This window comes from Nerophis lumbriciformis, linkage group LG01 (assembly GCF_033978685.3).
Source record: "Nerophis lumbriciformis linkage group LG01, RoL_Nlum_v2.1, whole genome shotgun sequence".
NCBI classification, from domain to species: Eukaryota; Metazoa; Chordata; class Actinopteri; order Syngnathiformes; family Syngnathidae; genus Nerophis; species Nerophis lumbriciformis.
In genome coordinates this window covers 45,558,224-45,630,312 of record NC_084548.2, presented here as the reverse complement: position 1 = coordinate 45,630,312, position 72,089 = coordinate 45,558,224, and the positions used below count along the sequence as shown (strand labels likewise).

At 41.5% G+C, this 72,089-nt stretch overlaps 3 protein-coding genes across 3 annotated transcripts in view; all 3 read right to left on the bottom strand.

Annotated features, from left to right (window-relative positions):
- slc13a3 (solute carrier family 13 member 3) overlaps positions 1-6,678 on the bottom strand; it is a 23,022-nt gene extending 16,344 nt beyond the window's left edge. The window contains exons 1-9 of the mRNA XM_061984018.1: positions 6,524-6,678; positions 5,335-5,600; positions 5,082-5,260; positions 4,116-4,182; positions 2,927-3,127; positions 2,729-2,854; positions 2,196-2,288; positions 1,999-2,103; positions 1,825-1,922 (exon numbers count right to left, since the gene is read on the bottom strand). Coding sequence (XP_061840002.1) covers positions 1,825-1,922; positions 1,999-2,103; positions 2,196-2,288; positions 2,729-2,854; positions 2,927-3,127; positions 4,116-4,182; positions 5,082-5,260; positions 5,335-5,600; positions 6,524-6,631 — 1,243 coding nt within the window. The 5' untranslated portion in view covers positions 6,632-6,678. The remainder of the gene's footprint in view (positions 1-1,824; positions 1,923-1,998; positions 2,104-2,195; positions 2,289-2,728; positions 2,855-2,926; positions 3,128-4,115; positions 4,183-5,081; positions 5,261-5,334; positions 5,601-6,523) is intronic.
- Positions 6,679-21,348: 14,670 nt separating this feature from the next.
- Positions 21,349-32,764, bottom strand: LOC140679000 (uncharacterized). Its single transcript, XM_072913729.1, has 5 exons — positions 32,693-32,764; positions 32,115-32,237; positions 31,834-32,041; positions 21,767-21,912; positions 21,349-21,624 (listed from the first exon to the last, which is right to left on the bottom strand). Exons 1-5 carry the CDS (start codon positions 32,732-32,734, stop codon positions 21,574-21,576), a joined length of 570 nt encoding a protein of 189 aa, XP_072769830.1. The 5' UTR covers positions 32,735-32,764; the 3' UTR covers positions 21,349-21,573.
- A 33,536-nt stretch (positions 32,765-66,300) lies between these two features.
- On the bottom strand, positions 66,301-68,731 carry tcf15 (transcription factor 15). Its single transcript, XM_061971561.1, has 2 exons — positions 68,051-68,731; positions 66,301-66,633 (listed from the first exon to the last, which is right to left on the bottom strand). Exons 1-2 carry the CDS (start codon positions 68,504-68,506, stop codon positions 66,577-66,579), a joined length of 513 nt encoding a protein of 170 aa, XP_061827545.1. The 5' UTR covers positions 68,507-68,731; the 3' UTR covers positions 66,301-66,576.
- Positions 68,732-72,089: the final 3,358 nt, after the last annotated feature.

Here is a 72,089-nt window from a genome sequence, read left to right as displayed (position 1 = left end):
AGCGTGATCGCCACCTTTCTCACACCTTCCTAGTCGTACTAAATATAGACACTAACCAACAGGTTTAGTCCTGATAACTCACAATTCGAGCGCTCAATGATTACAATTGCATATCTTACTGCCAGTGTTGTGGGCGTTCTAATAATCAGTATAAATTCTGCATATTCATGAATGCGCTAAAATGGATCGCGCTTTCTACTTTGCTCATTCAAGGAACACAATCCTCTGTGCATGAGCTTAGTATATCGGCTTTGTGTGTGCACATGTTTTAATTCACGCAAACCTTTAGTGCAGGGGTGCCCACACTTTTCAGCAGGCGAGCTACTTTTTAAATGACCGAGTCGAAGGGATCTACCTTATTCATATATATAATTTTTTTAAATCTATTTATGAAAGAGACGTTTTTGTTAACAAGTTAAAAGGTGTTTAAGGATAATACAAGCATGTTCAACACATATAGATTCCTTTCTTTCCTGAAGACAAGAATATAAGTTGGTGTATTACCTGATTCTGATGACTTGCATTGATTGGAATCAGACAGCAGTGCTGACAACGTCCACATTTTTTAATGGAGGAGAAAAAAGTCCTCCTTTCTTTACAATAGCACATGAAAGTGGTTGCTTTTTGCTATCTTATTTGTCCAGCTTCCATACTCCTTATTATACACTTTACATGAAATACATTGGCAGCAAACTCCGTGGCTTGCGGGCTTGTGCACGCCAGCTTTCTGAGACTCTTATTTTGTTAGCGCAGGCAGGATAGAGCAGCGCTTTTATTGTGAAGACAGGAACTATGCGGTCAGTCTTTACGCTTTTGACAGGAGGTATGGTTGAAATAAAAACTGTGTCTCGCCTCCCTGACGGTCTTTTTTTTCCTTCACACTGAGCTGGCAGCAGCCAGTGTCATCTCACAAGACCCTCGGGTGCCGTGAATGTCAATCAAGTGACGAAAGGGACGTCATAGTGAAGATTTCTGATCGCTAATTTTTAGGACTACTTTTTCAACGCCTAGTTGGCAATCGACTGACACACCCTCCGCGATCGACCGGTAGCTCGCGATCGACGTAATGGGCACCCCTGCTTTAGTGGGTCAGGTCTTAACTGTCATTTCAAGTGCAAAACGACGTATAGACGCTGTTGAGATCAAATAAATAGACTATATTGTTGCTCATTTTTTGAAAAGATATTGCAAAGATATAAATGTCAACTTATTGTCACCTTGACTATACTGAACTGAGCAGCCAGGACAGACACACTTCCTTAAACTCCCATAAGCTCTAATTTCGGATCTATGGTTATCACCACGATTCCACCTCTTTGTTGTCACAAAATGACCTCATGAATAAAACTAAGAAAAAACAAAACCTACTTGATCGGGGTTATTCATGTCTGGCCTGTAAATGACATCAGACGGACTGGACTCCAAGTTCAAACTTGAGGATGACTAACATTTTTGCAGCAGATTCCTAAAACCAGCTGAGAACTCTTTTTGTCACGTAGATGATCTTTACATAGCGTTTTTTTTTTGCCCCACATCCCTAAAGCACAGCGCTCCGGTTTTAATTGAGAATCTTTGGTTAGCATTAAAAATACTGTTAGTGAGGATTTTAGCTGTGCATTAGATGCTCATTGAGCTCAAGACTTGTGACATCTGCTGAGTTCTTGTGTCACATATCATACAATACTTGGCATTGCTTCAACCCTTGAATCTTGTGTGCATTTTTTCCAGCCCATACGTGACAATGTTACTTTGCACTCTCTTTATGTGGCAGATAATCCTCAATGTTACAATGGACACATTGGTTATGGTGACAAGCTCACTGACCTTTTGGGTCAAACCACCAGCTCAGAGAGGGTTTCTGCGAGGGAAAGAAAAACAATATGGACACGATGATCACCCCAGTAACTGCGTCCGAGACGTAGCTGCAGAGAGGAAAGCACATAAAGTCAGATGAGGTCAAGATGACAAAGATTGCATGAGAAAAAAGTGTTTTCTTACCCCTTCTTAAAACATACAGACCAGCCTGTGACAAACTTGGGGTCTCTTGTGAACAAGAGAACAGCAAACAAGACAAATAAAAAAGAGATGGCTCCCTCTGCAAAACTGAAACATATCACAGTCAGTGAAATGATTTGCCTTGGAAATATAAATTCACCCTCTGTTGATTGACTTTGAAAACATACATGGTTCCTCACTTTAAGGGCCCTAGTTTTCTGTAATCTTCCTCAATGAGAGCCTTGGCTCTGGCCTCTGCCTCCGCTCTTTGGTCGTGTTTGTTAAAACATAATCTACAAGAAATAAGAAAAAAAACATTGCAAGGGAAATTTTTAAGCATTCAAACAAGCTTGAACCAGTTTGGGCAACAATTCTGATTCACAAAGGAGCAAGGGACTGCCATCTTGGACCAGGTGTTTAATTAAAAGACTCAATTGAGCTGCCAATCCTGCCGGGATTACGAGCAGGTTTGGCTGCTTTGGATGGACCATTCCAGTCTGGGTGGGGTAAGTACTCAGCTCCCAAGATAAACAACAGTCATTGTAGTTTACATTTGTACCCAAAAGCCTGCCAAGACGAGCTCAGGTTAGCTGGCTTTCTCAAAAAGTATGTCACTTAAGTTCCAAATTACCTAATCTAATAATCAATGTGTTCCTCGAGGAATTAGCACATAACGACTGAAACAGTGACTGTCAATTAAAATATATGACGAGATCAATTGTGCCAAGTTTACCTTGTGTTCAATCCTCCGTAGAGGAACGCGATCCATACCCATCCCAACACCAAGAAGACGAACATGACCGGGAAGGCAAAAGCAAACCAAGAGCCAAAATTGATGGCATCACAGTCTGGAAAGTAGCTAAAAAAAGTAAAAGTTAAAAATGATTTTGTGATACTGTTAGTATTTGATGCAAACCAAAATCTGAGTTACCTTTTGAGCTGTCCAATCAGGATGAGGTTGGGAGCAGTTCCTGTCAGCGTGGCAGTTCCGCCGATACTGGCAGCGTAGGGAATACAGATAAGGAAGCCTTTCCACACTTTCATCTGATACTCTGACTCAGACCGGATGTCCTCCGCTTTTTTCATTTCACTTTGTTCGCTCTCGTCCACACTTTTAGAGAGACTATCAGTCCTGCATTGGGAAAATTCACGTTTCAGTAACAGAAGACAAAGTATCAGTTTTAAAACAATTGCCAAAATATCTACAGGCTATTATATACAATAAATTGTTTTTATTGTTATGATATAATCACTAAAGGAGATCAAACTCAAAGTTGGAATTTTCAAGTTCATAGTCGGAAATTTCAACTGCAACGCCCCACTGGGAAAGTCGGAGAGTTCTGACCACCCCTGAGTTGGCTGCTCTGAATGTCAACATTAATAGAAGCTTCTGTAACATTTGTCCATTTTGTGTTTCACTAAATCAGCCATATCTGTACTGTAAAGTTCAAATTTGAATGACAATAAAAAGGAAGTATATTCAATGTATTATTGGACATTTATATATGGTTATGTTACTGTAATGTAAATGGATTATTTTCATGTTTTTACAAGTTTTACATCACTAGCAAACATGTGTTCCTCCTCATTCACCGTGTTTGAAGGTTGCAGAAGGAGTGCATATTTTTTTTACAAGTTGTTTGTATTCAGATAAGTCAAACGTAAGAATATAATTTACCCTAAATTAATGACAACTTCTATATAATTGTATTTGTGTATAGAATAGAATATAATAAAATAGAATAGATATCAGTCATGCAATGGGGAAATACAAGTTTCAGCAGCAGAACACAAGTATCAGTATTAAAAACAAAATACATAAAAGGTATATCAGGCAATTAAAAACAATAATTTTTATTTAATCATAAATATTAAAGATGTTGAAAATGTAATTGAAATATTGTATGTTTGAATATTAAGCCACTTTCAGGGTAAACTTAGGTTATTTCACATAGAGAGTGGTTGTTTTACACAAGATTACATAAAATGCTAAATAATTGTATAAGTGTGTATCATTCATACTTCTTTTTGTGAACATCCATCTGACTCCTTTTCAAGTGTGTCGCCAAGCTAGCTCGCATATGCTAAAATTTAGCCTAAATGGTTATGAATCTCCTTACCCATCGAGTGATAACATTTGTTTCTCTGAAGCCACTGAAGGCAGTGAATGCATCTTGGTGGACTGACCTGAAACAAAGCAGAGATTGTGTTTTTGTTTGTACAATTTACCATGAGAAGAAACAACAATGTTTAGGTCAGAAACAGAATGCATGATGTGGCTCAGGGAAGTTATGAATCAATTACTACTTTACTACTATATTGACTAACTTTGTCACAGCACAAAGTTCACACCTCGGATTAAATATTAAAACAGGTCAAAACACTAGAAAAATCATATTTGCTGCCTTCTATACACTATAATGTGAGGCAGGGCATTTTGAAGCACAATTGAACAGTAGATGGGATTTATGACTCTAGGAAGGGAACTGGCTCTTATTTTCAAAGAGCCGTTCAAAGGACTAGCTCTTTATTACACTTCTTTTTTAACAGGTTTTTTTTTTTTTTTTTTTTTAAATCACGGAAACAATCACTGGTAGCATGGACTTCATTTATAAGTAAAGGTAAGACCATAATAAAGTTTTTTTTATTAAATGTGCTTTTCATGATGGTATCCTTACATCACACTCAAATTTATAAGCGCAGGCCTAAATTTACCGCATGCCTTTGGTAAGCGCCGGAGTGAGAAGAGGTTTTAAAATAATTAGCGCATACTTACATTTACCGCATGCCTTTGGTAAGCGCCGGAGTGAGAAGAGGTTTTAAATTAATTACCGCCCCGGCGGCAATTCAAGGAAATACGGTATTTTATTTAAGGACTTAACTGCAATAAGAATTTTTTTTTTAATGTACCCTAAGATTTTTGGTCAAAATAAAGCCAATAATGCAATTTTTTGTGGTCCCCTTTATTTAGAAAAGTACCGAAAAGTATCGAAATAATTTTAGTACCGGTACCAAAATATTGGTATTGTTACAACACTAGTGCACTCTATTTTTTATATTCATCCCCACATAAATATTCAACGCACCGTTGATAACGTCACTGTCTCGATCCTCCGTCGACTTGCATTTTTTCTTGAGGCTCTCCAGATCACCAAACAAACTCTCCAGAATGGCGTTGGCAATAGGGAGCATCATGGCCGTCGTGGCTGTGTTGCTGAGCCACATGGACAAGAAGGAGGAGGTCGTCATCATGCCCAATATCAACCTGGTAATAAAAATATGGAGGAATAAGAAGAACATTCCAGTGCTTGGGACCCTCATGTTGAGAAACCCTCTCACCAAGCTGGTTTCACTCCTACGATGGTGAGTACTTTCAGTGCTATTCTGCGGTGGAGGCCCCACTCTTCAATGGACGACGCCATCACCAGGCCGCTTAAGAAGAGAAAGTTGGTTTCCAAAAAGTACTGGGGACACAGTTTTTTGGACGGAACGATCCCGAGCGTTGGAAAGAGGCAGACGGGCAGCATTGCAGTGACGGCCAGAGGAAGGGCCTCTGAGCACCAAAACATGGCCATGAGCACCACCACGTAAAGACATCTGCCCTCCTGAAAGCCACATTTTAGAGTTTAGTGCTGAGAAGAACGTGTTTCACAAAAAAAAGCAATCAAACTGCTTTGTTATAGTATATATTTTATCATATACAAGCAACTTATTAATCATTCCTTATTAGCAAACGGTTGCATTTGGACATTTTAAACACAAGAAGTGAAAACACATATGAAGAAGGGGTAGGAATAAATACTGTAAGCTGTTTCTTCCTACTCCTTTTCTGACATGTTGAGTTGTACAAATGTAAACATGTGATGTTCATTCGCGTTTTGTGACACACATTTAAAACAATTAAATCATTACCATGACCATTTCGTTATGTATTAAACTAAATATAATCCCTGAACTATTTTTCACTGAGTGCCACATGACAGTTATGATGGCCCCTTATAGTGGGCCGTTTGTAATGTAATTAATTTTAATGTATAATCACCTCAGATACTATAACACAATAGACTACGCATTTGATTGTATTTTTTTGTGTTTACATGGATGCATAATTGTCATTGAAATCACAGTTCATAGTGACAAGTATTCATTTTGGTCTTAGCAAAAATATTTTTTGTAATATGTTTATTGTGTGTTGCATGATCAGATAATATCAAACGTCAGAAGACATGTAATTACACGCAATTGTTTTTGTCACAATTGAAAGAAAGACTACATTTAATAAAAAAGATGAAGTGCTTTATTGATGCACATTATTTCTAAGCTTTTGTGGGCCACATAAAATGATAGACACATGCAAGCATGCAAGGAGAGATATTAACTACACCTTGCTCAAGGGCACACCACTGTCAATACTCAAAGTTATGTCTTTGATCGTGCAAATACTATTGACATTTAAATGTTACATGCTCAAATAGCTTTGTCAATCAGCAAAATCATGTAATATCACACAGGTGTAATAATCACTCACCTTCTCTGGCAGGGTCACAAGTAGTGGTGAAAAAAGCAGCGGCGTGATTAGAAGCACCAGCGGTTTGTGAACACACCACAGCTTCTTGGAAAGCACAGATACTTTCATCTCCGCACGTTGGTTTGCACTCGCGAGGGGAAAGAGCTCCAAACTGACTGAGAGGAAGCTGGCAGGCAGAACTTTGAATGCTGTGGGATTGTGCGGAGAAGATTAACCACATGCTTAGCTACAGGTTAACTCCTCATACGGTGGTGTCAAATAGTTGAGCGGGACGGTCAGGTTTCCCTAAGGAGGCCTCTCCCACATTGACTGGAGGAGCGGGCACATCTTTTGAGCCACACACATGCAGAAGGTTAAATGCATAAGCTTAAATTTGAATAATAATTGCACTGTAAAAAAATTACGAGGATTTCACAACAATTTACAGTATTTTTCTCCACAATAAAATACTGCAAAATTTACTGTAACGTTATCAAATGACTGTAAAAATACCCTTATATTTCAGTAATTTGACATTAAAATACTATCTAAAATCTATAATTATAGCTCTACAGTTACAGAAAATTGATGTAAATGTATTTCCCAATAAATTACTGTAAATATTACAGTAACTTGCTGTGAATCTACAATAAAGATTTTTACAGTAAGTTGTTTTTTTTTTCAGGTTTTTCCACCTTAACTCTCTGGGGGACATTCAAGTTTAATTATCTTCAAAGCCAAACAGGACATAAAATTCCTTAAGTTTTTAAAAGTCGTAAAATACATTTGACTTTTTTTGCTTCAATGAGGTGGCGACTTGTCCAGGGTGGGTGTACGCCGCCTTCAGCCCGAATGCCGCTGAGATAGGCTCCAGCACCCCCGCGACCCCGTACAGGACAAGCGGTAGAAAATGAATGGATGGATGGTTTCAATTTCCCAAAAAACTTGAGTTCTAAAGAGAAATATCAAATATGTAATGTTTTTTGCGATCCTTTTGAAATCCTTTTGATCAGATACTGTCACAGATCAAAATTAGTATAAAAACTAATGTTTGCGAACTTTTACTAATTCATTAAACATCATTTAACCTTTAAAGGGCCTTTAAAGGTTTAAAATAGAAATAATAACATTACATGTTTGGTATTTTTGTTTTGGGCTGAAGTTGATTGAAAGATTTGCGCAGTGGATTATTTATATATATATATATATATATATATATATATATATATATATATATATATATATATATATATATATATATGTCTTAATTAGATTATCCAAAAAATAGTGCTCGATACCGTGGTAGAGCGCAATTTATGTATGTGTGGGAAAAAAATCACAAGACTACTTCATCTCTACAGGCCTGTTTCATGAGGGGTTCCCTCAATCATCAGGAGATTTTAATAGAAGCATTCACATGCCATGGTTTATATAGGGCATATAAATATATGTATATATATATATATATATATATATATATATATATATATATATATATATATATATATATATATATATATATATATATATGTATATATATATATATATATATATAGGGCATATGTATATAGGGCATATATATATATATATATATATATATATATATACAAATATATGTGTATATATATACTGTACCGTATATATGTTTGTTATGCCCTTTGAACAATGAGGCACTTTATGTCCTATATGGCTTTGTGGTATTGCGAAATAACTGCCAGTATATTGAACACGTGTAAAAGAATTGGACATTGAAATGTTCAAATTCAACATGAAACACCCTCCTAAGAAAAGTCATGTATAATGGAGTAACAAAACAACAATTATTGCCAAAAATACAGCAAAAATGTACTGAAAGAACAAAAAAAGTCAGCCTTTGTCCCCTGAGAGTTAAATATAAGCACCAAATGGGGAATATTACCATATATAATAAAACATAGTAAATAATTATTGTCTAACATTTTTGCGTCTGTGAGCTTACTTACATGAATTAGTCTCGACACACTCAAATGTAATTTGTTTCACACTCTAGGCTTTTTTATTTTTTCACTGCGTTTGCCTTTGCTGTATTCGTCTGTAGATATTCTAATTTTCTCTCAGGCCCTACTTAGTCATTGCACATAAGGCTATTAGGTATAAGCGTTCATTGGCCAAATATTAGAGAAAATAAACATGACTTGGATTTAAACTTGACTAAAGACGATTAGGGCAACCCTGGAAAGAAAAAAAGTGGTACATTTATAATAAAATGGTGAATGTTCAAAGTTATGACACTATTATTAATTTTCCATATAGTTCATTCTGTTAAGGGTCATACTGAGTTGTAGATACCCCAGCTGACCCTAGATCGGTCAACAGTCCATATACCATATGGACAACTCGTTCATGTTTACACTCATATTCATAGTCAGTGAGTAGGCGCCGAGTCCATGCTACATTCACGGAAGTTCGGTGCACACAGCTATCAGTAACCCACTTTTATTATAAGTGCCAGGGGTCCTGTACGGTAGAGGGAAGTGAGGACAATTGAAAGGGCCCATGACTGAATGCGAACCCCAGAAAAGAGTACTTTCCATGGGGCCCCAAAGACTAGGGATGTACATTGTTAGGATTTTATCGATACCAAGATCGATATTCCTTATCGATACCGGTACTCTATCGGTACTATATGTACTTTTTTTTGTAAATAAAGATGTGAAAAAAATGCATTTTTTATTAGCACAAGAGATTGTGCACCAGCAACACTAAATGATATAACATCTCACATCAGGGAAGTATTTTATCAACACCTACTTTTTGAGTCTTAAACAAGTCAACATGTGCATGTGCAAGGTGCAATGCACTTTTTATGTCATCATCTTGAAAAGACCACACAGATCCATCACTGTGTTTTTGTTCATTACAAATGCTCTCAGTATATCCATCCATTCATTTTCTACTGCTTGTCCCGATAATAACTTTAAAATAATAGTAATCACTATCACTTTTACCATCATATTTGTACATGTCATATTTGCTGATGTTGCTCTATTGTGGTTGTTGTTGTTGTTATTGTTGTGTTTGCTGTTGTTGTTTTTGTCTCTGTCTAATCTCCCTCTTGTCCCCACAATTTCCCCCTCTGTCTTCCTTTTTTTCTCTTTCTATCCCCTCCTGCTCCGGCCCGGCTGCACCAAATGATAATATAAATACATTTAATAAAGTCAAATACAAATAAGGCAACAAGAGAAGTTTCCTACACTTCTCTTTTGTAAAGCAAATCTGAACAGCCGATACGGGCATCTACATCAACTATATGAGTTGCCTGAGAAGCTGGACAGGACAAAAAAAAAAAAAAAAAAAAAGATAAAAAAAAAATAAATAAAAAAAATAATAGTAATAAAATAGTAAATAATAAAGTACAAATATTATCAATGTATGGTATTCATGTTCATTCACAGACCTTTAACATGATATCACATATCAAATATATAAGATATAAGAAATATACGAGTGTGCATTTGGAACAATAGCAATTCTTATTCGTGTTTATGTTTCACACGGACCTATTTGAGTGATAGACCGAAAGCCATATTGAGTGTTGACAGTTACCGATGTCTGTGTCGTGTGTATTATAGACTCAGTGATTATATGAATGTTCAGTTTTTTGACGTGGCGTTCACTTCAAACTGATACTATTAGCGTGAGTGACTTTTGAGCAGAAATATTGTTGTTTCACAAACTTTTGTGTGGTGTTGCTTCCTTTTCTGTGATTATTCCAACCTGATAATCATCTACCTGTGCGTAGTAGCGGCACTTGAAGTGAATGTGACACCATGTCATAATTGCGACGGACAGCTGGATAAAAAAAACATCGATAGCAGTGTCATTAGTCCAGAATCTTAACGGTATTCCTAGGTTGACCCAATTAGGAACCGGTACAAAAAAATACCGGTACACAGTATACATTCCTGCCAAAGAGCCAGCACAGATAAGGATTGCAAGGACGACGGCTATTATTTTTCTTCTACCCTCCGGCCCCTGGAAAAGATATGCGTGAATGTGTATTTGTTTCATTTCCTTGATCCAATAATAACCATGAAACTTTCAAATTGTGTAGACACACGTGAGATTGGGTCTGGTTAATATACATGTGACAATAAAAATGGTAAATGGGTTGTACTTGCACAGCACTTTTCTACCTTTTTTTAAGGAACTCAATGCGCTTTGACACTATTTCCACAATCACCCATTCACACACACACATTCACACACTGATGGCGGGAGCTGCCATGTAAGGCGCTAACCAGGACCCATCAGGAGCAAGGGTGAAGTGTCTTGCTCAAGAACACAACGGACGTGACTAGGATGGTAGAAGGTGGGGATTGAACCAGTAAGCCTCAGATCTCCCAACTTCACCACGCCGTCCCCATAAAGATCTTCTTTGTTTTCTTATACCGGTATTATAGGCATGACTGCTCTGATATAAAGCTGACGCTATCGATTATCTTACTAATTGAGTAATCTATTGATTATTTTGTTCAATTAATTGAGTAATAGGAGAAAACATGCAATATAGGGGAAAATGTCAAAATAAAATACATTTTTGTTTGCTTACCATAATTATTTTTTGTAATAAATGCACATCATCAACATTGAAATTGCACTTTTAACATGTGTGTAATACCTAAAAATAAATATATAGCCTATTCGCTGTTTGGCGCCACGCACGCACGCACGCACGCACGCACGCACGCACGCACGCACGCACGCACGCACACACACACACACGCACACACCACCACTCTCATGTGTGTGGAATGTCCACATATTTAAAGTTCCATTTCGTCCGGATCGATACATTCTTTTATATATGTGGTTAAAATATTAATTGAAGCAACAGAATATAAGTCAAAACTTTTTTTCTAATCAAATTAATCAATTAATCGTTGGAGCCCTATTCGTATTCAATTTCAGTACACTTCCCCTTAAAGGGGAACATTATCACCAGACCTATGTAAGCGTCAATATATACCTTGATGTTGCAGAAAAAAGACCATATATTTTTTTAACCGATTTCCGAACTCTAAGTGGGTGAATTTTGGCGAATTAAACGCCTTTCTATTATTCGCCCTCGGAGCGATGACGTGACGTCACATCGGGAAGCAATCCGCCATTTTCTCAAACACATTACAAACACCGAGTCAAATCAGTTCTGTTATTTTCCGTTTTTTCGACTGTTTTCCGTACCTTGGAGACATCATGCCTCGTCGGTGTGTTGTCGGAGGGTGTAACAACACGAACAGGGACGGATTCAAGTTGCACCAGTGGCCCAAAGATGCGAAAGTGGCAAGAAATTGGACGTTTGTTCCGCACACTTTACCGACGAAAGCTATGCTACGACAGAGATGGCAAGAATGTGTGGATATCCTGCGACACTCAAAGCAGATGCATTTCCAACGATAAAGTCAAAGAAATCTGCCGCCAGACCCCCATTGAATCTGCCGGAGTGTGTGAGCAATTCAGGGACAAAGGACCTCGGTAGCGCGGCAAGAAATGGCGGCAGTTTGTTCCCGCAGACGAGCGAGCTAAACCCTCTGGATATCTTGGCTCACACCGTCCCTTATGCCACCGAAGATGATCAAGAGAAGAATATCGACCCTAGCTTCCCTGGCCTGCTGACATCAACTCCAAAACTGGACAGATCAGCTTTCAGGAAAAGAGAGCGGATGAGGGTATGTCTACAGAATATATTAATTGATGAAAATTGGGCTGTCTTCACTCTCAAAGTGCATGTTGTTGCCAAATGTATTTCATATGCTGTAAACCTAGTTCATAGTTGTTAGTTTCCTTTAATGCCAAACAAACACATACCAATCGTTGGCTAGAAGGCGATCGCCGAATTCGTCCTCGCTTTTTCCCGTGTCGCTGGCTGTCGTGTCGTTTTCGTCGGTTTTGCTTGCATACGGTTCAAACCGATATGGCTCAATAGCTTCAGTTTCTTTTTCAATTTCGTTTTCGCTACCTGCCTCCACACTACAACCATCCGTTTCAATACATGCGTAATCTATTGAATCGCTTAAGCCGCTGAAATCCGAGTCTGAATCCGAGCTATGTCGCTATAGCTTGCTGTTCTATGCGCCATGTTTGTTTGTGTTGGCATCACTATGTGACGTCACAGGAAAATGGATGGGTGTATATAACGATGGTTAAAATCAGGCACTTTGAAGCTTTTTTTAGGGATATTGCGTGATGGGTAAAATTTTGAAAAAAACTTCGAAAAATAAAATAAGCCACTGGGAACTGATTTTTAATGGTTTTAACCCTTCTGAAATTGTGATAATGTTCCCCTTTAAGCAGCATACTTGGTACACTTCACGGAAATGCACACACAACATATATACAGTGAGGAAATATATAAACCACAGCCCACAGTCAACCATATTTGAGAGTAATTATAATTATCTGTACATGGAAAAAGTTTCAGATCTTTCAGTGTATATTTTTTTCCTCAGTGTAATTACTGTAATGCAATCACTCCTAGATATACTGTATGACAACATGTATTTTGTATTAAATAAATGGGGTGAGTATGACTGTTGTCTGGCCCTGCGATGAGGGGGCGACTTGTCGGAATGTAAAAGTTCAGTCACATTTTTCTAACATGTATATTTCTAAGATTTATTACATTTAAATTTAGATTAAATGTTGACTCTAAATATTATATCTAAATATTGAATATAAACCTAAATCTGTAATATAAATCTATTTGTTTACTAAATGTTAAATCTAAACCCAAATGTTAAACCTAAACCTAAATGGTAAATCTAAACCTAAATGTTAATTTTAAATCTAAATCTAAACGTGAGCGCTAAATGTTAAATGTGAGCGCTTAAAGCCCCACTTAAGATCTTTCAGTTTTGGTTGATTTTGGTGGCGCCAGTGGACCAAAGCTGTAGTGTTTTGCCAGAAGAAGACCACATTTCCCATGATGACCAGCGCTTTTAGCATCATACTGACATGGTGTCCGCTGTAATATTGGCACAAATACACAAGCGGTAAAAAAGGGATGGATGAATGGATTATATCTCTAATGGATGTGCTAATGTTAAATAGCAGACACTATCAAGAAATGATCTTGGATTGCGCTAAAAACATGACGCTACTAAGAAGAACGTATCGGGGCGGACGCAGGTCTGACGCAAAGAAAGGGGGGATTTTTTTTTTATAGCTAACATTAGCATTAGCATTGTGATTTGAGCATCGAAAGTCACTTACGAGCCCAGCAGGAACTGAGCCAAGGCAGCATCGGTCTGAAATTTCTGGTCTTTGAGCTCACACCAGCGAGTGAAAGCTAAGAAAATGTTTATCCTGACTGTCCTTTTATTAGGGTAAGCTCCTTTTTTCTTTTTTTCTTTTTCTCCTCAGACAAAACTTTTCCTTACTTTGGTTTGTTTTGGAACTTTGACCATGATAGCAGTTATTGCAAGTAAGCATTCTTCTTCTTTTTTTTTTTAACAAATAGGGAAATGGGGAATGGTAAAGAGGGAGTGATGTATGCCATAAAGCAAGTCAGCACATTTGTATTTTTTTGTTGTTGCAGGGTTCCTGCCCTTTTCAATGACTAAGTGCCAGCAAAAGTGATCCAGGCCCTTTCAAGCCACGACAGAGGTGTCATTCAAATAGTTTTAAGTCCATGTATCATCCCAAAAGTTATGAAAATATTTTATGAAGGTTGAAAGTTACTTAGGGCTGCTTTAAATCTTAACCTAAATCTTAAATCTAAATCTATATGTAAATGTGAGTGCTAAATGTTGAATCTAAACCTAAAAGTTAAATGTAAACCTACATCATACTTATCTTCTTACTGCGGAAGAAGGAAACATGACAGATGCTCAATGACAAAAAATGCCAATAAAGTTTCATAACAAAAAAAAAAAAGTTAGCTCCAAACGTGTGGGTGTGCAAGGTGTGTTGCGTAAAGACAATTTATGAAAGGCAATCAGACACTCAAACACCTGATCGCTTCACCTCCGTTTTTGACAATGAATGGAACTGATTCTCACACCGAGGCATGCAGTGTGCATGAATACACATATTTATATTTGTGTCTTTCATCCTTTTGCTGCCCTCTTATTTCTTGATTGTGTCACATATGAACTGTAAACAACTCTCGCTGTAAACAACGCGGTCACTGTCATATAAGTTTGCTACAAGTAGAAACCAGCTGACACGCTCGCTTTTGATCAGTTCGAAAGAATATGTCTGAATTCTGAGCTAAATGGTAAAAACCTGATCATAGTGAGTGTGAAGTCATCATTTGGTCAGAGTTTCGGATCTGGGGCATGCCGATATACGCCTTTTAATATGCTAATTTTCCATCTTCCTGCTCCTCGCAGCACGACACAGCACCGCTGTCTGACGGATGGGAGTGCTTGATTCAAAAGGAAGTAAGATGAAGGAAAGATGACTTTAATTCACACTCACTATGATCATGTTTTTACCATTTAGCTCACGATTAAGACATATTCTTTAGAACCCATCCAAAGCAAGCGTCTTAGCGGCTGCTGCTTGCAGCAAACTTATTATGACAGTGACTGTGTTGTTTACAGCAAAGTGATGTTCATATGTGACACAATCATGAAGTAAGACTGATGAAAGACACACACAAATAGTAAGAGGTGTATTCCAACAGACTGCGTGCCTCGGTGTAATTAGAATCAATTCCATTCATTGTCAAACGCGAAATTAAGTGCAGCGTCGACGTGTTTGAGTGTCCAATTGTCTTTACCATACACACTCACACACTTGAAGCTAACATTTTTAAAAATGATGCAACTTTATTGGCATTATTTGTCATTGAGCATCTGTCATGTTTCCTTTTTCTGCACTGAGAGGCAGAGATGTAGGAGCGGTTTGCGGCTGAGAGGTGTCAGCTGGAATATTGACATCCTATACATATTCATCTTTACACTGGGCGAGAGATTTAGCGCTCACATTTAGATTTAAATTCAAGATTTAGATTTTACATATAGCGCTCACATTTAGATTTAAATTCAATATTTAGATTTTACATATAGCGCTCACATTTAGATTTAAGATTTATATTTAACATTTAGGTTTACATTTGACATTTAAGTTTACATTTTAAGATTTAGGTTCAGATCTAATATTTAATGCTCACATTTTAATTAAGATTTACATTTAACATTTAGATTTAGATTTTAGATTTAAGATTTAGGTTTAGATTTAATATTTAGTGCTCACATTTTGATTAAGATTTACATTTAACATTTAGATTTAGATTTAAGATTTAAGTGTAGATTTAAGATTCATTTATGATATTTGGAGTCTACATTTAATTTAAACTTAAATGTGATGAAAATTAGCTAAATGTGAGAAAAGGTACTTAAATCTGAGGAATATATCTGCTGGAAAAGTGTGACCAAACGTTTACATTCGGCACCCCATAAGGGTGCACCCTGCCTTCTGCCATAGTGCAGCTGGGATAGGCTCCAGCGCCCCCGGTAGAAATGGATAGGTGGATGGTGGGGTTTGTCAAAAAAATCTAGGTTATCGATTAAAAAAGTTTTTATTTCAAACGAATGGGAGAATATCTGAACATTTTTAACTGCAGTTTTCATGCTCTTGTAATATTTATTAACATTATGTTGTTCTTCTTTAGACTACAAACAATTTAAGTCTGAATCAGTGCCTGCTGGTTAGAGCACAGACTGGCACTCCATTCAACTCTCCATAGCTTTAAGATGAAGTTGTCATTTATTTCACGCAATGAAACAGTTTTGTGTGTGCAGAATACATATAAACTATAACGTGTTCAAACAAAAATTGAATTGACATAGAAGAGATCTATAAACATGCATACTTCCTCACTTACTATACAACAAATGTACTGAAACTTGTGCTGTGATCATCTTTGTCCATCCATCCATCCATTTTTTTCCCGCTTGTCCCTTTCGGGGTCGCGGGGGTGCTGGAGCCTATCCCAGTTGCATTCGGGCGGTAGGCGGGGTACACCCTGGACAAGTCGCCACCTCATCACAGGGCCAACACAGATAGACAGACAACATTCACACTCACATTCACACACTAGGGCCAATTTTAGTGTTGCCAATCAGCTGTCAAATGTTGCAAATCGTTACAATCATATGTATATAATTACATGTAGAGTGTAGAGTACTTGTCTGGTTTCAAACTTCAGAACAATATTGATTAAATATGTCCTTACATTTTAACAGAGCAGCACAACTGGAGGTTGAATGAATGACAAAACTGATGAAGCGTGTCTGTGGTGTGAGAATTTACCAGTAGGTGGTGGTCTCTGCATGTGATGATTTTCCATGGTCATTTTTTCCCCCCACCAGCAGTGATCTTGGCGGTGGGTAGACACTCCACATCAGGTTTCTTTGTCGAACAAATTAGTGCTGGATTTCTCAAAAAGTTCAACTTTAGGTGATAGTCAAAGAGCTGCACTGTTGCAGTTAAAAGTTAAAGTTAAAGTTAAAGTACCAATGATTGTCACACACACACTAGGTGTGGTGAAATTATTCTCTGCATTTGACCCATCCCCTTGTTCACCCCCTGGGAGGTGAGGGGAGCAGTGAGCAGCAGCGGTGGCCGTGCCCGGGAATCATTTTGGTGATTTAACCCCCAATTCCAACCCTAGATGCTGAGTGCCAAGCAGGGAGGTAATGGGTCCCATTTTTATAGTTTTAAGTAGTCCCTGTAGCAGATGGCTTCCTAAACTGATGGTTCATAATCTTTATTCACCTTCTTTTCTGTGAACACACCGTAAGAACTACGAGAACAAAAAAATACAATTAGTAACTCTTAACAGTGGCCTACTTGACCCTTTTACATAATGTATTACACTTTAATAGTTACCTCAAGTACTAAAACAATTTCTAAAAATTATGTATTTCTTTTAAACACCTTAAACATGTCCATTTTTTACCTTGCCTGAATCATGACATAACATGATATATATTGCAATTGTCTTTGACGTTACATTACTTCACATTAAACTTGAAAGGGGAACTGCACTTATTTGGGGGGGATTTTGCCTAACGTTAAAAATCCTTGAGACACAAGAACACATTTTTTGTTTTATTTGCATTCTAACTTGTAATAATCCGCTCGTTCAGGTGAATAGCAATGCTGTCATTGGGAACATTCCATTCTGCCTGTAAATCACTCTAAAAATACCTCGAAAAACCATCAAAAAATAGTTCTTTTACATTCCGTAACCTGCATAATAACCAAGTGCCGACACTGTAATAGCGAACACTGACAATCAGTTTTTCTAGCATAGTGACACATCGCCTTGCTACGGCATGCTACGGCATTAGTCGTAAGCTAGCTTCTGCGTCAGCAGCTGAATTGCTTTTGAGGTTGTAATGCACAACACAATGCGATAGGACACCATTCTGTACTGACTAAAAAACATGAACAATCATATTACTTAAGGCCTGCTCAGTGGCCTTGTGGTTAGAGTGTCCACCCTGAGATCGGTAGGTTGTGAGTTCAAACACGTCCGAGTCATACCAAAGACAATAAAAATGGGACCCATTACCTCCCTGCTTGGCACTCAGCATCAAGGGTTGGAATTGGGGGTTAAATCACCAAATGATTACCGAGCCTGGCCACTGCTGCTGCTCACTGCTCCCCTCACCTCCCAGGGGGTGGAACAAGGGGATGGGTCAAATGCAGAGAGTAATTTCACCACACCTAGTGTGTGTGTGACTATCAATCAATCAATGTTTATTTATATAGCCCTAAATCACAAGTGTCTCAAAGGGCTGCACAAGCCACAACGACATCCTCGGTACAGAGCCCACATAAGGGCAAGGAAAAACTCACCCCAGTGGGACGTCGATGTGAATGACTATGAGAAACCTTGGAGAGGACCGGGGTAACCCCCTCCTCTAGGGGAGACCGAATGCAATGGATGTCGAGTGGGTCTGACATAATATTGTGAGAGTCCAGTCCATAGTGGATCCAACATAATAGTAAGAGTCCAGTCCATAGTGGGGCCAGCAGGAAACCATCCCGAGCGGAGACGGGTCAGCAGCGCAGAGATGTTCCCAACCGATGCACAGGCGAGTGGTCCACCCCGGGTCCCGACTCTGGACAGCCAGCACTTCATCCATGGCCACCGGACCTGTGTGGCTCCCCCTCCACAAGGGAGAGGGGAGCAGAGGAGAAAGGAAAAGAAACGGCAGATCAACTGGCCTAAAAAAAAGCACACTTATTTACTTACCATGTTACAAAAAAGAAAGATTTGTGAAAATAATGCATAGTTGTCAAGCTTGTCACTGACAGTTTTGGTTATGTTTGAGTTTTCCTTCTGTTTGTGTTTTATTTCCTGTCAGCGCTCTTATTTTTGTTCAGTTTCCTGCTTGCCTCCCTTAGCGCTGTTCCCCTCAGCTGCGACTGATTGGCACCTGGCCACACCTGGTGTCAATCAGTCGGCTGCTATTTATACCTGCCTTGCCCTCCAGTCAGTGCTGGAGTATTGTTTACTGTATTCTGTGGACTGCCTGTTTCTTGTATGCTGTGAGCTATTCCCTGGATCCTGACTCCTGTCCCTGTTTGCTGTTTCCTGGTTTATGGTTCGTGTTTTCCTTGCATTTTTTTAACATTAAAACCATGTTTTCTTGTACCAAGCCTGCCATCTCTGCATCTTGGGGTTCGTCACCACCACTTCATGACAATAGTGAGTGATACATAGAGTGATCACAAATACATTGGAGGCAGCCACCATAGTTACACACTTGGCCCAAAGCTAATGAAGATTTTGGCAAGATTTGGTTATTATCTTATTTTTCTGGTCGTTCTGTGTATTTGTTTATGTTTATTGCGCTGCAGGAATGTAGCTGGAGTATGTTTAAAACTATATATAGACGTACACTATATTGCCAAAAGTATTTGGCCACCCATCCAAATGATGAGAATCAGGTGTCCTAATCACTTGGCCCGGCCACATGTGTATAAAATCAAGCACTTAGGCATGGAGACTGTTTCTACAAACATTTGTGAAAGAATGGCCCGCTCTCAGGAGCGCAGTGATTTCCAGCATGGAACTGTCACAGGATGCCACCTGTGCAACAAAAACAGTCGTGAAATTTCCTCGCTCCTAAATATTCCAAAGTCAACTGTTGGCTTTATTATAAGAAAATGGAAGAGTTTGGGAACAACAACAACTCAGCCACGAAGTGGTAGGCCACGTAAACTGACAGAGGGGGGTTAGCGGATGCCGAAGCACATAGTGGAAAGACTTTCTGCACAGTCAGTTGCTACAGAGCTCCAAACTTCATGTGACCTTCCAATTAGCCCACGTACAGTACGCAGAGAGCTTTGTGGAATGGGTTTCCATGGCCAAGCAGCTGCATCTAAGGCATACATCACCAAGTCCAATGCAAAGCGTCGGATGCAGTGGTGTGAAGCACGTCGCCACTGGACTCTAGAGCAGTGGAGACGCGTTCTCTGGAGTGATGAATCACGCTTTTCCATCTGGCAATCTGATGAACCAGTCTGGGTTTGGAGGTTGCCAGGAGAACGCTACATTTCAGACTGCATTGTGCCGACTGTGAAATTTGGTGGAGGAGGAATAAAGGTGTGGGGTTGTTTCTCAGGAGTTGGGCTTGGCATCTTAATTCCAGTGAAAGGAACTTTTTGAATGCTCCAGGATACCAAAATATTTTGGACAATTCCATGCTCCCAACCTTGTGGGAACAGTTTGGAGTGGGCCCCTTCCTCTTCCAACATGACTGTGCACCAGTACACAAAGCAAGGTCCATAAAGACATGGATGACAGAGTCTGGTGTGGATAAACTTGACTGGCCTGCACAGAGTCCTGACCTGAACCCGATAGAACACCTTTGGGATGAATTAGAATGGAGACTGAGAGCCAGGCCAACATCAGTGTGTGACCTCACCAATGCACTTTTGTAAGAATGGTGGAAAATTCCTATAAACAAACTCCGCAACATTGTGGACAGCCTTCCCAGAAGAGTTGACGCTGTAATAGCTGCAAAAGGTGGACTGACATCATATTGAACCCTATGGGTTAGCAATGGGATGGCACTTCAAGTTCATATGTGAGTCAAGGCAGGTGGCCAAATACTTTTGGCAATAAAGTGTATTATTTTGTTTTATTTTGTCAGAAAATCTAACGTCAAAACGACAGTAATAGCATTCATCTGGGCACAGCCGCACACGTCCTTGGTAGCAGTCATGGCACCTGTTGTTTAGTTGGCCATACTCTCTTTATACACGACTCTGCAGGGGGAGGAGCAAGACGGCGTCGCTCACGCAAGTTACATGACTCGAGAGTATATACCAGGCTTTATCAACGTTGCGTTTCTGGGTACAGATGGTGGGCGAAAAATCGCTAAACAGCATGAATATGGAGTAACAAATTGTACAGGTGGAGACTTGTCCAGGGTGTACCCTGCCTTCTGCCCGAATGCAGCTGGGATAGGCTCCAGCACCCCCGCGACCCCGAAAGGGACAAGCGGTAGAAAAATGGATGGATGGATGGACACTAAAACACAACAAAAAAGACATTTACATAAACATTTTTATCCCCAACCTTGTTTCCTCATCAGCCTGGCACTAAGAGAATGTAACTAGTTTTGATGCACACTTTAGAAGTAACTTTAACTTTGATTAAACTGTGGCGCTCACTTTTCTCTGCACATGGGAATTTCCTGCCACTGTACACTTCCAGCTGCTGCTTCTGATTTACGACAACTTGTTGGACAGCTTAATGTGGGCATTTCAAAAACACAGACTCCATACATATTTTCACTGCAATAGTTCGAAGAAGAAAACACAAAGTCATTTATGGACCTGTTTAAAGAACTTTTATTATTGACTTGTGGTGGTATTCTGTGTCTGGTAAATGAAACTGAAACTTCCATTCCGTTACGCCAGTTTCATTTACCTATCTTCACATCCTCAAAAGAACTACACCCATTTACAAACACACATAACACTCTCTACAAACAATTGAAGACAACGGGAACTTGAGATATGATGTTGACTATCTCCGATCAAGCTGACTGAAAACCTCACTAGTTTTGTCGCACTGATCTTGAAGCTCTGATATGACAAGCTCGTATAACCTGAAGTGGAAAAGAAAAAAATCAGCATAAGAAACTGTACAGAAGCCCACACAGTTTCTAAAGCAACATGTGGGTTAGTAAAATGCTACCATGGTAAATGCTGACAAGAGTGTGCTGTACTGAATACATGGAAAATATTTACCAAAATGGTGGCGCATGATAAAAGCACTTTGACCAAGCCCACTGACAAGTAACCCAGAACGCTCCACATGACTGGCAGGTCCTCGACATGTTTGCTGGAGTTAACATGTGTGTTCGACACATTTAGCCTTGGTGTTGGTGTGCATGCTGTAATGACACAAAAAGCATTAATGAATGCAGCCCCAAAAGGGACAAGCGGTAGAAAATGGACGGATGCAATGCATGTTATTATTTAAACCATATTTTTTTTTTTTAAATATATAAACAGTAGTCTGGATCAATTACTGCAGAGCAAAAACATTTTAAGCTCAAACTGAAGACTTTTTTCCTGTACAAAACCCCAAATGACAAAATTAACATAATATATATGACACACAACAGCAGGGCGTAGGGCCCCGCGATCAGTAAGACCCCATTTTGCGTGATGAAGTACGCGTAAAATGAAAGACAGGGCGCCTTATTTGACATTTTTCACAGACATATTTCTAGACCTTTCCTGCTTCGTCACTGATAACAATATAATGGCAAACTTCCCTGGACGTCATCACTGTCCCCCGGGGCGTGCAGCGTTAAGGCTGAAAGACGCTCAAATGTCTGCACTTTTTTTTCAGAGTTTTGCCTATTGTTCACAATCATTAGGAAATAAATGACAGATGGATTTTTTTTCTCCATTCTTAATATTAAATAAATGCCATCAAAAGTACGGTTATAATGGAGCCTATAGGAGCCATTCAATTCTGCCTAAAAAGCCCCTAAAAAACACCTTCATTAGGGTTTTGTATACATGATGTAAGTATATATGTAATGTAGTAACAGGCACATTTATAATAATATTTAATAGTTATGTATTTTGCTCATTTTAAGCATTCGCCGCACATTAATTCAAAAAACGCATCACACTGTTTTGTTTTTTTTTCTTCATCACTGATTATTACTCACTGCAGACTTTAAGAGAGCCAACAAACTTAATAAAACATCACTTACTGTACGAGGTCTGCTGTCATTAGGAAAAAAAGTGCAGTTCCCCTTTCACATTTTGAAAACAACAGTCACGACAATGAAATTAGAGGAGAAGACATTCACGAATGTGGGCTGTGCTATATGGAGGTTAGTTTGTGTCTTTATTACAAAAGCTTTTTTTTACACTGAATTTCCATCCATCCATCCATTTTCTACCGCTTGTCCCTCTCGGGGTCACGGGGATGCTAGAGCCTATCCCAGCTGCATTTGGGGTACACCCTGGACAAGTCGCCACCTCATCACAGGGCCAACACAGATAAACAGACAACATTCACACTCACATTCACACACTAGGGCCAATTTAGTGTTGCCAATCAACCTATCACCAGGTGCATGTTTTTGGAAGTGGGAGGAAGCCGGAGTACCTGGAGGGAACCCACGCAGTCACGGGGAGAACATGCAAACGCCACACAGAAAGACCCCGAGCCCGAGAATCGAACCCAGGAATTTCTCATTGTGAAGCACATACACTAACCCCTGTGCCAAGCACCGTGCTGACACTGAATTTTTTTTACATACAATTATGCTGACAGTTTCATTGAATATCATTGCATATCATTCCCAATCCTTATGTGAGACAAGAACATGTCGAAATAAACTCTAGCAATATGTGGCTAACAATACAGGTAACGGAGATTTGATCTATTTGTAACGATCTGGTGTGGTGGATCCCAAGGATGCAGAGACGTTTTAGTGTGCTGTCAATAGTCTTTCTCTTTATTCAAGAGGTAGCACACAATAGCAAAAACAAAGGCGATAGTGGCAAACACACACCATGTAAAAACTACCAATATAAATTACCTACAGAAAACAAAAGCGCTAGACAAGGCTAGGAGATATACTTCATGAAAGAAGTAATACTGAAAAAACAAAGTACAAAATAAAAGCGCTAGACAAGGCTAGGAAAAATACAAGCAAACCTGAGATGTTTCACAAGACGAACTAGTGAGTCCGCTGGCGAGTCAAAATACAAATGTGCCTGAAGGAAGCAGTCGACAAAGTTCCGGCGCTCACAGGCCGTCAGCAGCCAGGTTAAATAGGCTGCCCCTAATCAATGTCAGGTGTGTGCTGCTGCCTCGCACCAGCTGCACTCCATACTGAGGATGAGAGAGAGAGTGAACATTGTGTGCAAACAACAACAGAAATGAACAGGGAAATTTCAGATTACCACAGTACCCCCCCCTCAACGGACGCCTCCTGGCGGCCTACCTGGTTTGTCTGGAAATCGAACGTAAAATTCCTTGATCAAGTCCTTGTCAATTATAAGCGATCTAGAAATCCATGACCGCTCCTCCGGGCCGTACCCCTCCCAGTCTACCAGGTATTGGAAACCCCTTCCCCTTCTTCTTACATCTAAGATGGTGTTTACTGTAAATGCTGGGTGACCTTCAACCAGCCTGGGTGGAGGAGGCGGTACCTCAGGAGGACTGAGCGGGCTGGATGCGACAGGCTTGATGCGGGACACGTGAAAAACAGGATGGCACTTGAGAGATTTTGGGAGATGGAGCCTGACTGCAACACGATTGATGATCTTGACAATGGGGTATGGTCCAATGAACCTGGGAGCCAGTTTCCTAGAGTCGGTGGCCAATGGTAGGTCCCGGGACGATAACCAGACCTTCTGTCCCAACTGGTAGTGTGGGGCTGGTGTGCGATGGCGGTTGGCTAAGAGTTGGTTCCTGGCCGATGTTCTTCTTAACGCCGCCCTGGTGTTACGCCAAGCCTGATGAGCCCGGCGCAGGTGTGCCGTTACAGATGGAACGTCAGCATTGGGTTGGGTAGAAGAAAAAACTGGGGGTTGGAAACCATAGGCGACATGAAATGGAGACAGGCCGGTGGCGGAGCTAATGAGGGAATTGTGAGCGTATTCGATCCATGGGAGATTCTCAGACCAGGTTGAGGGTTGCTGATGACAAGTGCACCTGATGGCCGCCTACAGGTCTTGGTTGGTCCGCTCAGTCTGTCCATTGCTCTGAGGGTGGTAGCCGGAGGATAGGCTAGGAGAGGCCCCCAGAGACTTGCAGAATGCCCTCCAGACAGCTGAGGAAAACTGTGGCCCTCTGTCGGATACCACATCAGTGGGGATGCCGTGCAGCCGGAAAGCATGGAGCACTAATAGTTGGGCTGTTTCCAGAGCTGAAGGCAGCTTGGGGAGGGCGACGAAGTGGGCCATCTTCGAGAACCGGTCCACAATGGTCAAGACAGTGTCATTTCCCTCGGAAGGGGGCAGTCCTGTGACAAAGTCCACAGCTATGTGTGACCAAGGGCGGGAGGGGATGGGTAATGGGTGTAACAGTCCTGCTGGAGCCTGGTGGGATGCCTTGTTCCGGGCGCAGATCCGACATGCTGCCACAAACGCCTTCGTATCTGCAAGAATGGATGGCCACCAAAAACGCTGGAAGAGGACAAAACTGGTGCGACGAATACCTGGATGGCAAGCGATCTTCGACCCATGTGCCCAATCCAGAACGTTGGAACGGAGCCGAGGAACCACAAATAACCGACCTGGTGGACAGCCCCGAGGAGATGTGTCCGACTTCAGGGCCTCCAAGACTTGCCGCTCGATGTCCCACTGGAGTCCCCCAATGATGTGGGTATGGGGAACAATTGGTTCCTGTGAAGAATTCTCAAAGGACGAAGAGTAGAGACGGGACAGGGCATCGGGCTTCCCATTCTGAGAACCAGGTCGGAAAGTGATGATAAAATTAAAACGGGTCAGAAATAGTGCCCACCTGGCTTGGCGGGGGTTCAGTCTCTGTGCAGTCCTTAAGTAGGACAGGTTCTTGTGGTCCGTGTAGATGATGAATGGTAGCTCCGCCCCTTCCAGCCAATGTCTCCACTCCTGAAGGGCCCAGATGACCGCCAGGAGCTCCCTGTTGCCAATGTCATAATTTCTCTCAGCAGGGGATAGGCGACGAGAGAAGAAAGCACAGGGGTGCAACTTCTGGTCGGAGATAGATTGCTGGGAGAGTACGGCCCCTACACCTGAATCAGAAGCGTCCACCTCAACAACAAATTGGAGAGAACGGTCAGGGTAACAAAGAACAGGAGCCGAAGTAAACAATCTTTTCAGCCTCAAGAACGCGGAATTGGCTTCGGGTGTCCATTCAAACGGAACCTTAGTAGAGGTTAGCCTCGTAAGTGGCTCAGCGACACGACTAAAATTACGAATAAATCGCCGATAAAAATTAGAGAAGCCCAAGAATCTCTGAAGGTGCTTCTTGGAAACCGGAGTGGGCCAATCTACTACTGCTTTTACCTTAGCAGGGTCCGGTCTGAGTCTACCCTCCTCAATGATAAATCCTAAGAAGGGAATGGAGGATGAGTGAAACTCGCATTTTTCCGCTTTGACGAACAGTTTATTCTCGAGCAATCGTTGAAGGACTAATCGAACCTGCTGCACATGTTCGTCAAATGTTGATGAATAAATTAATATATCGTCCAGGTAAACAAAGAGAAACCGACCCGTCATGTCCCGAAAAATGTCATTAATGAAGCCCTGAAAAACACCAGGTGCATTTGTAAGTCCAAAAGGCATGACTAAATACTCAAAATGTCCGAGAGGAGTGTTGAATGCGGTCTTCCATTCATCCCCCTCTCGGATGCGAACTAGATGGTACGCGTTACGTAGATCGAGTTTAGTAAAAAACTTTGCGGACTGTAAGGGAGTAAAATCAGAATCAAGGAGTGGAAGAGGATACTTATTCTTGACAGTAATCTGATTAAGAGCGCGGTAGTCTATACAAGGCCGTAGGGACTTGTCCTTCTTTTCGACAAAAAAAAATCCAGCAGCTACCGGTGCAGTCGAAGGGCGAATGAGGCCCGCAGCTCGTGATGTGTTTATGTATTCTTCTAGTGCTTTGAGTTCGGTATTAGACACCTTGTACAAACGGGTCGATGGTAAAGCCGCGCCGGCTAGCAAATCAATACCACAATCGTAGGGTCGGTGGGGGGGAAGTGAGAGTGCTCTATCCTTGCTAAACACCGCTTTTAAGTCATGGTAGTTTGTGGGCACGTTTGTCAAGTCTATGTTCTCTATAACGGAGGTAGGTGGCGGTGTGTGGGATCCTGCTGCGGAACGAAGACAATGTATGTGGCAGGTCACACTCCAATTAATAATGGCCGAACGAGGCCAGTCTATGTGCGGGTTATGCTTATGTAACCAGGTTATCCCCAAAATGACGGGCGCGGACCGTGATGGCACGATAAAAAAAATGATTTTCTCACAATGATTACCAGACAAGCGCAGGTTGAGCGGGAGGGTCTGGTGGGTTATACTGGCTAATAGGCGCCCATCTAGAGAATACACACTCTTGGGCACATACAGTTTTACAACTGGAATCTTATGGAGTCTCATGAACTCAAAGTCCAAAAAGTTATCATCTGCTCCTGAGTCAATGAGAGCGCAAATGTCTATTTGCTGGTTAGACCAAGAAAGAGTACCTTTTAGCTGCATTCTGCCTGCGGCCAACGAAGGAGAACGGCGACCTCTGGTGGACGTGTCCTCTGGTGAGTGAGGGCGCACTCTTGGCCGTGCGGCGGGGCGCGGCAGTTCCTTGCAGCGGGAGATGAGGTGATCAGCGGCCCCACAGTATAGGCAGAGTTGGAGGCGAAAACGGCGTTCCCTCTCGGCAGTGGTGAGTCGACGACCTCCCAGTTGCATCGGCTCATCTATCGGCCCCGGATGAGAGGTGTCTTCAGGAACGAGTTGCTCAGTCTTGCAGATGGCAGGTCTAGAAGGCGCTGATTGGCTGCTAGGTGGGGCGTGTCTCCCTCGTCGATCACTCCTCTCCTCCAATAGGCGGAAGTCGATTTGCACCGCCAGTTCGATGAGATCATCCAGGTTCGTCGGGAGTGACAGCGGGATCATCATGTGACGAATCTCGTCCGCGAGACCCAGGAAGAAGGCGTCCAACAGCGCCGAGGGACCCCAGTCACAGTCGGCGGCCATGGTGCGGAACTCGATCGCGTAATCTGCGACCCGTCGTGAACCCTGTTGTAGCCGGAAAAGGGATCTCGCTGCCTCTCTACCTGGGAGTCGTCGTTGGAAGATTTGCTTCAAGGCTTTGGAAAAGTTTGCATATGTGGAGCTGGAGGTGGTCTGACGGTTCCATTCAGCAGTCGCCCAGGTGCCCGCACGGCCAGACAGGTGGGAGATAACAAACGCTACCTTAGCCCGCTCAGAGGTGAAAGCGGAAGCGTTTAGCTCGAAATGTAGTTCACACTGAGTCAGGAATTGTCTTACGTCTTCCTTTTCTCCGGAAAAACGTTCTGGTCGGGATAACCGTATGTTGCTGGTACTTGCGGGTTGTGTAGGCTGGGTGGATGTCTGGTCAGGCACGGTGGTCGAGGTGGGTACAACGGTGGCTAGCAGCATGTTGACTCGCTCCAACATGGTGTCTTGATGCTCCGACAGTCCCTGTAGACCTCGGCTCAGGTGGTCTAGCTGGTCCCCCTGCTGGTTGATCCGTTGAGCCTGGCCTTGTAATGCTCTTTTCCAGGCATCTGTCTCTGCGGGTTCCATAGTTTGGCCGGAACTTTCTGTAACGATCTGGTGTGGTGGATCCCAAGGATGCAGAGACGTTTTAGTGTGCTGTCAATAGTCTTTCTCTTTATTCAAGAGGTAGCACACAATAGCAAAAACAAAGGCGATGGTGGCAAACACACACCATGTAAAAACTACCAATATAAATTACCTACAGAAAACAAAAGCGCTAGACAAGGCTAGGAGATATACTTCATGAAAGAAGTAATACTGAAAAAACAAAGTACAAAATAAAAGCGCTAGACAAGGCTAGGAAAAATACAAGCAAACCTGAGATGTTTCACAAGACGAACTAGTGAGTCCGCTGGCGAGTCAAAATACAAATGTGCCTGAAGGAAGCAGTCGACAAAGTTCCGGCGCTCACAGGCCGTCAGCAGCCAGGTTAAATAGGCTGCCCCTAATCAATGTCAGGTGTGTGCTGCTGCCTCGCACCAGCTGCACTCCATACTGAGGATGAGAGAGAGAGTGAACATTGTGTGCAAACAACAACAGAAATGAACAGGGAAATTTCAGATTACCACACTATTCTGCTTATAAAGCGCTGTAAAAATGGTGTATACATGATGTGAAGTGAAGTGAAGTGATATTTCTATATATTTATATAGCGCTTTTCTCGAGTGACTCAGAGCGCTTTACATAGTGAAAACCCAATATCTAAGTTACATTTAAACCAGTGTGGGTGGCACTGGGAGCAGGTGGGTAAAGTGTCTTGCTCAAGGACACAACGGCAGTGACTAGGATGGCGGAAGCGGGGATCGAACCTGCAACCCTCAAGTTGATGGCACAGCCACTCTACCAACCGAGCTATACCGCCCCGATGTAGGTATATACAGTAAGTAATGTAGTAACTGATACATCAATTGGGATCTGAGCCGAGGATGTCGTTGTGGCTTGTGCAGCCCTTTGAGACACTCGTGATTTAGGGCTTTATAAGTAAACTTTGACTGATTGATTGATTGGCCAGGAAACGCCAGCATATAACCCCAATTCTTGAGAGTTTGCACTGGCTCCCTGTTCATTTTAGAATTGATTTTAAAACCTTGCTGTTTGTTTTTAAAGCTTTACATGGACTGGCACCTCAGTACATCTCGGACCTCATCCAAATTTACACCCCTGCGCGCTCCTGCTCGTGGTGCCCAAGATGAGACTTAAAACCAGGGGAGACAGGGCCTTCTCTGTGGTTGGCCCTAAGCTCTGGAACACTCTGCCCCTCCATGTTCAAACTGCTTCCACAGTGGAGTGTTTTAAGTCTCGTCTTAAGACCCACTTTTATTTTTTGGCTTTTAACACTACGTGAGTTGTGTGGTCTTCTGTCCTCTGTTGTCCTCTGTGGGTTTTTTTTGTGGTTTTTTTTCTTCTTTTTTTTTCTTAAAATACATTTTTATTTTCATTTACTGTTTTAATTGGTTTTACCCTTTTAAAATCGTTTTTAATCATATTTATTTTTATATAGTTTTTATATTGGTTTTATATTTATTTATTTTTTGTTTTTATTCAATCATTGGTGGAGCATAATATTGTTTTTAATATTGTTTTTAATATTGTTTTTAATATTGTTTTTAATATTGTTTTTAATATTGTTTTTAACATGGCTGTGCAGCACTTTGGAAACATTGTTGTTGTTTAAATGTGCTATATAAATAAAGTGGATTGGATTGAATTATAACATGTAACATTTATGTATTTTGCTCATTTTAAGCATAACGGCGTCACATTGATTTCACAGACGCATCACAATGTTCGCTATTTCCATCAACAACTACTAATCATGGCAGACTTCATGAGAGACAAGGACTACTTTGGGACAAATGATGATACAGAACTTAGTAGTACTAACTGTACAATGTCTGCTCTCACTGGGTTGGGATGATTATATATTTAACCTCAAAACTTGTCTTTTACCTGATTAGATGATGAAGTAATCGAAATCTTCACTCCAGAGGTTTACAAAAAAAAAAAGGGTGAAAACCAGCATCTTTTTGTGTCTTTCTCGTGATGTCTCCGGGTCAATGTTGAATGTCAGTGTTAACCAAATCCTCGGCTTATCATCACAACCTTCTAGAATTAACTTTTACCAACTCAGAGGCGATGAAGCAGCTCACCGACTAGTATGTCAATAGTTGCATAAGCTAGTCATCTCTCTGGGATCAAGGTGCGGCTAAATGTGGTTCCTCTGTGTTAGCTCTTATAATAATAATAACACTAATACTTGGTTAATATGAAGGTCACAACATTTGAGTGGATTTTTGTTGGCGGTGTTTCAGACGCCGTTCTTTAGGCAGAATAGATGAAACCCATCAGCTAGATTGTTAGCTGTCTAGTATGAGCTGTATGTTATGAGTTAGAGTGCATGAAAAAGGAAAGACATACTGTATGTGTGCTTGTCTCACATAAGGATTGTGAATGATAATTCCAAAAAAAGTCCATAAAGAGATCCATCCATCCATCCATTTTCTACCGCTTATTCCCTTCGGGGTGGCGGGGGGCGCTGGAGCCTATCTCAGCTACATTCGGGCGGAAGGCGGGGTACACCCTGGACAAGTCGCCACCTCATTGCAGAGCCAACACAGATAGACAGACAACATTCACACTCACATTCACACACTAGGGTCAATTTAGTGTTGCCAATCAACCTATCCCCAGGTGCATGTCTTTGGAGGTGGGAGGAAGCCGGAGTACCCGGAGGCAACCTACGCAGTCACGGGGAGAACATGCAAACTCCACACAGAAAGATCCCGAGGCCGGGATTGAACTCACGACTACTCAGGACCTTCGTATTGTGAGGCAGACGCACTAACCCCTCTTGCACCGTGCTGCCCATAAAGAGATGCATTATGAAAAACAAAATTGAAAACAACTGTGGTTTTTCATTTGGCCACAACCATTTCCTGTTATTGCAGCAGGTGAACATTTCACTGAAAGTGCTGTGCAGGAGTGTTTCTTGTAAATTACTTTTGTGTGAAACGGTGCTGTCAAGGGAAACCACTGTCAACCTTTAAAAAGACAGATCCGATGGTTCTGAAATGGGGTGACATGACACTAGTAATTATACTATCCTGCTGAAAATTTTGGAAAATTGGACATTTAGACTGATCCTAACCTTGTGGTTAGAATGTGCACCCTGACATTGGTAGGTCGTGAGTTCAAACTCCGTCCGAGTCATACCAAAGACTATAACAATGGGACCCATTACCTCCCTGCTTGGCACTCAGCATCAAAGGTTGGAATTGGGGGTTAAATCACCAAAAGTATTCCCGGGCACGGCCACCGCTGCTGCTCACTGCTCCCCTCCCCTCCCAGGGGGTGGAACAAGGGGATAGGTCAAATGCAGAGGGTAATTTCACCACATCTAGTGTGTGTCTGACTATCAGTGGTACTTTAACTAACTTTATTTATGGTTATTTTAAAATGGGATAGGCTCTGACCTCGAGAGGGACAAGCTGTAGAAAATGGATGGATGGATGGATGCTTGGATGCTGAAAATGTAATAAACAATGTTTTACCATGAACCAGAAGGTTGACCGTACATTCTTTGTTTTGACGATTTATGCCTGCGCGGATGATACATTTATAGGTGCCGGAATCCTGCGGGGTTACTCTTGGCAGATGCAGACTGTCCCTGTCTCCAAACATGGCTGGACGGGGAAAATTGGACTTCTCATTCCCATTGTCACTGGTGCTGATAATAGCAGATCTGTTTTCGCCACTCATCTGCCCACATTGAAGTCACTTTGAGATGCAGAATAAAATGTTGCTTTTTTCAAGAGGTAGAAACATGACCTACCTTAAACCATCTCAGCCCCAAATAATTGGGGCTGTCGCGACATGGGCAATCTACGTCAACATTTTGGTCACATGTCGCACGAACTTCTGCGTGACTTGGGATTGCGTGATACACAGCTATTACCTGGAATTGACATTCAATATCACAATGCGATGCTTACAATAAATCTTCACATCTTGACAGGGGTGGGTAGTAACGCACTACATTTACTCAGATACATTTACTTTTTGGATATGTTTTACTTCTAAAAGTTGTTTTAATGCAACATACTTTTTACTGTATTTTTGTAAAGAAAAAAAACTACTTTTATTTTGTTGATCTAATCTAAGTTCCAGTATTTATCCCAAAAATGTACAGAAGAAATAAATAAATTAAAAAGACGTTTTGACAAAAACAGACTATCCTTAAACCTCAGTAAAACTAAATTAATGCTATTCGGTAACAGTAGAAGGGAAAGTCAAACACAAATACAAATAGACAGAATAGAAATTGAAAGAGTAAATGAAAGCAAATCTCATAAAAAATATACAACATAAAGTGGCAAGAAATAATAATAATATAATAATTATCAAGCTCACCTGAACAAACAGTGCTATCCGGTTCATTGTTTTACTCTTCATCTGTCACCTCAGAGCTTCAGTGAAGTAATTTATATGCTCACTTGACTTGCTCATAAGAGTCCAGTTTCCTGTAGTGAGAGCAGCAGGTAGGCAATATAAGTGCGCCACCAGGTGGTTTATCATCAACAATACTTTTTCCTAGGCACAAGCTGTTTAAACCAGATCTCAAAAAGAGGTTTATTTAGACTTAGACTTCCTTTTATTGTCATTCAAATTTGAACTTTACAGTACAGATAAGAACAACATTTTGTTGCATTAGCTTGTTGTAGTGCAGGATAAAAGAGCAATAAAGTGCAGATATAAATAAATTGATTACTGTACCGATAAATAGATTGCACTTTTTCCATATGCATCCACTTTTATGGATGTATGTTATATTGTCTTTATATTCCAGTGAGTTAATCCGTTTTTGGGGGGAATTGAGGGGATTATTATGATGCGTTCAAGCAGGCCCGGCCCTAACCAATCTGGCGCCCTAGGCAACATTTTAGGTGGCGCCCCCCCACATCGGCAGTGAAGTGTATATACTCACAAGAACCCGAATAGCTTTGTCTTTGATTTTTTTTTTTTTACTTACAACTATACCTAATATATAAAGGGATGGAAAAGTGACTATTACCTGCAGGGCAAACATTAGCTAACCAGAAGGCAATAACAATGTAAACAAAAAACACCTGCTTAAAATATCTAATACAAACATTTATATGCACGTACAACACTTAGAACTTTTAGCATATCAGTATGTGGAATTAAATTATGGAATGGATTAAGTAAAGAAGTTAAAAATTGTACTGATATGATCCAGTTTAAGAGGTTGTTCAAAATAATAGTGCTTACAGAGTACAAAAAAGAAGAATTATGAGAACTACTTTCAACCTTATTGAAAATAAGATATTCTTCATCTCAGTATGTTAATAATGACTGAATTAATTAATTAATTACATATTACAAAACTGTTGTATACTAATTCATAGATGTTATTTTATTATATAAAAAGGTCAGTAAATGATTCTATATATTTGTAAACGCTTTGAAGTGGGAAAGGGGTAGGATTAAATAAGCTTTGCTTCTTCCTACTCCTTTTCGGGCATGATGTAAAATGAAATGATATGAAATTGTGTGATGTATTATGATGTAAGTGTGTTCATGTTCCAAATAAACTAAAGAAAGAAAGAAATGTCCCTGAGGAATGTAAGGTGGGAGTACTGTAATTACCTAATGTTACATTATTATTTTTCAGAACAATTTAGCCCCCTCCACAATATTAACCCGACGTTAAAACAGAACTAGCTATTTATTGATTAGCAATTGCCGAATCATGTAACTTAGCTTAATGCTAAAAAGCCAGGTTACTATCACATTCTGTAACAGACAAATAATTTCATGTAGGCTAACGTTACCTACCTGCTACCTCTGTCTTTTCTCGTTTATCCTCCTCTTCTTTTCTCTTTTTTCTTCCCTGGGCACCTGACAGTTTTGGCATCTTGTGTTGATTTTTTGATGTGGTGACGTCCAAAAAGAGTCATGATACGGGAAGGGAGGGGGCGCACCGTGCGGGGGGAGGAGGGGGGGGCGTATTGTTGTAACAAATAATATTTCTATTAAATAGGCTTTACTTTGCATTTTAATTAACGTGGGATTATTTTTTGTATTTAGAAATAATAGTACCAACTTTTTTTTTTTTTTCTCCAACATTTGTGGCACTGGCGTGGCGCTCCCTGATGGACGGCGCCCTTAGCATTTGCCTATACGGCCTAAGCCACGGGCCGGCCCTGCGTTCAAGAGTCTTACGGCCTGAGGGAAGAAGCTGTTACAGAACCTGGAGGTTCTGCTACAGAGGCTGTGGAACCTCTTCCTAGAGCCCAGCAGTGAAAACAGTCCTTGGTGGGGGTTGGAAGAGTCTCTACAGATTTTCTGAGCCCTGGTCAGGCAGCGGCTTTGTGCGCTCTCCTGGATAGGAGGAAGAGGAGTCCTTATGATCTTTTCCACCGTCCTCACCACTCGCTGCAGAGACTTCCAGTCTGAGGCACTGCAGGCTCAGTTAGACTACCAACAAAAATGACAAAAATTGCAACATGTTTAGAATAAAATGAACAATACCTTAGTTCCACATCCTAGACATTGGGAAATGTATTTATTGTTGGCAGGGCCACCTTCCTAGAATATAAGAAGAATAGAACCCCAACCCCCAAGAGGTTCTTGTGATGAGACCGTGCAAAGCGCGCGAGCAAAACATTTTTGCACTTGCAAGATCTTTTTGCTCACAACTTTTTGGCACATCTAAGTGGTTGCAAGTGTAAGTGTAAGAAAGCTTTAGTCATCTTCAGTAAGCATGAGGTGGCCCAAACACAAGGACAGTGTTTTTGCATGGAAAAGCTAGCAGGTAATAACAAAACCTATATAACGCCACCTTTTTGACTATGAGTCTGTCAGTGCATCCAGCCTTCAGAGCCCCCAAAACACTACCGTATTTTCCGGACAATAGGGCGCACCGTATTATAAGGCGGACGGCAGAAGAGCGGGTCTAATCAGGTCTATTTTCATACAAAAGGCGCACTAAATTGAAAGGCGCATTAAAGGGGACATATTATGATTTTTTTCTAAATTGAAAACACTTCCTTGTGGTCTACATAACATGTAATGTTGGTTGCATAGATTGTTTTACAGACCATCTTCAAGTCGCTTTATGTGGGCCATCTTATTTACGTGGCTCACCTTCGACAGTGTCTTCTCACAGTCATTTTTGTTGTAGCGGTGTAGCGTGCAAGGACGGGGGTCAAAGAAGTGTCAAAAGGTGGAGCTAACTGTTTTAATGACATTCAGACATGACTTAAATCAATAACAGAGCAGCATCTTCTCATCCGTGGCTCACTAGTGCAACAACAACTTCGGAAATGTGTCCCGTGAAAAAACGTCCGACTGGAACTGTAATAACCAGAGTTCCGTGGGTGAATTATGTCAATCAACTACACCGGTAGTTTTTAGTGCTATAGCGAGATATAAGTTAGAACTTACGCTACTTTATATTAGAAATGGCAACAGCGGAGGATGAATGCCCCATCACAAGAAGATAGAGAAAAAGAAGAAACTTATCGACTACGGCGTCTTCACAGACTACAATAGTGGACTTATGCAGATCCCAAATACACATCAGCAGTTACCAAAATGTAAGAAAAGTTGGTTTTGCATTATATTGCGACACAAAACGGCAGATAATATTTTGCTAATAGATGGCATTTTGCGGTCCTTATACACAAACTATAGTAATACCCAGGGCCGGCCAGTGGCATAGGCCGTATAGGCAAATGCTAAGGGCGCCGTCCATCAGGGGGCGCCACGCCAGTGCCACAAATGTTGGAGAGAAAAAAAGAAAGAAAAAAAAAGTTGGTACTATTATTTCTAAATACAAAAAATAATCCCACGTTAATTAAAATGCAAAGTAAAGCCTATTTAATAGAAATATTATTTGTTACAACATTACGCCCCCCCCCCCCCCCCCCCCCCCCCTCTCCCCCCGCACGGTGCGACCCCCCTCCCTTCCCGTATCATGACTCTTTTTGGACGTCACCACATCAAAAAATCAACACAAGATGTCAAAACGGCCAAAACTGTCAGGTGCCCAGGGAAGAAAAAAGAGAAAAGAAGAGGAGGAGAAACGAGAAAAGACAGAGGTACAGGTGAGCCGAACATGAAATTATTTGTCTGTTACAGAATGTGATAGTAACCCGGCTTTTTAGCATTAAGCTAATGTCACATGATTCGGCAATTGCTAATCAATAAATAGCTAGTTCTGTTTTAACATCGGGTTAATATTGTGGAGGGGGCTAAATTGTTATGGAAAATAATAATGTAACGTTAGGTAATTACAGTCCTCCCACCTTACATTTTTCAGGGACATTTGTATTAGATCTTTTAAGCAGCTGTTTTTTGTTTACATTGTTATTGCCTTCTGGTTAGCTATGTTTGCCCTGCAGGTAATAGTCACTTTTCCACCCCTTTATATATTAGGTATAGTTGTAAGTAAAAAAAAAAGAAGGTCAAAGACAAAGCTATTCGGTTTCTTGTGAGTATATACACTTCACTGCCGATGTGGGGGGGCGACACCTAAAATCTTGCCTAGGGCGCCAGATTGGTTAGGGCCGGGCCTGGTAATACCGTATGTTGAAGCACAGTACGTCTGACTATGGTAGACATAATGTTTCAACAATCTATGAAGCGATGCGACTTCTCAGCTTACCAAAGTCGCACTAGAAAAATTTGACAGATTTTTTAACGGCGTGTGTAATGTTCTAAATTGTCAACGGAACATTTCAAGTTTGGGTGTTGTTTAATTGTCATCTTGCAGTCTACACGTATCTCTTATGTGTGACTGCCATCTACTGGTCACATTCATCATTACACCATGTACCAGTAAAATAGCTTCGAGGTCGGTAAGCACAACCAGAACTATTCTGTACATTAGGCGCACTGGGTGATAAGGCGCACTGTCGATTTTTGAGAAAATTAAAGGTTTTGTAAGTGCGCCTTATAATACGGTACTCTAAAATAACTCTAGGACTATTAAACTACATCAATTAGGTATAAGTAGCACACCTATACTGCAAAGCAGTAGTAGTGTGATTTGCTTATCATACGACATGGAAGTTATTTTTCTGTCAGCAATATTATAGACAACATTATTATGAGTTTTATATTACAAATCAATCAGATAGTGTTATGATGCGACTTCAGTGTGAACTCTCCCGCGCTCCAGTCGCACAATGGCAAATAATGGTGACGCTTATAACATATACAGTATTATTGATGTATATTATTCATGGAAATAAACGGATACAAAATTTAAAAAAATTAAGAATTAGCAGAAACAGGTGAAAATAATGTTTTAGGAACTAACGTCAATCAATGTTCCACCACTCTCTTCAGAGCAGACATCGAGGCAAATGTGCCCAAAACTGTGCGAGACTTCTTCTTCCATAATCTTCTCCACAGTTCAGAAAATGTGAGAATGACTTTGATTGCACAGAATCCTTTAAATTGCCACAAATGCGCCAGTACTGAGACGACTAGAATTGAAGCATGTTTACTTCGAGTTTAGTTCCGTAAACACTGCAGGATGTGCAACTGCGGTCTGGCTCGACCTTGGATTTTTAGTATAGTAATGCGGGCGTTACTGATGGAAGGGATTGGATTGGATAATACGCGCTGACAAAGGGTATTCAAATGATTTACAATCATAGTGAATATTAATAGCAGGTTATATTATTATCTATTTAAACTCATATTCTTGCATATTTATATTGTATTTTTCTGGAATTTTTTGTAAAAAAAAAAAGAAAAAAGAAAAAGAAAACCACACCAAATTATTTAGGGGGGCTTAAGAAATGTTTTTAAGAAATAGGCCTAACGACGCCAATGACTCTTAAGAATGAAATTCACAAAGAGATGGCGACATTTTACCTCCATACAAAATAGCCCAAAACTTCTAGCCAACTCAAGCCAACATACCACAACCATCTGGTCAATTAATTGTTAATTTCAACAAAGGTGAATGTATGTGTCAACAAAGACGTTAATTAGACATGCAATAAATGACCAGCTTTGTCTGTAAAATGTTATCTCTAGATCAGTCTAAAACAGAATTTACTTTTCATGTCATGATTAGCATGTCAGCAGCTCGGGTGTAAATACACTGCCACAGTTGCCACAACTTTTTCTTAAATTCAACAACATGCGTAACATATCCACCTTCGTATGATGCTCCAGATTCGTCCTGATTTTTAATTTTTTTCTCTTACTTGCTCCTGATTTGGAACTGCCGGTGGACGCATCTGACCTCTGATTGGTCAGATCGATTGCTGTCAATAATTCTTGGCACACGCTCAATGTGAGAGCTGCCTGCTCTTTGATTGATTGAAACTTTTATTAGTAGATTGTACAGTACAGTACATATTCCGTACAATTGACCACTAAATGGTAACACCCGAATAAGTTTTTCAACTTGTTTAAGTCGGGGTCCACGTTAATCAATTCATTCATTCTTTTCTCTCCTGCTTGGTCTGACTGTGGTGCGGGCGAGGGGCCGCCGCGGGAGCTCCCAAATGCTCATGGAGCCTTACGCACAACACAGCCCTGATTGTTGGCGAGTCAGGTCAAAGGTTTCATATTGCTATAGAAACATTTAGCATTGGGTTACTATGATCTGTTTTTCATTTTGACGGGTTATACTGTTAGAGTCACAGGTGAGCCTAAACCTATTGCATCCTGACTTCAGAATCAGAATCAGAATCTGAAATAGTTTAATAATCCCCAAGGGGAAATTAAGATTTTCAGCACAATCCCATTCAAGAGCAGACAAACATTACAGGGAGACAGAACAGGATCGCTGACGGGTCTGCCAACTTCCGGCGGCCCTTACAAAAAAGGTGAGTAACAGCTGGGGAGGGAGGGTGAGAAAAGAAAAATCAGTCAAAGCCTGGGCCCCAGGAGAGGGGGTCCAGACTGAGGCCAAGGAAGAAAAAAACTCATAGCCATGTCACACATAAGCATGTGTGTAAGAGGGAAACATCAAACATCACAAAGGACATTAAATACATTAAAAGAGCAGAGCTGATGCGACCAGCCATTTCTACATACAGCTACAAAAAAAATAAATCAATCAATCAAATAAAATAAATGAATAAATACATTTAATAAATAAATAAATAAATAAAATAAACATATACACTGTGATGGCCTCTGCGGTGTTCCACGCCTTCATCTGTCGGGATGGGATGAAACAAGCTCAGCTCCCTCATTAACATGACATGGTGTCAGAGTCAAGGACTAAATGCCAAAGACTGGCAAAGCCGTTTGACTTTGCCATCCAGCGGAGTGGATCCTGAGGAGGTAGCGCTTTGGAAGCTTTCAAACCTTTCAATACCGCTTGTATCTAGTTTTAAACCCAGAGACAAAGGAAAGGAACACAGACAGACTTAGCGGTTTATCGACGAAACGTTATTCGGTTCATTTTCATATATCGTTTGATGGATTGACATATTGACTCAGTCGTACAATTGTATTACATTTTTAATGCCTCTGGGTGTCGTATTTAATACTTTCTAATGCCCATACTTGCCAACCCTCCCGGATTTTCCGGGAGCCTCCCGAAATTCAGCGGCTCTCCCGAAAACCTCCCGCGACAAATTTTCTCCCGAAAATCTCCCGAAATTCAGGCGGAGCTGGAGGCCACGCCCCCTCCAGCTCCATACGGACCTGAGTGACGTGTTGACAGCCTGTTCACACGTCCGCTTTCCCACAATATAAACAGCTAATGATGGAGGGCGAGTTCTTGGTTTCTTATGTGGGTTTATTGTTAGGCAGTTTCATTAACTTCCTCCCAGCGTGGCAACAACACACAACAACAGCAGTCAAGTTTTCGTCTACTGTAAAGCAGTTCATCTGCGTAAACAGCAATGTTGTGACGATTTTAAACAGGACAATACTGCCATCTACTGTACATGCATATGTGACCCACCCATAATGTGTCACATTTTTGTGTTGATTTATTTATTTTATTTTGTGGTTTGAATTCGTTTTTGGAGCTGTCATTACACATTTATCAGTATTCACATTGGTCAGTAGGGGGCAGTAGGGCGTTTCTTCCCAATTGAATGCTATCACCTGCAGACCGGAAGTGTCTTGTCATTCTGATGAGAGCGACCAGTCTGTGAACAATTGAAACGTCCTGTGTGCTTTTTCCTCCCCTATAACAGGTTAGTTTAACTCACTGAATAATATCCATGTGATCTTTATATGTTTAAGTACACATTCTGATGGTGGAGCCTAACTCTAAAGTGTTTGTGAGTTGTAGTTTGTATTTGAGAATTAATCCAGTCCACAGCTGCAGTAATCAATACAAAATGGTGACGTGAGTACGCAATGTTTATATACGAACTTCTGATCCTAATTCAGACTCCCAAATTAGAGCTCCCGTTTTCTTATTGATTTTATAATGTATATTTGTATAATGTGTGTGTTCTGAAATAGTGACAGAGAATAGAACAAGGATGGACAATTCAACCCTTAACTCAACAATGAGTAGATGAGTGTTATGTGTGTGTATATGTGTAAATAAATGAACATTGAAATTCAAGTATTTCTTTTATTTATATATATATATATATATATATATATATGTAATAAAATATATATATATATAGCTAGAATTCACTGAAAGTCAAGTATTTCTTATATATATATATTAACCACGCCCCCAACCACGCCCCCCGCCCCACCCCGACCACGCCCCCCACCCCCACCCCCCACCTCCCGAAATCGGAGGTCTCAACTTTGGCAAGTATGCTAATGCCACTTAAGGCCTTATTTTTTTTCCGCAAAATCCATTTAATTACTTTTTAACACTTTTTAATGCACCGCAGAAACCCAATTGAAGCCTTCTCTCCAGCCACTAATGGAAATGAGTGACAGTAGTTTCGAAAACTGGCGAGTTTTGTTTTGGTATTCTTTTTTTTTTGAGCGTGCACCATCACATAAACAGCGCCCTGGGCGGTCGCCCACAATGCCCACAGCATTGACCGGCCCAGTCAAAATATGTCTCTCATCATTCTCATTGAAATGAGAAGGCATTCATTTGTACTTAACAGGTAAAGTAAGCACATGGGGTTAACATTATAGGCAGTGTTAGTTAGTACCTGTTGTATTTACGGGGGATGACGTGCTAGCCTAGCGTCACTGCGGCTTGGATGACATCGGAGCGGTTAAAAAATTCAACATATAGTTATAGTATGCTGCGATTTCAAATGTTTCAGCATATTGCTCATATGTCGATCTTTTGACAAAATAGCGACCTTGCAATTGTTGCAAGTGGCACTCTTGCAATCTTTTTACCTAAAATATAGCCACATTTTAGAGTATTTCCGCCACCTGGGCGCCATGTTTCTTGCTGTCTGACGTCACTACGCACATAGTCATTCCTGAAAATGTTGTATGCGATTCCAAGGAAAAAAACGTTTTTTTGACTCTCATACCTACTGTAAACAAACTATTTACACTCACCTTTACACCTATGGACAATTTCAAGCCTACAGCTGGGATTTTTAACTAAAATGTTTTGTAGCCACATTTTCCCACATTCTCCCTTCATTATTATTCTTATTTTGTGTATTCAGTAGAACCAGCATTCTCTACAGTAGACATTTGATTTTGGTCTATTGTGTCAGAGTCACAGGAGCACTCAGCTGTTTTCAAGGACCTTCTGCAAATAAGCTAGTCAAAAATAATTTCTATGAAAGCATTCCAGTGTTTTTTAGGAATATGCTGTAAAAATGTAAGACTCTCACATGTTTTTTTTAACTGAACTCCTGGGCCTGAACTTGAATAGCCCAAATGATGAAAAAGATAGGACCTAAAATGGAACACTACCAGTATAACTAAATACGTTGAACAAATGACTACTGACTGCAACTGAAGTAAACAAGCTACAGCGACACCTGAGTTACATAAATCACAATATGAAAAATTTTTTGGAACTGCCAAAAATGGAGAGACTTCAATGGGCGCCACAGTTATGTAAATCACAAGTTTGGACCCCAGTGTCTGTTAGCAGGGTTTAAATGTCAATGCAAGGATCTGCCAATGTATACAGTGGGCCAAGTTCCTCTGTACAACAGGAGCACTGTAGTCTTTATAGGAATTTGCTGCAAAAATGTTTGTCTATTAAGTTTTAAATTGAACGCGGGGGCCGGTATTGTGTCATTAGCAGGCCTGATTTGGCTCCCGGGACGCCATATAGCCCTGGCCTACATTGAACCTAACATGTATGTTTTGGGGATGAAGAACATGCAAATTTACACAGACAAGTGATTTAAACCTAGAAACTCCTGCAGTCTGTGAGTCAGAACTGATAACCACACTTCCACCATGTAGCCTTCTATCTAACTAAATGTGCTATGCTTGTCTCTTTAGATAGATGATGACTGTAAGGAATGACCGTCTTGCAAAAAATTAACTCTAAGAATAGAGTAGAACAGTGGTTCTCAAACTTTTTTCACCAAGTACCACCTCAGAAAACACTTGGCTCTCCAAGTACCACCATAATGACCAACATTAAAATACAGTAGCACAGTAGACCTACAGTAAGTATTCGTTAAAAACAAGCCAAAGGTTTTTTTAACAAGCATATTTGATATTTTTGGCAACAATACTATTACACATAACTTGATCAATAACACTGTGTTTTAATACAATTAATAACTCATATCCATCCATCCATTTCCTACCGCTTGGCCCTCTCTGGGTTGTGGGGAGTGCTAGAGCCTATCTAATACTTAACAATAATAGATTTTTTGGCGTATGACTAGATTCAATTCCATTCCATTCAATTTCAATTTATTGGGAAAATGTCAAAAATTCACAATCACACATTTTGCTCAAGTGATCAACTGTCCAAAAGGCGTGGGAAGTACCTACCCCTGTGTCGTATGCAGCAAAAATAAAAATAAATAAAGAATAAAAAATAAATGATAGCAAGGGATAAAAAGTGGCAATACTTCAGAAGGAGTCCATTAGTGTAAAGAGGAACTTATATTTATATATTCTACCCCAGTCCCACAATGAGTACATGAATGTTATATCAGCCACTTTGCTTTAACAGTTCTTTAGTATACTTTGTAAACACCATCTCCTTATTCTGTTTCTTAAACTGACTCATGCTAGTACATTGTTTAAGTTCTTTACTCAATCCATTCCATGGTTTAATCCCACACACAGATACACTAAATGCTTTCAAAGTTGTGCGTGTATATAAATGCATTAGGTTCCGTTTATTTCTGAGATTGTACTTCTCTTCTTTTGTTGAGAAATACTGTTTTGTATTTCAGGGCAGTCCGTTGTTATTTGCTTTGTACATGATTTTTGCAGTTTGAAAATGTACAAGATCAGTTCATTTCAATATTTGACAATCAATGAACAGATGATTCATGTGTTCTCTGTATGCATTTTCATGTATTGTTCGGAGTGATCTTTCCTTCAGTACTGTTGGTAAATCCAGTGTACTTTTATAATTGTTCTCCCACATCTCCTCACAGTAACTCAGGTATGGTAACACCAATAAATAGTATGGAGTGACTTTTGATTGGGTTGTTCTTTTGCCTTACTCAATACTGAAATATTTATTGCCACTTTATGTTGTATGTACTTGATGTGGGGTTTCCAGCTAATTTTATTATATATAATAAAAAAATGTTTTTTTGCACTATGTCAATATGTACACCATATTTTTACATTTATGTTTGAATATTTTCCCTACTTTTTCCAAATAGCATTATTTAGATTTTACTTAAATTCAAAGATAATCTGTTTTATCAAACCATTTCTTTAGTTTGTCCATTTCTAACTGCACCGTTTTTATTATCTCATTGGTCTCAGAATTTTCCCTTGAGTTGTCATCTGCAAATGGTATTACCTTTTGTGCTTTTATTAATGTCGTATGTATACAGATTGGGGCAGCACTGTGGAACAGGGGTTAGTGCGTGTGCCTCACAATATGAAGGTCCTGGGGTCGGGGTATTTCTGTCTGGAATTTGCATGTTCTCCCAGTGACTGTGTGGGTTCCCTCCGGGTATTCCGGCTTCCTCCCACCTCCAAAGACATGCACCTGGGGATAGGTTGATTGGCAACACTAAATTGTCCCTAGTGTGTGAATGTGAGTGTAAATGTTGTCTGTCTATCTGTGTTGGTCATGGGACTTGTCCAGGGTGTACCCCGCCCTCCGCCCGAGTGCAGATGGGATAGGCTCCAGCACCCCCTCGCGACCCCGAGAGGGACAATATATGGAGGGGTATATAGATTGAATAGTTTTGTTCCCAGAACTGACCCCTTTGGTACGCCACAGGATATGTATCTAAACAGTCTAATGTGTGATCTCCGATCCACATGCGTTAAGTAGCTTTTCACCCAGTTCAACACCGCTCCCCTAATGCCGTATCGTTCTAATTTGTGTAGTAGGATATTTCGATTGATTGTGTCAAATACTTTTGATAGGTCCATAAATACTGCAGCTGCAGATTGTTTCTGATCTATTGCGTTGGTAATTTCTTCAGATATTTCAATGATTGCCATTGATGTTGGGATATTTTCTCTCTATCCGTATTGGCTAGCTGACAGTATTTCATATTTGTTAAAAAATGTGTCGTATCTGTTGTTAAATAATTTTTCAAGAATTATTGAGAATTGTGTAATGAGACTGGTCTGTAGTTAGTGAATTGATGTGTGTCTCCTGTCTTGTGAATTGGCATTACTCCAGCTATTTTCATTGGTCTCAGAATTTTCCTATTTGAAATAATGAGTCACATACGTACATTAATGGTTCTGATATTTCTATTAAGGCCTTTTTGTAAATCATTTTAATATTCATTCCTTCATAATCAGTGGATGTTTTAGATTTATTTTTGTTTACAATATCTATTATTTCCTCTACTCTCATAGAGATTAGGAAAGTTGAGTTGGGATTTTTTCCCTCCAATGGGCTCACCACCCATAGCAGGGGCCATAGAGGTCGGGTGCAGTGTGAGCTGGGCGGCAGCCGACGGCAGGGCACTTGGCGGTCCGATCCTCGGCTACAGAAGCTAGCTCTTGGGACGTGGAACGTCACCTCGCTGGGGGGGAAGGAGCCTGAGCTAGTGCGCGAGGTTGAGAAGTTCCGGCTAGATATAGTCGGACTCACTTCGACGCACAGCAAGGGCTCTGGAACCAGTTCTCTCGAGAGGGGCTGGACTCTCTTCCACTCTGGCGTTGCCGGCAATGAGAGGCCACGGGCTGGGGTGGCAATTCTTGTTGCCCCCCGGCTCAGAGCCTGCACGTTGGAGTTCAACCTGGTGGACGAGAGGGTAGCTTCCCTCCGCCTTCGGGTGGGGGGACGGGTCCTGACTGTGGTTTGCGCTTACGCGCCAAACCGCAGCTCAGAGTACCCACCCTTTTTGGATTCGCTCGAGGTAGTACTTGAGAGTGCTCCCCCGGGTGATTCCCTCGTTCTACTGGGGGACTTCAATGCTCATGTTGGCAGCGACAGTGAAACCTGGAGAGGCGTGATTGGGAAGAATGGCCGCCCGGATCTGAACCCGAGTGGTGTTTTGTTATTGGACTTTTGTGCCCATCACAGATTGTCCATAATGAACACCATGTTCGAACATAAGGGTGTCCATATGTGCACTTGGCACCAGGACACCCTAGGCCGCAGTTCCATGATCGACTTTGTAGTTGTGTCATCGGATTTGCGGCCTCATGTTTTGGATACTCGGGTGAAGAGAGGGGCAGAGCTTTCAACCGATCACCACCTGGTGGTGAGTTGGCTGCGATTGTGGGGGAGGATGCCGGACAGACCTGGCAGGCCCAAACGCATTGTGAGGGTTTGCTGGGAACGTCTGGCAGAATCTCCTGTCAGAGAGAGTTTCAATTCCCACCTCCGGAAGAACTTTGAACATGTCACGAGGGAGGTGCAGGACATTGAGTCTGAGTGGACCATGTTCCGCGCCTCTATTGTCGAGGCAGCTGATTGGAGCTGTGGCCGCAAGGTAGTTGGTGCCTGTCGTGGCGGTAATCCTAGAACCCGTTGGTGGACACCGGCGGTGAGGAATGATGTCAAGCTGAAGAAGGAGTCCTATCGGGTTCTTTTGGCTCATAGGACTCCTGAGGCAGCGGACAGGTACCGACAGGCCAAGCGGTGTGCGGCTTCAGCGGTTGCGGAGGCAAAAACTCGGACATGGGAGGAGTTCGGAAAACGACTTCCGGACGGCTTCGAAGCGATTCTGGACCACCATCCGCCGCCTCAGGAAGGGGAAGCAGTGCACTATCAACACCGTGTATGGTGAGGATGGTGTTCTGCTGACCTCGACTGCGGATGTTGTGGATCGGTGGAGGGAATACTTCGAAGACCTCCTCAATCCCACCAACACGTCTTCCTATGAGGAAGCAGTGCCTGGGGAATCTGTGGTGGGCTCTTCTATTTCTGGGGCTGAGGTTGCCGAGGTAGTTAAAAACCTCCTCGGTGGCAAGGCCCCGGGGGTGGATGAGATCCGCCCGGAGTTCCTTAAGGCTCTGGATGCTGTGGGGCTGTCTTGGTTGACAAGACTCTGCAGCATCGCGTGGACATCGGGGGCGGTACCTCCGGATTGGCAGACCGGGGTGGTGGTTCCTCTCTTTAAGAAGGGGAACCGGAGGGTGTGTTCTAACTATCGTGGGATCACACTCCTCAGCCTTCCCGGTAAGGTCTATTCAGGTGTACTGGAAAGGAGGCTACGCCGAATAGTCGAACCTCGGATTCAGGAGGAACAGTGTGGTTTTCGTCCTGATCGTGGAACTGTGGACCAGCTCTATACTCTCGGCAGGGTCCTTGAGGGTGCATGGGAGTTTGCCCAACCAGTCTACATGTGTTTTGTGGACTTAGAGAAGGCATTCGACCGTGTCCCTCGGGAAGTCCTGTGGGGAGTGCTCAGAGAGTATGGGGTATCGGACTGTCTGATTTTGGCGGTCCGCTCCCTGTATGATCAGTGTCAGAGCTTGGTCCGCATTGCCGGCAGTAAGTCGGACACGTTTCCAGTGAGGGTTGGACTCCGCCAAGGCTGCCCTTTGTCACCGATTCTGTTCATAACTTTTATGGACAGAATTTCTAGGCGCAGTCAAGGCGTTGAGGGGATCTGGTTTGGTGGCTGCAGGATTAGGTCTCTGCTTTTTGCAGATGATGTGGTCCTGATGGCTTCATCTGGCCAGGATCTTCAGCTCTCGCTGGATCGGTTCGCAGCCGAGTGTGAAGCGACTGGGATGAGAATCAGCACCTCCAAGTCCGAGTCCATGGTTCTCGCCCGGAAAAGGGTGGAATGCCATCTTCGGGTTGGGGAGGAGACCCTGCCCCAAGTGGAGGAGTTCAGGTACCTCGGAGTCTTGTTCACGAGTGAGGGAAGAGTGGATCGTAAGATCAACAGGCGGGTCGGTGCGGCATCTTCAGTAATGCGGACGCTGTATCAATCCGTTGTGGTGAAGAAGGAGCTGAGCCGGAAGGCAAAGCTCTCAATTTACCGGTCGATCTACGTTCCCATCCTCACCTATGGTCATGAGCTTTGGGTTATGACCGAAAGGACAAGATCACGGGTACAAGCGGCCGAAATGAGTTTCCTCCGCCGAGTGGCAGGGCTCTCCCTTAGAGATAGGGTGAGAAGCTCTGTCATCCGGGGGGAGCTCAAAGTAAAGCCGCTGCTCCTCCACATCGAGAGGAGCCAGATGAGGTGGTTCGGGCATCTGGTCAGGATGCCACCCAATCGCCTCCCTCAGGAGGTGTTTAGGGCACGTCCGACCGGTAGGAGGCCACGGGGAAGACCCAGGACACGTTGGGAAGACTATGTCTCCCGGCTGGCCTGGGAACGCCTCGGGATCCCCCGGGAGGAGCTGGACGAAGTGGCTGGGGAGAGGGAAGTCTGGGCTTCCCTGCTTAGGCTGCTACCCCCGCGACCCGACCTCGGATAAGCGTAAGAAGATGGATGGATGGATGGAGTTGGGATTTCTTTCGATGTCATTTTCAAAATCATCAGATGTGTTTTTGGGAATATTTTCTTTTAGATTTCGTCTAATATTTACAAAATAGTTGTTGAAGTCTTTGACTACATATTCCATACTATCCTTTTTCATGTATCCGTCAAAAAAGTATTGGGGATCTTCTGCTTTCTTATGGTCTTTCTTGATAATACTGTTTAAGATGTTCCATGTTGCTTTAATGTTATTTTTGTTTGTGTTTAGTATTTTATTCCAATATTCTTTCTTACTTTTACATAGAGAATGTAACATTGTTTTTGTATGTTTTATAATTATGTTCAACTTATTTTTAATATTTGTGACCGTCTTGTTTTTATTGAAAGATGATCTGTAATATCAGTGATTAACAAACAACTCTTTGTTTTGTTGTTAAAGTCATTATTGAATATTAGGGGTGTGGGAAAAAATCGATTAGAATTCGAATCGCGATTCTCACGTTGTGCGATTCAGAATCGATTCTCATTTTTAAAAAATCGTTTTTTTTAATTTTTTAATTTAATTTAATTTTATTTTTTATTTTTTTTAAATTAATCAATCCAACAAAACAATACACAGCAATACCATAACAATGCACTCAGAACAGCAATAAACAGAGCAATTGAGAGGAGACACAAACACGACACAGAACAAACCAAAAGTAGTGAAACAAAAATGAATATTATCAACAACAGTATCAATATTAGTTACAATTTCAACATAGCAGTGATTAAAAATCCCTCATTGACATTATCATTAGACATTTATAAAAATTAAAAAAAAAGAACAATAGTGTCACAGTGGCTTAAACTTGCATCGCATCTCATAAGCTTGACAACACACTGTGTCCAATATTTTCACAAAGATAAAATAAGTCATATTTTTGGTTAATTTAATAGTGAAAACAAATTTACATTATTGCAATCAGTTGATAAAACATTGTCCTTTACAATTATAAAAGCTTTTTACAAAAATCTACTACTCTGCTTGCATGTCAGCAGACTGGGGTAGATCCTGCTGAAATCCTATGTATTGAATGAATAGAGAATCGTTTAGAATCGAGAAAAAATAGTTTTTGAATCGAGAATCGTGTTGAATTAAAACAAAAATCGATTTTGAATAGAATCGTCACCCCAAGAATCGATATTTGATCGAATCGTGGGACACCCAAAGATTCACAGCCCTATTGAATATGTTGTCGATTAAAGTGGCACTGCATAGTGTTATTCCGCTTGCTTTAACATTTTTTGGATACAGGCTCATATTGTTCATTGTGTTTATGGAGTCATCAATTGTTTTCTGCTTATTTGGGTTCAGAAGATCAATGTTGAAGTCTCCACGTATAAAAGTTGTTTTTTGGTTATCTGTAAAAGTTGCTTTAAACCAGTCTGCGCATGTCACTATACTTGACTTTGGTGCTCTATATATACTAACATATAGTTTATAGTTCAGATGTTTTTTTCGCATACACTACTACTCCACCTCCAGTTTTATATTTCCTGTTAATATAGTTAAGTTTATATCCATCCAATTCAAAGTTTATTCCCCTTCCTGCATCCAGGTTTCTGAGATCATTATTATTTTATATGGTTATTTAAATTACCTTAACTATAGTTTATTGCTATCAATGTTAGCATACATGCTTCTACTGTTAAAATTAATATGATTTTGTGTTCCTATTGTATTGGTCCTCTGTGTAATATTGGCAGTTGTTCCTGGAGCTCGCGTACCACAATTTGAGAATCCCTAGAATAGAACTTTATTGTCATTGCACCTAAAAGTACAACACAATTAGTTTTTAAGTATAATCCGTCTAACAGACAGTGTATACAGTTACAGGGTTAGGAAGAACAGGAAGACTGACTGACTAAGCAGGACTAAATCACTTAAATCAAGGTAAAAATACTTATTTAGGACCAAAAATATATAAAATCGGAGATAAATTATCAAAAAAAATATTAAATATGAGATGAATTATAAATTGATTAGAATAATAAAAAAAAATCTGCCAACAGAACAAGGCAATCTTTTTCAGAGTACTTGAAATATTTAGTAGGCACACTTAATTTGTGTAAGATAAATTGGTCTAACATATGAAAACAAGTCTTGTCAAAAATAAATATTTGTGACCGTCTTGTTTACAGATTTATTTGAATTTGTGTAGTAATCTGTTTTTGTAACTTAAACTCAATGTTCTTTTAATTTGATTTATGAAGTATTAGTCAGAAATGAGTGGTTATTAGTTATTAAATGCTAAGGGTGAATGACTACACTTGTGGTCAATAACTGATTTGCTGATACGGATGACTATGACTGTGGCATTGTACCCCTTAGTGCCTTAAGTAGGACACTTAAAAACATCCAAAACATCCACCCACCCACACACACAGCCACACAGACAAACACACACATACAGTATGAGGCAGCTTCATCCTGTTTTCAATCCCAGGGAACTCCCCATTGTCCCTCCTCAAGCATATTATTTGTAGGTGTCGCTCTTGTTGACAAAAGAGGTCGATATATAGTTATTAATAGTTGACAGGCTTAATGGAAAAGGGAAGAATGAGGTATTTGGATTTCACCATCTGCATAAAACAATACCTCATTCTGCAGCAGCTGGCACAGTGACCACTGAAATGTACCGACGTTCCTACTAAGCATCAGTGGAAATGAGCAGTTATTGGCTACTTCCTAATGCACGCCCAGCTGTGAGACCTTTTCAGTTAAAGAAATCTCTAGAGGAGTACTAAAAAAGTTAATATATGAAACTGTCACTCTATGTGTATTTTTGTAAATATTTCGAAGTTGTTGTGGAAACTGGACAGATGTTCTGGAGTAATTGCAGCTGAAGAGACATAGAGGTCACTGACAATGATGCTGAATACTTCCACGACTCATCAAAGTAGCGATTCTCCAAAGGTTTCATTTTTGGTGGAAATGTGAGTGAGTTTGCATGCACGTGTTTGATTGGGACCCTTTATGCTGCAGTTGAAGGGTGTTGCACACCAAAGTAAGTCCCAGAGGTTGTTAGCACGCCCAGCTGCTAACGCTGGTCTCCATTTTTCTGTCAGTGAGCTTGTTCACTGCACACTCTCCAGCCTCTGATTGAGGAAATCCTCTGACTGTTTGCTCTGTGCGCTGACATGAAACATCCCAATGGTTCCGCCGGCTCTCCCACAGGTCCTGTGCACTGAGACTTTCCCATGAAGGCTGTGAATGTTTACGACGGTTTGACAGATTTATGTCTTTTTGATGGAACGTACAAGTACCAACGTTACGATGCTGCAGAAGCCAAAGAGAATATTTTTAAGTGGATTCATCTCGTTAATTTGATCTGATTCCAGATTAAAACTACAACCAATTAAAGCTGAGTTCATAAATTGTTTGTCTTACTTAAAGTAGCAAGTCACACAAAGTAGCATAACTAAGGGTGAAGAATGGGTAATTATGATAATAAATGATGATGAATGCAATTTAAACATCGAGCAGTAACAAACAATGACAAACTGGAGTCAAAACCAAGGATGTTGCATTAATTTATTCATTAAAGAGGGTGCTACATTTCCAAAGTGTTGTTAGCTTTATATTAGATCATCTGATTCACAACAATGTGAGAAAATTCTAAATTTAATAAGAAAATGATTCATAAAAGTGTAATTCTGTTTACTGTAGTTACTGCTATAACATGTTTTCAGTTCTATAATATGTTGTTATGGTATGGGATCAGGACTAGGAATCAGAGGCAAAAAATCTGATCGGGATCTGAGGCCAAAAAGGGAACATTTTAGGTCTTCTTATATTTTTTGGGGGGAAAAATTTAACTTTGAGCAAGTTGCAAACGCACACTTTAAAAGTGTTTTTGTACAAGAACCTGCTTTTACCTGTAAAATATGTTTATGTCCACAGGAGGCAGCAGTGATCACCATTGTATTTTTACAACTGAAATTGTTTACCCTCAGCTTGTACATGTATGAAACATGAAGTGCGAGCATGTCCACATTGCAGCTATCGCTTTCTCTCTCTCTTACACACACACACACACACACACACACACACACACACACACACACACACACACACACACACACACACACACACACACACACACACACAACTGTATCATCTGATTCACTCCTCAGACAGCGAGCACTGACAAGCTGCAAGGGGCCGGGGCTTGACTGTCGGAATCTGCAGTAGAACAAAATGGTTACGATCATCTGTATTGTTCTGTAATTTCATCTCTGGGATTTCCTCTTACCAGCAGCGGCTTCGCACACACACCCCCACCCATCCGATTGGCTCGCCGTCCATCATCCCCCTCCTGTCAGAAGGCCCTGCCAAATTCTCTGTCGCATGAAAACTATTGTTCCTGAATGTTTGAGGAGACACAATCAGCTCCTCAGACATACCACCCACCCCTCCAAAACACCCCCAGCTCAACTGAAGGTTGGGCAGACTTCCTTGGACTTTGGAAAAAAGTGCTCATGTAAGACTTTTAAAGAGCCATTATTATGACCATGTTTGCCTTTAACCGTCTGGCAAGACTACAACATGTTGAAGGTGAGCACCCATCTGGGAATCAAGACTTCTCTCAGATGATGTTCGGGGGGATTACATCCTTCCTGTTTCTGCACAATCTATTTTATTTTGCACTGAGTCCTGACAGGGCTGTGATTTGTGTTGTCTTAAAGTCTTCCTTTCCACAGTTCATGATGTCTTATGAGATGTTTCCTCTTCGTCTTCCTTATTGCTTCACAAGAATGGATGAGACACAATTCTGTTATTTTTGCATCAAACTGCAATTTGTAGCGTTCCAGTATTAAAATGTAGATTTATTTCATATAATTAATGCTAATTAGATATATCAAAAATAGTGAGTTAACTCATGTGATTAATCATAAAAAAATATATCACATTAATCATGTATATACACAGATTAATCACATAATTAATGTTGACACCACATGCTTCTTTATCTTAACCGTGTATAGTTATCTGGAAACATGGCACAGGTTGTTATACGGAAAGTGATCAGGTCAATGCACACATTAGTGTAAAGATGAGTGAGGAGTGGTGTACTTACTCTCTGCTAAATTTCACTTCTAAATACACCCGGACAGTACTTTAGATGAGACTGTTTTGAATAAATAAATTACGTACATTCACGAGAAACATTTTCCTGTATGACATTCTGACAATAAAATTGTGTTTGTCTCCAAATATTGAGGTCTTTCTTGAGCTAATTTAAATGATAAGAGTGAGTAATAATCTGTGATTAATCTTGATTAATCCAAAACAAAAGCGTGGTTAATCTGATTAAAAAAAATAAAATAAATTTTTTTTTGTAAGCACTAGGGATGTTCCGATCAGGGCTTTATGGTGCCAATTCCAAACATCCATGAGTGAGATCGGCTGATACTAATGGCAAAACCGATTACATGTATTGTATTAATTGTACATTTTTCAATTTGTTTATGATGACTGCTATTGACGGCCAAACAAAGTCAATAGTACACAATAACTAAACAAATGCACAAACAACTATGTACAAATCATTTAAATAAGTTGAGTTCTGCCTTCAAACTCCTTCTGTGTCTAGGGATTTGTAAACATTAACAAAAACAACAAAACATTAATTCGAGAGAATATAAATATTTACCCTAATCACTATAGTATTGATCATATACTGACAGTATCCTTCTTACCAATTTATGGATCGATCAGACTATTTACTTGCTTACACACCAGCAGTTCTCTCTAGACCAGGGGTGCCCAAAGTGGGGCCCGGGGGCACAAATTTAGCACGCTGAGTTGTCTTGTTTAGCCCGCCACAGGGTGGTTTCCCAAATTCAATTTAAAATGACTTCTTTCAATCTCAGACAAATTCTTGATCGCATGTCTGCAAGACTAACTAGTTGCCGTCAATCAAGCATGACGATCTCCACTACCTACAAATGGCGGAATGGGTCTAACTCTTTACTCCAGCAGCTGCTCTGCGCTTAAAATTGCTGTGTTTGCCCTGTGGCCGATTAGGACATGTTCCCTTTGGCCCTTGAAGGCAAAACGTTAGGGCACCCCTTCTCCAGACTCTTATTAATCTACTCAGTAATTCTGTTGATAGTTGATTACTTTCTACTGAAGCATGGTTCCATCTACACTTCTTAAACTTTACTAAGCATTTCTTTCTTGGTGTTGTTTAAAGTGGTTGGCATGCCTGCTTCTGGCTTGTTCTTGGTGTGTAACATGTTTAGCCTTGTCCTCCTGTGATAATGGTACGTGTTAATGATACTTAAAGGGTAACTGCCTTTTTTGGGGGGAATTTTGCCTATTGTTAACAATGTGTATGTATCTATATTGTAATAATCAGCTTGTTTTAGGTGGCCAGCAATGCAGCTAATAGGAGCAATCCGCAAACCACAAAAATACTTCATTTACGTTCCGTAACCTGTTTAAAGGCCTACTGAAATGAGATTTTCTTATTTAAACAGGGATAGCAGATCCATTCTATGTGTCATACTTGATCATTTCGCGATATTGCCATATTTTTGCTGAAAGGATTTAGTAGAGAACATTGACGATAAAGTTTGCAACTTTTGGTCGCTGATAAAAAAAAGCCTTGCCTGTACCGGAAGTAGCGTGACGTCACAGGTTGTAGAGCGCCTCACATCTGCACATTGTTTTCAATCATGGACACCAGCAGCGTGAGCGATTCGGACCGAGAAAGCGACGATTTCCCCATTAATTTGAGCGAGGATGAAAGATTTGTGGATGAGGAAAGTGAAAGTGAAGGACTAGAGGGCAGTGGAAGCGATTCAGATAGGGAAGATGCTGTGAGAGGGATAGAGCCATACCGCTTTGAACACGACGCTGACGGTGACGGTCAGGAGGACGCTGCTGATATTGATGCTGGAATAGCACACGACATAGATCGCCTTCAGAATACAGAATGGTAAAATGTTATTTATGTATAGACTAGTTTTAGCTCGTGGCCTAGTCTTGCACTGTTACTGTTAGTGTTACAACTTACACCCCAGGCCCAGGCCTATCTATAGACTAAGTATCTATCATTGACACAATGTCAAACCTAATTAATTACTCATTATTTCTATGGGCCACAGCTCCATATACCGGCAATACTAAAAATATGCATGTAGATTAACAGTTGGCCCCGCAACTTTCTTCAGCACCAGTCGACGGGTAGTGGCGATGCCCATCTCTGCCCTTCGCAAGGGACCCTCTTCGAAACACGATCTTTTGAAATGATCGCTGCATAATACACTGTACTTTGTGTGTGTGGTCCAATCCAACCATGTTCACTTGACTTCTCTGTTCCATAGTAAAGCTTGACCGCCATCTTTCGGGAATGGAAACAATGAAACACCGGTTGTGTTTGTGTTGCTGCATCCGGCGGCAACACAGCTTCCCACCAACAGCTTTCTTATTTGCAGTCTCCATTGTTAATTGAACAAATTGCAAAAGATTCACCAACACAGATGTCCAGAATACTGTGGAATTTTGCGATGAAAACAGACGACTTAAGCTAGCCACCGTGCTGTTCCAAAATGTCTGCTACAATCCGTGACGTCACACGCAGACGTCATCATACCGAGACGTTTTCAGCAGGATATTTCGCGGGAAATTAAAAATTGCACCTTATAAGTTAACCCGGCCGTATTGGCATGTGTTGCAATGTTAAGATTTCATCATTGATATATAAACTATCAGACTGCGTGGTCGGTAGTAGTGGGTTTCAGTAGGCCTTTAATAACCAAGCTGTAGCGACATTGTTGTTATTGTAAGAGCCAACACTGAGGAAATATTTTTCTAGCGTAGTAACACATTCGCCTTGCGACGGCATGCTAGGGCATTAGCCGTAAGCTAGCTATGGCAAGAGGTATGCTAGCAACTGCGGCAACAGCATAATGGCTTTTGAGTTTGTAATACAACACAATGCGTTAGGACAACAATTTGCACTGACTGAAACACATGAACAATCATATTACAATATCTGTAAAGTATTAGCCTACATTTCATGTTTTGTTTGCACACAACTAGCTCGACAGTGTATGTACTGTAGTGTACGGTGATGTGCTGCCTGTATCATGATCAATATTACAGTGACTCACTTGATAGACCGTTGTCTGTTTGGTCAAGCTGGCCGGGGACAATTCCAGTTGATTTGGGTAAGCACGCCATTTATGTCAGCATAGCTTGGCTCAAAGTTCCACATTTACACCATTAAGTCACTCTCTTGGCTTTTGTCTGCTCCAACGTTTCACCTTCTTCTTCGAGCTTGTTTCTATAAGCAGCAGTTCATTCTCTGTATATTCAGCTTCAAAAAGGTAAAATTGTCAATCCTCATTTTGTCCAAAATTAGTCGTCTTTCTTGTCTGTTACCAAGTCTGCCATGACACACAAGCCTTTGTTTCAGGAAGTAGGAACACACATTTATTGCACTAAGTCGGAAGTGTGCTGCTATCGAAACGGAAATGAATGCGCTGAGGAAAGAAGTTTCGGTATTGCTAAAAATGACTAAAATACGGTAAATATTGTACATATTACATATTGTTATGAACGTGTCTATTACTATATTACATATAGACTTGCAGCGTGTGTATAAAATGTTGATGGAGGATTTTGAAGTTGTTTTAGAGGCTTTGAAGGCTACAACGGTGACTCCTATTAGCCGCATCTAGCAAGCGTTTTTTATCACGGCGTGGCGCAGTGGGAGAGTGGCCGTGCGCAACCCAAGGGTCCCTGGTTCAATCCCCACCTAGTACCAACCTCGTCATGTCCGTTGTGTCCTGAGCAAGACACTTCACCCTTGCTCCTGATGGGTGCTGGTTAGCGCCTTGCATGGCAGCTCCCTCCATCAGTGTGTGAATGTGTGTGTGAATGGGTAAATGTGGAAGTAGTGTCAAAGCGCTTTGAGTACCTTGAAGGTAGAAAAGCGCTATACAAGTACAACCCATTTATCATTATTTATCTTTAACCCCCCCCCCCCCCCAAAAAAAAAGACATGTGTGTTCTGTCTCTCATAAGGATTGTGTAACGCAACATAAAAAAATAAAAAGTGCAGTTCCCCTTTAAGATTCTAAGAAATGTAGTTTGTATGCCGCAATGGAAGTAAAAACAAATTTAAAGAGAGCAGCGGCTCCACACTGCTTATAAAGACACACATATACCTGCTAGCCGCTTGTCATCCGGGGGACTAAAAATAAATATAATGTCAGCCATAAGGGTTCAGTGTTTGTGATCCGCATTATAAGTCATTAATCGGCCAATAATTATATGTATTTTCTGTGATGTTACAGGAGTCAATTAATGTGGACATTGGGTAAAAGAGGGACTACACTCTAGACTAGGGGGTTCTCTTGGAGGTACGAGAAAACTTAAGGGAATGTGCAGAAGCTTAAAAAAAACAAGTAAAACATTTGTTTTAATCTTTTAAGCTAACTTCAGTTATGTCAAAGGAAAACTTATTTGATTTGTAGTTCATATGATGAAGAACTAAACAGATTCTGGGATAATAAATCAATTAATTGAACAGTAAATGAAAATTAGCTCAATAATTTTGCCAGCATCCATAAATTTCCATCCATCCATCCATCCATCCATCTTCTTCCGCTTATCCGAGGTCGGGTCGCGGGGGCAGCAGCTTAAGCAGGGAAGCCCAGACTTCCCTCTCCCCAGCCACTTCGTCCAGCTCCTCCCGGGGGATCCCGAGGCGTTCCCAGGCCAGCCGGGAGAGATAGTCTTCCCAGCGTGTCCTGGGTCTTCCCCGTGGCCTCCTACCGGTCGGACGTGCCCGAAACACCTTCCTAGGGAGGCGTTCGGGTGGCATCCTGACCAGATGCCCGAACCACCTCATCTGGCTCCTCTCGATGTGGAGGAGCAGCGGCTTTACTTTGAGCTCCCCCCGAATGACAGAGCTTCTCACCCTATCTCTAAGGGAGAGCCCCGCCACTCGGCGGAGGAAACTCATTTCGGCCGCTTGTACCCGTGATCTTGTCCTTTCGGTCATGACCCAAAGCTCATGACCATAGGTGAGGATGGGAACGTAGATCGACCGGTAAATCGAGAGCTTTGCCTTCCGGCTCAGCTCCTTCTTCACCACAACGGATCGATACAGCGTCCGCATTACTGAAGACGCCGCACCGATCCGCCTGTCGATCTCACGATCCACTCTTCCCCCACTCGTGAACAAGACTCCGAGGTACTTGAACTCCTCCACTTGGGGCAAGATCTCCTCCCCAACCCGGAGATGGCACTCCACCCTTTTCCGGGAGAGAACCATGGACTCGGACTTGGAGGTGCTGATTCCCATCCCAGTCGCTTCACACTTGGCTGCGAACCGATCCAGTGAGAGCTGAAGATCTTGGCCGGAGGAAGCCATCAGGACCACATCATCTGCAAATAGCAGTGACCTAATCCTGCAGCCACCAAACCAGATCCCCTCAACGCCCTGACTGCGCCTAGAAATTCTGTCCATAAAGGTTATGAACAGAATCGGTGACAAAGGGCAGCCTTGGCGGAGTCCAACCCTCACTGGAAACGTGTCCGACTTACTGCCGGCAATGCGGACCAAGCTCTGACACTGATTATACAGGGAGCGAACTGCCACAATAAGACAGTCCGCTACCCCATACTCTCTGAGCACTCCCCACAGGACTTCCCGGGGTACACCGTCGAATGCCTTCTCCAAGTCCACAAAGCACATGTAGACTGGTTGGGCAAACTCCCATGCACCCTCAAGGACCCTGCCGAGAGTATAGAGCTGGTCCACAGTTCCACGACCAGGACAAAAACCACACTGTTCCTCCTGAATCCGAGGTTCGACTATCCGGCGTAGCCTCCTCTCCAGTACACCTGAATAGACCTTACCGGGAAGGCTGAGGAGTGTGATCCCACGATAGTTGGAACACACCCTCCGGTTCCCCTTCTTAAAGAGAGGAACCACCACCCCGGTCTGCCAATCCAGAGGTACCGCCCCCGATGTCCACGCGATGTTGCAGAGTCTTGTCAACCAAGACAGCCCCACAACATCCAGAGCCTTAAGGAACTCCGGGCGGATCTCATCCACCCCCGGGGCCTTGCCACCGAGGAGCTTTTTAACTACCTCGGCAACCTCAGCCCCAGAAATAGGAGAGCCCACCACAGATTCCAGGCCCTGCTTCCTTATAGGAAGACGTGCTGGTAGGATTGAGGAGGTCTTCGAAGTATTCCCTCCACCGATCCACAACATCCGCAGTCGAGGTCAGCAGAGCACCATCCCCACCATACACGGTGTTGACACTGCACTGCTTCCCCCTCCTGAGGCGGCGGATGGTGGTCCAGAATTGCTTCGAAGCCGTCCGGAAGTCTTTTTCCATGGCCTCCCCGAACTCCTCCCATGTCCGAGTTGTTGCCTCTGCGACCGCTGAAGCCGCACACCGCTTGGCCTGTCGGTACCTGTCTGCTGCCTCAGGAGTCCCATGAGCCAAAAGAAGCCGATAGGACTCCTTCTTCAGCCTGACGGCATCCCTCACCGCCGGCGTCCACCAACGGGTTCTAGGATTACCGCCACGACAGGCACCAACTACCTTGCGGCCACAGCTCCAATCGGCCGCCTCGACAATAGAGGTACGGAACATTGTCCACTCGGACTCAATGTCCAGCACCTCCCTCGTGACATGTTCAAAGTTCTTCCGGAGGTCAATCAATCAATCAATCTTTATTTATATAGCCCTAAATCACAAGTGTCTCAAAGGGCTGCACAAGCCACAACGACATCCTCGGTACAAAGCCCACATACGGGCAAGGTGGGAATTGAAACTCTCTCTGACAGGAGACTCTGCCAGGCGTTCCCAGCAAACCCTCACAATGCGTTTGGGCCTGCCAGGTCTGTCCGGCATCCTCCCCCACCATCGCAGCCAACTCACCACCAGGTGGTGATCGGTAGAAAGCTCCGCCCCTCTCTTCACCCGAGTGTCCAAAACATGAGGCCGCAAATCCGATGACACAACTACAAAGTCGATCATGGAACTGCGGCCTAGGGTGTCCTGGTGCCAAGTGCACATATGGACACCCTTATGTTTGAACATGGTGTTTGTCATCGACAATCTGTGACGAGCACAAAAGTCCAATAACAGAACACCACTCGGGTTCAGATCCGGGCGGCCATTCTTCCCAATCACACCTCTCCAGGTTTCACTGTCGCTGCCAACATGAGCGTTGAAGTCCCCCAGTAGAACGAGGGAATCACCCGGGGGAGCACTCTCCAGTACTCCCTCGAGTGAATCCAAAAAGGGTGGGTACTCTGAGCTGCTGTTTGGTGCGTAAACGCAAACAACAGTCAGGACCCGTTCCCCCACCCGAAGGCGGAGGGAAGCTACCCTCTCGTCCACCGGGTTGAACTCCAACGTGCAGGCTTTGAGCCGAGGGGCAACAAGAATTGCCACCCCAGCCCGTCGCCTCTCACTGCCGGCAACGCCAGAGTGGAAGAGAGTCCAGCCCCTCTCAAGAGAAGTGGTTCCAGAGCCCTTGCTGTGCGTCGAAGTGAGTCCGACTATATCTAGCCGGACCTTCTCCACCTCACGCACTAGCTCAGGCTCCCTCCCCCCCAGCGAAGTGACGTTCCACGTCCCAAGAGCCAGCTTATGTAGCCGAGGATCGGACCGCCAAGTGCCCTGCCCTCGGCTGCCGCCCAGCTCACACTGCACCCGACCTCTATGGCCCCTGCTATGGGTGGTGAGCCCATTGGAGGGGGGACCCACGTTGCCTCTTCGGGCTGTGCCCGGCCGGGCCCCATGGGGACAGGCCCGGCCACCAGGCGCTCGCCATCGTGCCCCACCTCCGGGCCTGGCTCCAGAGGGGGGCCCCGGTGACCCGCGTCCGGGCGAGGGAAATCTGGGTCCTTGGTTTGTGTTCTTCATCGAGGTCTTCGAGCTGCTCTTTGTCTGATCCCTCACCTAGGACCAGTTTGCCTTGGGAGACCCTACCAGGGGGCATAGAAAGCCCCGGACAACATAGCTCCTAGGATCATTGGGACACGCAAACTCCTCTACCACGGTAAGGTGGCAGCTCAGAGAGGAGCATAAATTTCCATGTTTGTTTTTTTAATCTCTTGCTGTCAAATATGGTGCAAGAGCATTGTCATTTCTGTATTATTTTTTATTTTCGCTAACTGCTTATTTGCTATTACTTTTACCATCATATTTGTACATGTCGTATTTGCTGATGTTGCTCTATTGTTGTTGTTGTTGTTGTTGTGTTTGCTGTTGTTGTTGTTTTTGTCTCTCTGTCTAATACCCCTCTTGTCCCCGCAATTCCCCCCTCTGTCTTCCTTTTTTTCTCTTTCTATCTCCTCCTGCTCCGGCCCGGCTGCCCCAAATGATAATATAAATACATTTAATAAAGTCAAATACAAATAAGGCAACAAGAGAAGTATCCTACACTTCTCTTTTGTAAAGTAAATCTGAACAGCCGATATGGGCATCTACATCAACTATATGATTTGCCTGAGAAGCTGGACAGGACAAAAAATAAAAAAATAAATAAATAAATAAAAAAATAAAAAAATAAATATGGTGCAAGAGGGTTCACTCCCTGCATTGCACTCAGTAACTGAGCGCATCTATTCAATAACAGAATCAAATGAACTTGTCAGTCATCCACAATCTTTGTCTCTGTGAGCGTAGGCGGGCCTGCTCTTTTCCGGCAGAGACAGAACCTTGCTAGTCGCGAGTGAGAAGTCCTGCAAGGTAAGGACAAATTGGAAGGGAATAAGATGATTGCAATTGAATATTTTAGCTTCAAACTGAATAGGCAAGATGAGTCCATCAACACCGCATACAAGCCAGTATGCCAAATGTGTTAGAAACTGATGGCAACAACAAAAACATCTAAGCAATCAAACTGCCAACCACTTGTTCCAACTAGAGAAAAAAACTGCACTTCAAGATTTTCAACATTTATCTAAGTGCAATTTTTGCTAACAGAGATTGAGAGTCCATTTTATTTTTCTATGTTTGTTTATCTATTTAGGATAATTAAAGGTCATAGACCTTCCAATTACAATATTAAAAAATACTAATGAGAAATGAAGGTTTATTGCATTTGAAAGGGTTACTTGCAATATTATAGATTATGATTAGATTAGTGCTTGAAGTGATCTTAAAATAATGCTGACAATAATATTGTTTATCGGCTATAATTTGTGGGACTATATATTGTCCAGCAAAATCTGTTATCAGCCCTGGGCTATATTGTGGCCTGAGCACGAAAGGGGCGGAGGCGAGGCCCCAATATGACGTATATACGCGTATTTATGTATATGTTGTATGGCGACTGTAAATGAGGCTTTGACCAGATATTGAGTCCGCACCAGCAGCATTTAAGTCAGCTGGGAACCACTACAATACCAAAGGACCCTAATCTCTGTTGATCCCTTTGGCTGCGGTCATTTAGTTTCATCAGATTAAGGTCACTTAAGCAGTTTCTTTGGGATCTAAGGGCCCCTGGTGTCTGTCCCAGGATGTGGAGAACAGGGGAAGTGAGGCAGTAAAGTATGAGGCTTCACATTGGTCCCAAGGTGAATCCACATCCTCACCTGTCAGACATGTTAAACACATGCTTTCCTCCATCTCCTCTGATCGTTTGTTACCTGTCATCGTGTAAAAGGGCGTCCTTCTTCCTATATTCACTCTTCCGGCTCACTATTTGGTGAGTGGACCCACCAGAGAGCTGTACATCTGGGTCCCAGCACAGGATGATGTCAAGACTGGCGCTGACCCAAAGCCCGCCGCACAGAGGGTTACTCAGAGAGGTCGGCCGCACGTTGTTTTCCCTTCCTGTGCCTCTGTGACATCTTCCTGTTGGTGGGGGGGCCTCAGGGAACCATTTGAGGGGGCCCGGGCCCTGAACGTGGAGGACTTAACACAGCAAATTCCAGTTAGCCTGAATGGGCCGAAGAGGGAGGGATCAGTTTAGTGTTTAGACCCCCAGCACGCTGCAGAAATTCACTTTCCTTGCAGCCTATTTTGACAACAGGGAGCCTTTCTCTGACCTTCTGTGGACCAAATCTGATTTAAAGTGACGGCAAACTGCAGCTTGCATATGTGCATGAGCTACTATTGCCACACGCTGAGTTAAGTTTCTCAAATGACATATAGTTTTTGTTTCTTAGCAGAATTTAATGTACTGTAATTATTTTGGTATGGTGTGGTATTGACATCACATGTACACTTGCACAATTTAAGCATGTTCTAAGGAAGTGTTTTTCAACCACTGTGGCGCGGCACACTAGTGTGCCGTGAGATACAGTCTGGTGTGCTGTGGGAGATTATCTAATTTCACCTATTTGGGTTAGAAATATTTTTTGCAAACCAGAAATTATAGTCTGCAAATTGTGTGTTGTTGTTGAGTGTCGGTGCTGTCTAGAGCTCGGCAGAGTAAACGTGTAATACTCTTCCATATCAGTAGGTGGCAGCCGGTAGCTAATTGCTTTGTAGATGTCGGAAACAGCGGGAGGCAGCGGGCAGGTAAAAAGGTGTCTAATGCTTAAACCAAAAATAAACAAGGTGAGTGCCCCTAAGAAAAGGCATTGAAGCTTAGGGAAGGCTATGCAGAACAAAACTAAAACTGAACTGGCTACAAAGTAAACAAAAACAGAATGCTGGACGACAGCAAAGACTGACTGCGGAGCAAAGATGGCGTCCACAATGTAAATACAACCATGACATGACAATCAACAATGTCCCCGCAAAGGAGGATAAGACAACTGAAATATTCTTGATTGCTAAAACCAAGTAGATGCGGGAAATATCGCTCAGAGGAAGACATACAACTGCTACAGGAAAATACCAAAAAAAGAGCACCAAAATAGGAGCGCAAGACAAGAACTAAAACACTACACACAGGAAAACAGCAATAAACTCAAAATAAGTCACGGTGTGATGTGACAGGTTGTGACATTACACCTACTTTGAGACAAGAGCTATAGTGATGCATGGTTGGTTATGGTTTAAAGTCATATCCAACAATTGCGACAACGACTTTTTACTGTCAACTGAGTTTGGTTTTTTAATGATTTCTGCTGGTGGTGTGCCTCCGGATTTTTTCAATGCAAAAAAATGTGCTTTGATTCAAAAAAGGTTGAAAAACACTGTTCTAAGGGATGAGCGTACTTAATCCAATATTTACCCTGTGTTTCATGCCTATTACTGGTAATACAATTAATAGCAGGTGTTCAACATGTTGACACTTTCAAAAAATCATGTGTGTTATGGGGTGGCGTGACCTGGTTGGTAGAGCGGCCGTGGTAGCAAATTGAGGATTCCAGGTTTGATTCCCACTTCCACCATCCTTGGGCAAGACAATTTACCCACCCGCTCCCAGTGCCACCCTCACTGGTTTAAATGTAGCTTAATGATGTAGATAATGGATTTCACTATGTAAAGCGCTTTGAGTCACCAGAGAAAAAGTGCAATATATGAATAACTTACTTCACCTCTGTCATTGAAACGTTCATGTATTATGGAGAAAAGAATAAAGTCTGTGTATCAATAGACTGATAGCATATGTAGTGATGGAGAGAAAATAATCTTCCAGTACTGTTTTCCTTAATTTTATATTTAAGCAATTTTAACATTATCTTTATTTAATGGGTTATTATTTGTGTGCTGTTTCTGTGTTCATAGTCCGTGTTTACAAATGCTAAAAGTCTATTAGTCCATTTCCCATTGACTGCTATATTTGTTGCTCTATGTGCCTTGAATTGGCCCCCGGGGACAAATGTGTTTTGTTTTTCTTTCATTTGAATTTCAAAGAAGAAACGATGTGTTTGAATTTTTTTAAATACAAGACAATATGAGAACAACACAGCATCATCAATATATATATTTTATCAATGAATGCAGACTTCTGCCAAGGTCAAATTGTTAACAAAATGAAAATATTTAATAGTGTTTATTTGCCCTCATCTGTTTGGATGGATGGATATTTGTTACAATACTTTTTTGATTTATGGACAGAGAAGCCGCTCCATTGTTGCAATTGTGGCTCAAACAATTAGCGTAAACTCCTGTATTCACACAATGTAATATGTTTTTCCTTAGCTGTAGAAAGTATGGTTGAATTTTTTGCACAATTATGTCCTACTACTGTATACTACTTACTTTTACTAAGTCAAAAGGACTGCTGTGAAAAAGGTCATTAAAACAGTAAAGCTTGTGGCGGCCCAAAACTATTGCACCGTACTGTATATGTACCAACATTGTGAGAACTTTTCACAAACACTTAAAAAAATATTAGATAATGTGTAAGATTCAAGAGCAAAACATTTTTAGTGAGGCTCTAAATTAAAGGAACCATTTAAATACTGGAAAAGAAAAAGCAGCAAATGAAAAAAGAAAGACACTCTCCAATCAATGATTTACATTTTTTAAATATTGCACAGAATGCACTTAAATGACCAGGGACAAACAGAGGCAGGGCAGGTAAAACTGCAAGACCACTAATATATACAGTATATATACATATCATACAACAAACAAACAACAACAAACAGGCTTTAACACCCATTTCCTGTCATGACCTCTGACCTCTCACCCTATCTCTACCCTATCCGTTGGGCCCATGGCAGTGATTTATTCCTCCGACATACCAACAGCTGTGTTTGGAGCTTCGAGTGAAGTGTGGGCTACTATTTGCCATGACTAATCGATAGCAGACTTCAAAAAACACCAATCGTGAAATTCTGGAACAAATTGACACAGGAAACCTCATATTTTTGTTGTAGTTCACAAACAGTTGAGTGGCAAACTCCTGAATAAAAATGTGTCTTTTGATGAGAACAACATTTTATTAAAGGGATTGTTTTTTTTATTAAATATAGAAATCAAATAAATTAATTTATGAGTATAAATATGAGTCACTATAACATGAAAAATGTTGCAATGTAAATTCCTGTTTTCCTTATGTGTGCATCATGAACTGTACAATACTTGTTGGAATAGCTGACATAACTCAATAAAACTCCATACTACTTTTTTTTTTTTTTTTTTTAGAAAATAAACTTTATTTTAAACTTTCAGCAAACAAAGGACATACGCTTATAAGTCTCAAACCAATGCACTGCATCTTTGAGTGGCTTATGTTTACATTTCTGGGTCAAATATAAATAGTCTGTTTGGCTGCATTGTCGGATCCAGCATGGACGTGTGCTTCACACAACAGGTCTGAGTCTTCCCTGAGAAAGTCTTTTGAGGGTTTTCGGGTTGTTAATCCTTCGCTTTCATGGTTTTTGGTCAGCGTCGCAGTCGCAGTGGACCCAATCTGCGCATCTTCAAACACTCACTGCCATCCTTTATCGAGGAAGAAAGAAATACTTCAGTCATTTTGTTGTATTATATTCTTTTGTCTAAGGCAGTGATTCTCAGCTAGTCGTAGACGGGCTCTACCTAATGCTACGCCGATGAATCACTGAAATCAATATTTTAATGTAGCAGTTTTATTTTCCTATATTCAATCAGTATTACTGTTTAAACTGTGTACAATGTTACAACACACAGTATTTGCTAAATAAAACTTCTGCCTTGTTTTTAATGAATACTTAGGCCTGCTACGATACTGTATTTAAATTTCGGACATTATGGTGTTACTTGAAGAGCCAAGTGTGTTATGGGGTAGTACTTGTTGAAAAAGTGTGAGAACCACTTGTTTAAGGGATCCTTCACTAAACTGACATTGTAAACATTTTTATTGTAAATTCACAGACAATTGCTGGCTAATAATTGCATTACTTTCACAATAACATTTATGGTATTTTACTGGGAAATAACAGTTAATTGCTGTGAAGCATAGGCGCCGATCACATAGGTGCTTGGGCCTCGAAGCACCCACGGTGGATTGATGGCAACTTTCAATCTTTAAAATTATTTTTGAAAAATCAACGTTGTTGTAGTTAATTTTGTGGCGGGTTTGGTACGTTTTACAAAATAATAAAGCCACTAATCACATGGGATATTGAATTCACTGAAAACGTCTATTTATTTATTTTTTGAATACACACACACCGAGCACCCACTGGCAGAAATGTAGATCGGCGCCTATGCTGTGAAGTATCGTAATAATTTTTTTTTTTAGAAAAATGACAGTAAATTTTGATCAAAGTATTTTCCAGTGGAAAAAAATACTGTGAAATCCTGGTAAATTTTTTGTGTATGTTTTTTCTTCCAGGTTGTATATAAGTGAACTTTAAGCAGGCATGCACATACAGGTTACAGTAAGCATTTGTTTTGTATTCATAGGCTTAAGCGAGTCGTGTATATAGTTTTCCCAAAATTCTGATGTGGGTCTTTAGATGATTTTTGTGTGTGTTAGAGCAATATTTACAACTAAGACACTACTTCCAAAAAAATTGATTTAAAAATGCAAGAGGAGTGGAATACTGTATGTGCATAAAAATGATACTGCAGTGGATTCATTTCTAACTTCTTTGTTTTGCACACCACCATTAGGATGACAAAATAGACCAGGAATGAAAAGAATCATATTTATCAAGTACATAATAATAATAATAATAATAATGTTACATTTGTAACGCACTTTACATTTGTTAAAATCTCAAAGTACTACAAAGTATATAAAAATAGAAAGTTAGAATATATAATAGAAAATTAAAGTAGAAATAAAAACATGAAAAACACTAGATAAAAACATAGATAAAATAGAAATAAAAACATGAAAGCCCTGGATACATGATTGAAGTACAACATTTACCCCTTTTCTCTGGTTGCTTAAGCAGAAAGTGCAGATGGTCCTGGGCTGCTTGCTCCTCTTGTCCCCGGCGTGGACCACGTCGAGACACGGCTGTGCATCCTCGCAGCCGTCCCCGAGCAGAAGCACGTTGGCCAGGTGGGAAATGTAACTGGAGGCGAGGCGCAGCGTCTCGATCTTGGAGAGTTTTCTGTCCACCGGCTCGGTGGGGATGAGGGTCCTTAAGGCCGTGAAGGCGGTGTTGACGCTCTGGGTCCGGCCGCGCTCCCTGGCGTTGGCGGCGCTGCGCTGCTTCACCACGGACTCGCCCTCCTCCTGGCGCGCTCGTTTCCCGGCGCCGCAGCACGGTCTGTCCGAGCTGTCGTCGCTCTCGCTGCGGTTCTCGTCATCCTCGGAGGTGATGCTCAAGTCGGAGTAAAAGTGCGCGGCCACCGGGCGCAACATGGCAAAGGTCATCATGGAAATGTGGCGCCGAGTCCTCGTCGAGGTCGCAGCAGCTCTACATGTCAGCAGTTGTCCTGCAGGAACGTCACGTCTTTTCCCCGCGCACGCTGCTCACTTTGCTCGCGGCCTGCATGAGAGATTGGCTCAAGGGCGCTTAAACTGCATGGGAGGAGCTGCAAGCATGGCTTTACATGTGTTTACAACTAGCACGTTAAACCAGTGTTTTTCAACATTTTTTGAGCCGAGGCACATTTTTTTCATTGCTAAATATCCGGAGGCACACCACCAGCAGAAATCATTAAAAAATGAAACTCAGTTGACAGTAAAAAGTCGTTATCAATTGTTGGATACGAATTCAAACCATAACCAACCATGTATCACTATAGCTCTTGTCTCAAAGTAGGTGTACTGTCACAACCTGTCACATCACACCCTGACTTATTTTGAGTTTTTTGCTGTTTTCCTGTGTGTAGTGTTTTAGTTCTTGTCTTGCGCTCCTATTTTGGTGGCTTTTCCTGTTTTGTTGGTATTTTCCTGTAGCAGTTTCATGTCTTATTTTCTGCTTTGCTTTAGCAATCAAGAATATTTCAGTAGTTTTTATCCTTCTTTGTGGGGACATTGTTGATTGTCATGTCATGTACATTGTGGACGCTGTAAGTCTTTGCTTTGTTGTTGTTTACTGTGTAGCTAGCTAGGTCAGTTCAGTGGGGCGGTATAGCTCGGTTGGTTGAGCAGCCGTTCCAGCAACTTGAGGTTGCAGGTTCGATCCCTGCTTCCGCCATCCTAGTCACTGCCGTTGTGTCCTTGGGCAAGACACTTTACCCACCTGCTCCCAGTGCCACCCACACTGGTTTAAATGTAACTTAGATATTGGGTTTCACTATGTAAAGCGCTTTGAGTCACTAGAGAAAAGCACTATATAAATATAATTCACTTCACTTTTAGTTTCGTTCCCTAAGTTTCAATGCCTTTTCTTAGGGGCACTCACCTTTTGTTTATTTTTGGTTTTAGCATTAGATACATTTTTACCTGCATGCTGCCTCCCACTGTCGTCTGCATAGTGTGATCACGACAAACCATGTTCCCGACATCTACAAAGCAATTAGCTACCGGCTGCCACCTACTGATATGGAAGAGTTTAACACGGTTACGATGCCGAGCTCTAGACAGCACCGACACTCAACAACGGCAAATTATTTGCAGACTATATAATTACTGGTTTGCAAAAAACAGTTTTAACCCAAATAGGTGAAATTACATAATCTCCCATGGCACACCAGACTGTATCTCGCGGCACAGTGGTTCGAAAACACTGCGTTAAACAAACAACACATAAACGCAAGGCTATAATATGCTTTGGCCGTCCAAAGCATGAATAAGTAATGCAAAACAAAGTCATGTATAGACTTGCTCATTGTTAAATGTGATGATGTTACAGAGCATTGAATTAATTACCAGTTAGGGCAGTGTTTTTCAACCTTTTTTTATTGAAAAAAATGCGGAGGCACACTACCAGCAGAAAACATAAAAAAATGAAACCCATTAGCCGATATTGACAATAAAAAGTTGTTCTCGCAAGTGTTGGATATGAATTTAAACCATAACCAACCATGCATCACTATAGCTCTTGTCTCAAAGTAGGTGTACTGTCACATCACTCCGTAACTTATTTGGAGTTTTTTGGTGTAGTGTGTACTGTTTTAGATCTTGTCTTGCGCTCCTATTTTGTTGTTGATTGTCATGTCATGTACAGACGTACTTTGTGGATGCCGTCTGCTGCTCCACACGCTGTAAGTCTTTGCAGTCGTCCAGCATACTGTTTTTGTTTACTTTGCAACCAGTTCAGTTTTAGTTTCGTTTTGCATAGCCTTCCCTAAGCTTCAATGCCTTTTCTTAGCAGCACTTGCCTTTTGTTTATTTTTGGTTTAAGCATTAGATACCTTTTCACTCTGCTTCCTGCTGTCGTCTGCATATTGTGATCACGACAAACCATGTTTCCGACATCTACGAAGCATTTAGCTACCTGGCTACCTTACATGGTTACTCTGCCGCGCTCTAGACAGCACAGACACTCAGCAACGGCACATTATTTGTGGATTATAATTACTGGTATGCAAAAAATATTTTTAACCCAATTAGGTGAAACTACATAATCTCCCATGACACACCAGACAATATCTCATGGTACACTAGTGTACCGTGGCGCAGTGGTTGAAAAACACTGCATTAAAAGACCTCTTGGATCCAGTTTGAAAGTCAGAGCGGAAGAAAAAGAAACACACAGACAGACGTAGAAATGTATCGATGACCGCAATGTAATTAAGTTAGTTTTCATTTATTGTTTAATTGATTGCCGTATTGACTATCCGCCCTGTCTTACAATTGTATTACAATTTTTAATGATTATGGGCATTGCATTTAATGTTCTTTAATGCCATGGAAGGCCTTAATGCTTTTTAATGTCCCACGGAAACTCTGTTAACATAACCCTCTAGATTAAGAAGTCAATGAGAGTGAGTGATATCTGGTGAGTGATGTGTTTAATCCTTTTGATTAAAGAAAACTTATTTCACCTGAAAAGAACACAAATCAAAACGTTGATAACCACGGAGTTCATGGACCAAATCTGATTAACAAATCTTATTAATTGCTTTACATTAATTGCTTTACATCACATGTCTTAAATTGTTAAGATACTGTGTGGACAGCCTGTATAATGTACTCACAGAATTACAAACTGGTGTTGAGCAGAAGGTATGTTCACGCAGCTCCCACCCACTGTGCTTATTGTTTATGTTGGCTCAAAGCACACAGATATGGTCTATTCTTGGATACATACAGTAACCTTTAATTGTCTTCTATTTTGTAAGGTCATTTTCCAAATCTCCAAGTACACAAATAAATAGACACAATGATTTGTTTTGATAGGGCCTTATAATAGCTGCCTGTAGCTCAGTTCTTCTCAAATAGTGGGGTGGGGGTGTGATGCCCGAGGGGCGCATGTGACCCCAGGAACACGCTTTATCAGTATCATGCAGTATCATGCTTCAAACCTCAGTATCATGCTTTCAGGCATCGAATTGCACTTTAAACCTTTTCAATTACAAACTAAAAACTATGTTAATAAAGTTATTATTTGTTGTAAATTAATCTATACTTCTTTCTTTTTTTCTTTAATGTTAATAAGGATACAATGGTATGCAGAGGTGTACTTACAACAATTGTTTTGAGCAATTATACTATTTACACTATAATCGGGGGGAGGGGAGGCACGAAATGTTTTCTTCTACCTAAGGCTGGCGTAAGAAAAAATAATTGAGAATCACTGCTGTCTCTCAAACTGCAGGACAACAGGTCACACAGAAGGAGAAAGCGGAGTGTGAGTAAACAGTGAACAGATGATCCTGGAATGGCAAGGATTTATTTGCTTGCTTGGCCCCGAGTGCAAAAAGAAAACAAGAGAGAAGCAAATGGGTGAATTAGGGCTGCAAGGCCTCGTCAGGGTACACACAGGGCACTCTGAGTCACTTCGTTGGGTGTCGTCTGCATCAACAGACGCACAAACCTTCCTAGATGGGGGTGTCATGGCATTAAAACT

What these genes read in the sequence shown, in the direction of transcription:
- LOC140679000 (XM_072913729.1), bottom strand. Translation starts at nt 32,734, where the DNA reads ATGAAGAGTAAAACAATGAACCGGATAGCACTGTTTGTTCAG. An exon ending in TGGGGCTGAGATGGTTTAAG is followed by an intron (nt 32,042 to 32,114) that starts GTAGGTCATGTT and finishes CAATGTGGGCAG; the next exon opens with ATGAGTGGCGAAAACAGATC. An exon ending in GGTCAACCTTCTGGTTCATG is followed by an intron (nt 21,913 to 31,833) that starts GTAAAACATTGT and finishes GTGTCATTACAG; the next exon opens with CATGCACACCAACACCAAGG.
- tcf15 (XM_061971561.1), bottom strand. Translation starts at nt 68,506, where the DNA reads ATGATGACCTTTGCCATGTTGCGCCCGGTGGCCGCGCACTTTTACTCC. An exon ending in TAAGCAACCAGAGAAAAGGG is followed by an intron (nt 66,634 to 68,050) that starts GTAAATGTTGTA and finishes TCCTCGATAAAG; the next exon opens with GATGGCAGTGAGTGTTTGAA.